We start from the raw sequence: 59,889 nt of genomic DNA on the forward strand, positions 1-59,889 counted from the left end.
ATTTTAAAACGGGAAAGAACAAGTAAGCTGCACTAGAGTAAAAAAAAGTGTTTTACTGTAAAATGACTAAGAAAACTCCAAAAATGTATTTGACTGTATAAAAATGATTTCGTTTAATCATGTTTTTATATATTACTTAATTTGCATACTAACAAGTCCTCAGAATTAAAACTCCTCTGTAAGCATACTATAGAGTGTTATGTAGAGCGAGAGGACGTCCTGTCCCATGCATGGTGTGCTGGCTTTGACCTTGTGCAACATGCATGTGTATGAATACCTCTGTTAATGTAACTTCAACAGAGAACAACATCTACAGCTCAGGATTGTTTTTCCGACTGTGTTGATAGAAATTCTTCTTCTTGAGACAATGATTTACTCTTCGTGTTCTGCCAGTGTCTTGTTTTTTAGCGGCCTCCTCTGAGGAAATAATTACCCCGCGGGTATGTACAGCCACACTTTTACTGCGTGTCTCAAACTGCACATTTCTTATCGAACTTATTTTTTAACAGGTTATTTGTTCCTCCATGAAGACGTCACTGTATCTTATCGCTTATCTTCCTTTGTATTTTTCCAGGTTATTATGATTTTGTTTTCCAACTTTGTTTTGTTACATGTGAGGCACATTTATGGTATTTTTTAATGAAAATGTTACATGCATTAAAGACAATGACACTTTGAGGATATCTTAAACTTAAACTTAACTTAAACTTCCATGACTTTGTGATATGAAAACACTCAGGTCAAAGGTCAAAACTACAACAACGCTGTCATTTAAACATTCAATAATTTAACTGATAACAAAGAAGGGTCAAAGTTTTATTGTCTCTATTTTCAGAAAAATAATGTACAGGACTTTAGTTTTGTCCATCTTATCTTTATCTTTTTAATTTTGAATCAGCCCCGGCTCTTAACAACCTTCGGAGTCAGCTCGCTGTCCAGGTGATCGACCTATTCTGTAATCGCCTCAATCAAAATCTTTTTCGTCTCCTCTGCCAAATTAATCCTAAAACATCCAGACTGATGTGTGTCCGGCAGGCAGACGGCCAGAGACCGACTGACAATGGAGAGATCATGGTTCTGCTTCACACTGCAAACCTTTAAGCTCACTTTCAAATTGCTGCAAATATCTGAGATGTTAGTTTCGGAATGCTGAAATGACATTTCCGGTTTTGCATCTTTCTCAAAAGATTTGGATCAATCAAAAAATACTATTCCCTGACCTGTGTCCTCCCAGTTTAATCTCACAGGAAATGTTGACATGTAAGTGAGTATGAAAAGAAAAAGGTATTTTCTTCAGAACTTGATAACTTTAGAATCTGCCGATAGCTAGAAGATCAGACTAAAAAACCTTATAATCCTGACTAGTCAGTCTTTAGCTTTGTGGTGGTGACAGGAAGTCCCCGTGGTGTAGTTTGTAGTTTGTTTAAAGCATATTGTTAGCGTCTTACCTCTGGTGAAGTCAGGAAATGCAATCTATTGGTTTTGTGCACAACTTCGGTTCGGTTCTGGCATCAAAACCACTTAGTTAGGTTTCGTCTCTGAATCGACCGCATGCTTTATCGGTCTTGTCTCGGTCTCAAACAAAGAGGACTCAGTTTCTTTATTATTACCACAAACGCACGCACACTGTTGGTTATTTATTATTGTCTAGTTTATTTATTATTTTATTTTGACTCAATCCCACCTGCACAATCCTGCTGCCTTAAATACTCACGAGAGCACCACATGGGGATTAATCCGCTGCTGAAAGTAGTCCCCAACAAATGCACTACTTCCTCCTGTTTGAGTTACGTTTGATAAAAACTACAGTGACCAGCTGTTTTAGGAAATTATAAATTTAACTTACACTTACAATTTAAAGGTTTACGGGCTTGGGAACCAATGGGCTTGAAGTGCAATAGACAGAGTAGAGAAATCATAAAGTATTAAAAGATGGACTGACGTTTTGTTGGTTTTGGTCTTTTTCAAGGTATTTGTGTATAGTCTTGTACTTAACTGGAAATATCCTTTAGTGGAGTTTAGAAATTACATTAGCGAAAACATATCCATACATGCAGATTTCTTGTTGCACTGATAATAAAATGTCCGAAATGCGTCATATGGAAAAGGGAAAAGTTATCAGCAGCAGTGTGAAGCAAGACAAAGAGATTATGAGCATGAAGGGAAGTTGTGTAATGAAAGGTGGACGGGCAGTAGCATCAAAGTTAAGGGCTTATCAGCTGTGTGTGTGTGTGTGTGTGTGTGTGTGTGTGTGTGTGTGTGTGTGTGTGTGTGCGTGTGTGTGTGTGTGTGTGCGTGTGTGTGTTCTTGTGTAGTGGACTATAGCTGCAAGAGGTGACACAGTGACATCACGGAGGGTTCGGTCGGACACTCACCCGTCGTTTAACGTCAGCAGTGAAGCACACACTTTACACTCATTTTACTTCTTACATTTATTAGTGCCCTCAAAAATTCCAACAGTAGACCAAAAAAAAAATAGCATGCACGCTAATTGACAATAATTAGTGTCTCGATTTACTGCTCACTATTTAGAGCTCAAACTATTGAACGGTTTGTAATCGTGGAAAGTGAGCGAGTATATAGATTAGAGACTTCTCCAGCAATAAAAATCTGTCCACATTGAAAATAATATTTTTTTTTAATCTATAGATTCGCTACAATCCTGAAAATCTGTTTAGCTTTGTTGGGTTGTAATCAAGTTTTTAAATCTTATGTTCGAGATATTTCAGCGTGGACCAAAATGGCGCACCGACTCAAGGAGACAAAGGACCCCCCATCCCCCCAAGACATGTTGTACAGAACATGCATCGTGTCTTTGAACGCACCACCAAAGTGAGTTTTGTGAAACTTTAAAGTAGCTAAATAGAAACATATTTAAGACCACAGGTATAGTCAGTTAGCTATAGGAAGATGGGGACTAAGGAAAACGGAATGAAGCAAATGATCTTTGGATCCGTTTCAGTGATCAACCGACATTTTTGTATCACCTCATTCATCATCTTATAACCTTATATCCTCAATTTTATAACAGCAGTAGCTTCAATATGCAAACTCCTTGTTTTGCCAACTGAGCCATTAAAACAACCTGAAGCCAGCGGTCAGACCGCCAAATGTGTGGCAAGTTAGAAAGACGATAGTAGAGAGAGAAAGAGAGAGACATATATTTAGTAGAGAGAGAGACAAATAGATAGTAGAGAGAGACATATATTTAGAGAGAGAGAGAGACAGATAGATAGTAGAGAGAGAAAGAGAGAGACATATATTTAGAGAGAGAGAGACAAATAGATAGTAGAGAGAGAAAGAGAGAGACATGTATTTAGTAGAGAGAGAGAGACAAATAGATAGTAGAGAGAGAGACATATATTTAGAGAGAGAGACAGATAGATAGTAGAGAGAGACATATATTTAGAGAGAGAGACAAATAGATAGTAGAGAGAGAAAGAGAGAGACATGTATTTAGTAGAGAGAGAGAGACAAATAGATAGTAGAGAGAGAGACATATATTTAGAGAGAGAGACAAATAAATAGTAGAGAGAGACATATATTTAGAGAGAGAGAGACAAATAGATAGTAGAGAGAGAGACATATATTTAGAGAGAGAGACAAATAAATAGTAGAGAGAGACATATATTTAGAGAGAGAGAGACAAATAGATAGTAGAGAGAGAGACATATATTTAGAGAGAGAGACAAATAAATAGTAGAGAGAGACATATATTTAGAGAGAGAGAGACAAATAGATAGTAGAGAGAGAGACATATATTTAGAGAGAGAGACAAATAGATAGTAGAGAGAGACATATATTTAGAGCGAGAGAGACAAATAGATAGTAGAGAGAGACATATATTTAGAGAGAGAGAGACAAATAGATAGTAGAGAGACAGGTAGACAGGTAGGGCGTTCATGCCAATGGAGCAGATCTGAGTTTGGGTTGAATTGGGAGAGAGACGGAGAGAGAGAGAGATCTATCTATCCATGGATCTCTCTCTCTCACTTCGCTCCTCCCTTTGCTTCGGTGTCGGAGAGCTGCGGTGGCCTACAGGTAACGTGGGAGCAATGGGGGCTCTGTCTCACACCACTTTATGAGATGTTGTATCAATATTATTGTTATATTGATGTTGTTGTGTGTTGATGTTATTGTATGTTTAATTTTTTGATGCTTTGGCAATACTGTTTTTAAACTTTCATGCCAATAAAGCAAATTTGAATTTGAATTTGAATTTAGATAGTAGAAGTAGATAGAGAGAGACAGGTCGATAGTAGAGAGAGAGAGACAGGTAGATAGTAGAAGTAGAGAGAGACAGACAGGTAGATAGTAGAAGTAGAGAGAGACAGACAGGTAGATAGTAGAAGTAGAGAGAGAGAGACAGGTAGATAGTAGAGAGACAGACAGGTAGGTAGTAGAGAGAGAGACAGATAGTAGAGAGAGAGACAGGTAGATAGAGAGAGACAGGTAGATAGTAGAAGTAGAGAGAGACAGACAGGTAGATAGTAGAAGTAGAGAGAGAGAGACAGGTAGATAGTAGAGAGACAGACAGGTAGGTAGTAGAGAGAGAGACAGATAGTAGAGAGAGAGACAGGTAGATAGAGAGAGACAGGTAGATAGTAGAAGTAGAGAGAGACAGACAGGTAGATAGTAGAAGTAGAGAGAGAGACAGGTAGATAGTAGAGAGACAGACAGGTAGGTAGTAGAGAGAGAGACAGATAGTAGAGAGAGAGACAGGTAGATAGAGAGAGACAGGTAGATAGTAGAAGTAGAGAGAGACAGACAGGTAGATAGTAGAGAGACAGACAGGTAGGTAGTAGAGAGAGAGACAGATAGTAGAGAGAGAGACAGGTAGATAGAGAGAGACAGGTAGATAGTAGAAGTAGAGAGAGAGAGAGACAGGTAGATAGTAGAGAGAGAGACAGGTAGGTAGTAGAGAGAGAGACAGATAGTAGAGAGAGAGACAGGTAGATAGAGAGAGACAGGTAGATAGTAGAAGTAGAGAGAGAGAGAGACAGGTAGATAGTAGAGAGAGAGACAGGTAGATAGAGAGAGACAGGTCGATAGTAGAAGTAGAGAGAGACAGACAGGTAGATAGTAGAGAGACAGACAGGTAGGTAGTAGAGAGAGAGACAGGTAGATAGTAGAAGTAGAGAGAGAGAGACAGGTAGATAGTAGAGAGAGAGACAGATAGTAGAGAGAGAGACAGGTAGATAGAGAGAGACAGGTAGATAGTAGAAGTAGATAGAGAGAGACAGGTAGACAGTAGAAGTAGAGAGAGAGAGACAGGTAGATAGTAGAGAGACAGACAGGTAGGTAGTAGAGAGAGAGACAGATAGATAGAGAGAGACAGGTAGATAGTAGAAGTAGAGAGAGAGAGACAGGTAGATAGTAGAGAGACAGACAGGTAGGTAGTAGAGAGAGAGACAGATAGATAGAGAGAGAGACAGGTAGGTAGTAGAAGTAGAGAGAGAGAGAGACAGGTAGATAGTAGAAGTAGAGAGAGAGAGACAGGTAGATAGTAGAGAGACAGACAGGTAGGTAGTAGAGAGAGAGACAGATAGATAGAGAGAGAGACAGGTAGGTAGTAGAAGTAGAGAGAGAGAGACAGGTAGATAGTAGAAGTAGAGAGAGAGAGAGACAGGTAGATAGTAGAAGTAGAGAGAGAGAGACAGGTAGATAGTAGAGAGACAGACAGGTAGGTAGTAGAGAGAGAGACAGGTAGATAGAGAGAGACAGGTAGATAGTAGAAGTAGAGAGAGACAGACAGGTAGATAGTAGAAGTAGAGAGAGAGAGACAGGTAGATAGTAGAGAGACAGACAGGTAGGTAGTAGAGAGAGAGACAGATAGTAGAGAGAGAGACAGGTAGATAGAGAGAGACAGGTAGATAGTAGAGAGACAGACAGGTAGGTAGTAGAGAGAGAGACAGATAGATAGAGAGAGAGACAGGTAGGTAGTAGAAGTAGAGAGAGAGAGACAGGTAGATAGTAGAAGTAGAGAGAGAGAGAGACAGGTAGATAGTAGAAGTAGAGAGAGAGAGACAGGTAGATAGTAGAGAGACAGACAGGTAGGTAGTAGAGAGAGAGACAGGTAGATAGAGAGAGACAGGTAGATAGTAGAAGTAGAGAGAGACAGACAGGTAGATAGTAGAAGTAGAGAGAGAGAGACAGGTAGATAGTAGAGAGACAGACAGGTAGGTAGTAGAGAGAGAGACAGATAGTAGAGAGAGAGACAGGTAGATAGAGAGAGACAGGTAGATAGTAGAAGTAGAGAGAGACAGACAGGTAGATAGTAGAAGTAGAGAGAGAGAGACAGGTAGATAGTAGAGAGACAGACAGGTAGGTAGTAGAGAGAGAGACAGATAGTAGAGAGAGAGACAGGTAGATAGAGAGAGACAGGTAGATAGTAGAAGTAGAGAGAGACAGACAGGTAGATAGTAGAGAGACAGACAGGTAGGTAGTAGAGAGAGAGACAGATAGTAGAGAGAGAGACAGGTAGATAGAGAGAGACAGGTAGATAGTAGAAGTAGAGAGAGAGAGAGACAGGTAGATAGTAGAGAGAGAGACAGGTAGGTAGTAGAGAGAGAGACAGATAGTAGAGAGAGAGACAGGTAGATAGAGAGAGACAGGTAGATAGTAGAAGTAGAGAGAGAGAGAGACAGGTAGATAGTAGAGAGAGAGACAGGTAGATAGAGAGAGACAGGTCGATAGTAGAAGTAGAGAGAGACAGACAGGTAGATAGTAGAGAGACAGACAGGTAGGTAGTAGAGAGAGAGACAGGTAGATAGTAGAAGTAGAGAGAGAGAGACAGGTAGATAGTAGAGAGAGAGACAGATAGTAGAGAGAGAGACAGGTAGATAGAGAGAGACAGGTAGATAGTAGAAGTAGATAGAGAGAGACAGGTAGATAGTAGAAGTAGAGAGAGAGAGACAGGTAGATAGTAGAGAGACAGACAGGTAGGTAGTAGAGAGAGAGACAGATAGATAGAGAGAGACAGGTAGATAGTAGAAGTAGAGAGAGAGAGACAGGTAGATAGTAGAGAGACAGACAGGTAGGTAGTAGAGAGAGAGACAGATAGATAGAGAGAGAGACAGGTAGGTAGTAGAAGTAGAGAGAGAGAGAGACAGGTAGATAGTAGAAGTAGAGAGAGAGAGACAGGTAGATAGTAGAGAGACAGACAGGTAGGTAGTAGAGAGAGAGACAGATAGATAGAGAGAGAGACAGGTAGGTAGTAGAAGTAGAGAGAGAGAGAGACAGGTAGATAGTAGAAGTAGAGAGAGAGAGAGACAGGTAGTAGAAGTAGAGAGAGAGAGAGACAGGTAGATAGTAGAAGTAGAGAGAGAGAGAGACAGGTAGTAGAGAGAGAACCTTATCCACACTGACTGAGACTCCACTCTGAGGTCTGACGTAGAGACTTGTCAGGAAGAGGAAGGAGTGAAGCAGTTTAAAGTCGTTGAGTCGTTGGAATCTGATCAACAGTTGGCTGAGAATCAATCATCCGGTGATCAGGCCGGCTGACGCACACTGACCCGCCCGTCACACCTGCAGCTCACCTCAAGGTTTAATTAAGTCCTAGAGGGGTTAAGTTAAGTCATTACAGACGACCTTTCTCCCTGATCAAGTTTAAGTCTAACTCAGGTCTCAAGTCACTCAAGACAAGTTCAAGTCAAGTCTCAAGTTATTATAAGTCCAAGTCAGTCCAAGAAAGTCTAAAGTCATTCCAGAAAACACCTTATGTCTTTCAGATCAATTATAATTTCAAATTTGCCAAGATCTTTTTTAAAATATAATCTTTAAATCCTTAAAGTATTTGATATTTCACGTTTGTCTCGCTATCTATCTTCTACTTCTTCACCTCCATATAATCTATCTCCCTTCCTCCCTCCCTTGATTCCTTCCCTTCAACCTATTATTAACATGCCATCCTGGCCTGATTGTAGCTTTAAGTGAAATTATTGTATAATCAGCAAAATATATTCAAGTAGTAAAATGTCCCTCTTCAGAGTGTTTTAATCTATAATTTACTTAATTCTGTTTGCAGCATTTTAATGTTGCTGGAGCCGAGTTGAACTGTTTTATATGACGAACACATTGTGTTTATTTCTTGAAATAAGTGAAAACAATAAAGGACGTTTTAGACGTGAGTGTATTGTACTTCAGTAGTGGAGAATAACTATTTAATGATCAAAGTATTTTGTGGATTAGAGTCACTTCCTGCCATCTCTGTCTAGTTCTGTCTCAAGGAGGAGACACTTTGACTTTTGACTTGTATAACAGGATGAGCACAGGTGTAAATAACATGTCTCCGTTTATAATTACAGCTGTGGTCTGTCTTCATCAGGTCAGACAGGTTTGTTCAGTTCATGACAGGAATTTGAAAATATTCATCATCCTTTAAGCAGACGTGTTGTTTGTTCTGTCGAAACAAAATCAAGTCATGATTACAATGCAGACAGGACGGCCTGTCAGTGTTATATAATATTATTCGATTATTATTAGTAGTAGTATTAATATTATTAATAATAATAATGATATAAACACTGAGCAAAGCTTATTGTTTGTTGAATTTCTGTAAATCTGAGCTTGTAAAGTAACTAGTTTTTGAATAATGAGTAAAAAGTACAATATCGCCCTCTGATATATATATATATATATATGAGTAGAAGTTTGGAGTAGCAGAAAAAGGAAATACTTTAAATTGTAGTTACTATAGTAGTTGAGTAAATGTACTTTGATGCAGTTAAATAAATATACATTATATAACCTAACTGGTCATTGTAATGATGATATAAACTTTATTAAAAGCAGGGGAATAGAACTAAACACAAGGAATTATGGGTAGAAAGTGACATCAAACAGGAAGCCACAGTAGGAAAAACAGTTGTGAATTTAAAAAAAGAATGATGGATGGATTTTATTCACCTTAAAAACAAATATATGTGAAGTGCGCCACCTGCTGGATGCTTTCTAAGTACAGGTTGATCATCAGCCGTGGTGGAGGAAGTATTCCTGTACTCTAGTAAAAGTACTAATACCACACTGTTAACACTCTGTTCCAATGAAAGTCCTGTATTCAAGGTGTTACTTAAGTTAAAGTGTTTAAATATATTCAGGACATGTTCTTTAAGAAAAAGTCCCTTAAGACTGGTATACTATTATATATTACCATTATTAGATTACATCACTCATGCATTAATGTAAAAGCAGGGTTTTATTGTAACAGTTGATCGAGGTGGAGCTAATTTATAACATTTTGATTTCCCGTCTCAGTTTATTTGATCTGAATGCTCCCTTGAGTTGATTGGAGGGTCGTTCAGATCAGCTGCTCCTCCTAATTAAGAGCGGAGAGTTTCTGCTCTTGGCCAATCAGGATGTGACGGCGCCTTTTCTTTAAGGCTTAAGAGGAACTGCACATCCAGGGCTCTGCTCAGCAGAGGATGTACTTCCTGAGGCAGCTGAAGAAATTCAACCTGCCAAAGACGATGATGGTGCACTTCTACACAGCCATCATTGAGTCCATCCTCTGCTCCCCCATCACGGTCTGGTACGCTGCAGCCACTGCCAAGGACAAGGGCAGGCTGCAGCGCATCATTCGCTCTGCCGAGAGGGTGATTGGCTGCAATCTGCTGTCCCTCCAGGACTTGTTCGCTTCAAGGACCCTGACGCGAGCAAGATAGATTGTAGCCGACCCTGTTGAACTGTTCGAGCCCCTTCCATCTGGCAGGAGGCTGCGGTCAATCAGGACGCCACATAAACACTTTTTTCCCTTCTTCAGTTGGGCTCATCAACAAAGCCCGGGACCCCGACTGACTCTGTCATCCCCAGGACAGTTTCCTACCGTTCACTCCCCTGCACATCCCTCTAGGTTTCTTATTTAAATACACTCGACACTTTCACATTACACTTAATGTACATCTCACTTGTTTATAGTCCTGTTATCTGTAAAAGTTAACATACCTTTTAAAGGTAGTGATGGATTTTATAGCTTTTATAGTTAAAGCGTGATGAGCAAGAGGTAACATTACAAGAAATAACTCAAGAGTTTCCGATATTAAAGACATCATTTAATGAGTAAAAAAATTGGATATTGTCTGATTTACGTTGCAAATTTATGAAAAAAAACAACAAATATGCAAGATTATAAATTTAATAGAAAAAACGAATTATTATTTATTTTACTTACAATGGCCCTAATACGCCGTTGTAATAAATGTGACTTTTCTTTAACAAACTAATTATTTCTACTTTTTACTATTTCATCTGGAAGAAGAACTGCAGGCGTTCCAGAGGTTTTGAATTCCTAAATTAAAGTAAAGGAAGTCAATGTGCAAAACAAATAAATAACCAGAGGAGACGCCGAGATATTTTATAAAACTTTTTTATTCATTTTTTTAAAATCGTAGGCTAACTGAAATGTGTCCGATTTATACGGTGTTCTGTGACAACAACGATAAACCGTTGTCTTCGGTTCGTAACAAACAAAAAAATAACAACAAAACGTTGCAACACGTAGACCATCCATTATAAATTAAAATAAACGTTTGTTTATTTAATACACAAATAAGCAATTATTATTATCATTGAGGATAAGTAGGCCTCTATATAAGTATGTGAACCATGCTGTGAACAGAGAGAACACTTCAGCTTCGTCTTCTTTCCACTTCAATGGAAGAACTACGAACCTGCTGCTGAAGATGAGTTCAGGGAAAACCCGACGTTTGTTTTCTACATAAAACAGATCACATGCTGTGTGCAGGAATCCGGATCTATTGTACAGGTCCCACATTATTCAGATGCGTGTGCAGGATAAAACTCAACAACAGGTGGAAGACTTCTACAACAGTCACTGCAGGTGATGAGATAGCGAGGCTTGTTTAAATATGCACACATACGTACTGCAACCAACATATATATAACATATTACATGTATTTTCTTTAACATTGTCAGAGGAAAGGCGCCGTGCAGCGCTGATTTCAAAGAGCAGAGTGAGCAGAAAGGAAACACGACGAGGCAGAATGAGCAAAAACACAAAAGCTTTTTCACACTATTTTCTCCAGTCTGTTGACGCTGTAACTTAGTTTCTAACAAGTACCAGTATGTGTTATTACTTCAAATACTTGTCTACAGGTCAACAGCAGTTACAGGAACTGGTGAAAAAAAAAGGCGTTGTTTATAATTCTAAATAATAAAAGTTCAAGTCAGGTGTAACTTTTGTCTTTTTCTCAGCGACAAGAGTCTCGTTTAGGTTGATTTCTTCTTTGGAAATGTCTTTAATTATAACGTGGACAGACGTGGTGTGTTTTTGTGTTTTGGAGGTCAGAGGCTTTGTTTTCTTTATTTTCGTGGCAGCCATCTTGTTATGTCGTTTCTTATGTTGCGTTCCAATAAATGTCGGAAGTAAAACTAGAATCCCAGCTGGCAGGTCGGAGTTCCTCCACACCTTTTTTTTACCTTAACGTGAACGAGTAAAATAAACACGACCGAAGCATTTCTTTAGCTTCAAACAGCATCAGGAAGTCAGAGTTTTCATTTGTTAGCTCGCTGATAAAATGATGCATTTGAGCGCAAGTTGTAAACAAAATGTCTTGACTCTCCGACATCTCTGGAACTCAGCATAAGTAACGCGTGTATATACTATATACATAATGTATATATGTACTATTTATTTATATACTTGCATTTGACAAATTTGTTGCTGCTTTAAAATAGTTTACTTTTGAATTGTTATTCCTGTTCATTTAAAAAAAAAAAATGTAACAAGCTGCTGTTGTATAATTTATTATCTTAATAATGAATAAAAATTATGTAAATAGTTACTTTTTGTGATACAAAAAAAAAGAAGCCGGATCAGTGCATCCTTATTAGTAAGTCATAAACAAAGAAGGTTCTGGAGCTTTGGATTGTATCAAGACAATCTTCCTCAGCAGATGTTTGTTTATTTAGTTATAACAGCTGTAGATGTTCACATTCCTTATGTATCGTTTTTATTATTCTTCACTATAATCTTTTTATTTATTTTTTCCGTTTCTTGGCGTGAATGGACTTCCATACCTCATGGCCGTGTATCGAGAAGTATTTTATTAACACGTTGGAGCTGTTCCGATGTCTTAAGTGTCAAAAGGCAAAAAGTATTTGTGGGGCGTTTTGCAGACGGACGAAGTCTCCGTCGGACCGGACACCAGAAGGCACACATGTAGACGCTGGGCCGGGACGAGGAGCGCCGATGATTCGGACTTGACGTTTCCGTGCACGAAGCCGTGTACTTGAACTTATAAGTGCGCGGAGGACTGAGTGAGAGGCGCACAAGCGGCAGTTTGCAAAAATTGTAGATTCATCGCTTTCATCCTCTGACAAATGGTTTTCTCTTGAAACTGGAAACGGCACTAAAAGCAGAAGTATACAGTTTCTGGTATTTCCACGTCCTCCCAGTGATCTGCAGCTTTTGTGTGTTCGGTAGTTTTACACTCTCAAAGTTGGTTTTACAAAATAAAAAGTCAAAAAATAAAACAATTGTGTGATTGATGGATTGAAGTAAAATTACATTTAGTTTTCAAGTGAATAAACAACAATAACAACAACAATAAAAAAAAAACATACATTTAGCACACTACGTTAAAATAGGACTAATATTATCAAAAAGGCAAATAGTAGGTGTATTGCAACGCTCTCTGCGGCATCACTATCAAAAACATCAATCTTCATCATCCTCAATCTTCATCATCATCATCCAATCATCATCATCTTCATCTGAGACAGTAAGGAGGCGTGGCCCGGGATGATTGACAGCCCAAACGAACCACTCATGTTTTGCCCGTCTCAGCGCAGGCAGGCACACTTGTATACGACATAGCAACAATAACAATAACAACGCAAACGTCTCCACGGAGACCGACCGAACAGACAAGACAGCCAATGACGGCGGCGAGGGCCGGTCTGAGAGGAGCTCTGTCATTGGACAGCAGGCATCTTTAGGGAACAGGAAGAGCTCGTTCAGACAGGAAGAAGAAGAAGAGGTGGAGGGGCGGGGCAACTGTGGAGGTGATCCAGGTGTGTGTGTGTGTGTGTGAGATAGATGAATGTTTTCACTATCTTGTGTGGTCCACAATAAGAACAAAAATGTATGTGGATGTATGAAAGTGCACCTGTGTGTGTGTGTGTGTGTGTGTGTGTGTGTGTGTGTGTGTGTGTGTGCGTGCGTGCGTGCGTGTGGTCTGGTTCTTAGGTTAGTTTGTTTAGTCTGCTTTGAGTTTGTGTGTTTAGTTTTTGTCTAGACGGCTGGAGTCTTTCCCAGGGCAAGTCAGTGTACATTAACACACACACACACACACACACACACACACACACACACACACACACACACACACACACACACACACACACACACACACACACACACACAGTCTTTGCTCTGGGAAAAGACATAGTCCGCTGATTTTACAAAAACACTCACGCTGGAGAAATGTGTGACCAGTTTAAACACTTACAGATTATTTCTGCCTTGGACACATTTTAGGAGACAGAAACCTGATCGGCTTCAGACATGAACAATTTGTTCTGGTGAGAGATATCAGCAGTAGAGATGTCTGCCTTGTCTCCAAAGTAATGGCACTATATGACACTCGGCTTGTGGGATGTAAACATACCAGTGTGTGTGTGTGTGTGTGTGTGTGTGATGTGTGCTTCCACTGAGCCCCTGAAGGACTTTCCCCTCCTCTCTCTCTCTCTCCTCCTGTCTTTTTATTTAATTTTTTATTTGTTTGTATGGTCAGCCAGCGCAGGTTTCCCTGAAGCGAGAGATTGATCCTCCACTGTTTCACGTCTCCTCCCCTCTACTGTAGGCACATTACACTTTTTAAATAATTCGTACTATCATTTCTTTCTTCACTGTGACGCCCCGACCAGAGCCGGTCCAGCCTTCTCGTACCCGCTGCGAACCCTCCAGGGAACCAAACCACTTAAAAACAAAAAGGCAGCCCAGTTCAAAACAAGTATAACACTGGTGGAGGGACAATAAGTTAACTAAACTTGTACTGGGACTGGGCTCATAATCTCATTTTGGGGTCAAAGGTGATTGATTCACTCTTCCTCCTTTAGCTGCTTTGGGTCAAGAGATTGATTTCTTTATGTCGTGATTTTTTTTGTTTTTTCGTCATTGAATCCTATGTGCCGACATGGCGGATCAGCACCGGAAGCAAAGGGAGAAAGAGAGACAGTAAAGAAGACAGAGGGGCGGCCAATCACAAAGAAATGACTTCTGATTGTTTGTCTTTTTTTTGTGTGAGTAACAGAAGTTTAAGGAAGGATTCGCACAACTGTTCATCTGAGGAACTTATGGTAATTTATCATCCCATGTCTTTTTAAACAAAAATCCAATTGTTTTTATGAGGCTTCGATGAATGTTTAGACAGAGTAATGTTGAGTCGATCCGTTATTCTGGAAGCTAAATAACTGACAATATTCAGACGGTCATATCTGTGTTTTAAAGGTATTTCCAGAAGACTCAAAGACTCCTCAATCCAGATAAAAATGATTCTGTCTGTTGCACCATAGAAGAAGATTTCTGACAATCTCTGTCTGGATTAAGAAACAGAGTTGCACCTTGGGGAACAAGTAAGAGAACGCTTTTACACTACAGCAGACAGAATGTTTGTTATCCGTGGAAAGCCAGACGACTCTGCCTTTGAATAACCTCAAACCGGCGCTGTTAAAGGACCGTCTTGTCTTTTCAAAGATCACCAGGGATTTATCTTTCAGACTAACGGACGCTCGGCTCTGACTCCGATGTAACAATAATACACGAGGAAGAAAAGGATTTAAAGATTCACCGCATCCGATTATAAAAATGTCTTTTTGACTCTCTTCTCCTCAGGCTACAAAGTTAGACCGACTCAGCTTCGGGAGGTTTTGGCGGTGGTTTGGTTCGGTCCCTGCGGAGGGCGCTGTTGCATAAAGGCTGGACACTAAAGGGTTCCTTCACATCCACTTTTAAATTCAACTGGCGAACCTCAGAACCAGCCGGTTAAAAGAGGTTCCAAAAACATTTTCACACAAGAAGCAACTAAAAGACAAAAACCTACAGAAGGATCTAATCTTCTACGTTAGCGAGCTAAACTTTGACCTTTAGTCCGACACTCTGAAAGAGACGACAAGAGGACGAGTTGTTGTCAACACTCGTGTCACTTTTCAACACTTCTGTGTGTCTTAATTTGCGACAACTCGCCTCGTGCTGCGTTCAACACACAAAGAGTTCTGCTCCAGAAGGGAAATATCCACCGTGGGAAGAAGAGGTTAAAATAAAAAAAAATTAAAATGTAGTAATTTTTTTGTCATTACCCCGGCTGGGTATTTCCGACAGAATTTTCCTATTTTTGATAACATGGTTCCTGATTTAAATAAACGTTTTGCCAATTTTGACTGTATTTTATTGAGCCAAAGTTCTGCTTGTATAAAGAACATTTAACACTTGAGAAATAAAAAGACGAAAAAACACATTTCTCAAAGCAAGTTGAGCAAATGTTGCTTTTAAAAAGCTGCTAACAGCATTGAAAAAGTTAAACCGACACCCAGCTGGTGATTCCATGTGTTGGGGTTACATTTAGTTTTTTCCCGTTGAAGGATGTTTAAAGTTTTGGAGCACAACTCTTTGCATCTTTTTTTGAAGTGTGGCTTCTAAAGGTTGGACTATTATTAAAAGCTAGAATATTAAAGGGTTCTACCGTAAGTTTTATCGGCTGCGGCTGGCTGACGGAAGATTGTTGTCTCTTTCCTGGTGCAGTAAAGTGCTCAGAGATGCCTGCGACAGCGGTGACCTCACCAGAGGGGTCTGTGTGTGTGAGTGTGTGTGTGTGTTGCAAGCAGAAACATGTTAGTGTAATGTGTGTGTGTGTGTGTGTTACACAGCGGTGCACAGTATCACTCATTTAGGGCCTGCAGAGCACTACAAAGGGGACGTTAGGCGTCACTGGATCTGCATCGTTTCTCTCTCTCTCTTCTCACCCGATGAACAAAAACAAAAAACCCTGACATTTAAATAAATACCACAGAGCAGGATTAAACTCTACATCTACATCCTCCTCTACTCTACCGTTTACATTACACATTGTCGTGATTACATTTGTTCGACGGGACAAAGTCTGATGGACTCGTGTGTGCTCGGTTCGAGGTCGTGAAAGCCAGCTTTGGGATTGGCTAACGATTCGGTCAATGGGATGAGAGAGAGAGCTACGAGCAGAGTTTCTGATTGGGCCCACAGGTGGGATGCTGACTTGCGGTTGGCTCGCAAGACTCGGATCTTTTGCATAAATGAGGGATTTATTCATTTTCAATGGTTTCAGTAACGGTGGATCCGAGTCCGTTGAGCCGAAGTCCGACTCTCCCCATGATAAGTTATGGTGATACTGGCCGCTGTGCACCCCCCTCTGGTGCCTCTCGCTCTCTTTACGCCTCAATGGACAGAGCTCCTTCACAATAAAAGTCTCTCCCACATGTTCCATCTGCGCATACTAAAAAATAGTGCAATTCTTTTCAGCAATTATATAAATAACTCGTAAATTCGTGCTTTTGAGTTCGCATACATGTGTATGTGTGTGTGTGTGTGTACTCAAAATGTAACACATACCAACACGTATGCAGCAAAAATGTTCAGCTTGAAAGTTGGCACCCCGACAGATTAATGATGTTTTCTTTCTCTAAAACTAGACAACATATAAAAAACAGAAGAAGAAGAAGAAAAAAAACATCTTTACTCTTATGAATCTATCAAGTTTAGAAAAATACCCCTTACTTTCTCTGTTTTCTCTCTCCTCAATCATATTGCGGTCTTGAACTTTGTGCAAACCTTCTTTAGGAAACAAAAATAAAAAAAGGATTTAGCTGGAGGACTTTCAGCTCTGTGCTACGGCCGCTAAGCTAGTTCGAGACGGCGCTAACTAAATGTAAACTCTTTCTGGAAAAACTAACACGTCCCCGTGATGCAGCTGCAGCAGGAGTCACTGGTTACTGTGCGGTCGTGAACTAAATGGAGTCAAAGCAGCGAGGGGGGGGGGGGGGGGATTATCACTAGAAAACAAAACCTGGAATAACCAAGAAGATTGCAACGCTTCGCCGTTTGCCCGGATAGAGAGATTTTCCCCCGTAAGCGCGAAAAAGAAAGACGAACAGAAAAACTAAAAGTTCTATAGAAACAAACAGAACGAGTAAATATTTAGAATGAATGAAGTTAGATCAGTCTGATGGAGGAGGGACGAGGTGGCGCTGTCAAGGGAAGAAGGATGCTTCCGTATCCTTCCTTCCCTTTTGCACCCTCTGCCCTTCCTCTCTGACATCATCATCATCGGTTCATCTGAAGTGTTTCCTCACGACCGGAAATAAGAAGCCGCGGAACAGGAAGTGCCAGATTTTTCTCTCCCGTGTCTGTGCTCTGCAGGAGTTATGTGGTTTTCCAGGAGTTCTTTATCTAACGAGAAGCTGGCGTCTGCTGCCTCCCGGGTCCTAGCCCGACGCACTGGAGTGGGGAAAAGGTGAAACTGACCACATGTCAGCTACGACTACAACTAACGCCAACCAGCCCTTAAACCATTTTACCATTCACCAGGTAGTTCCTCGTCGGCTACTGACCGCTTGCCAAGCGGCGAGCGGATAAAATCCTGGTTTCCCCGCGCAGGCTAGGGATACGGAGGCAGTACTGTCAAACCTGCTGGGGCTTCTGGGATTTCTCCTTCGTATTCCTTGCGTTCCTGTTGTCCACGCTTCCCCGCTGCTGCGGTGGCGGTCGGAGCAGGCCGTGTATGAGCGAGGACGGGGGTGGGGACGACACAGTCCGGTGGTTGTGGCCGGGGCTCAGGGACGTCGGGTGGTAGTAGTGCCCGATCACCTCGCTGTAGGTCGGGGGAGCTCCCTCAACTCGAGAGCCCTGCTTCTGATGCCGGGACAAGGCCTCCTGGGCTTCAAGCACACTGACGCCAGAATGGACGCTCGGAGGAGGGGCCTGCAGACTGGAAGCAGAACAACAAGGGAAATAAATAAGACCGATGGGAGGCGAGCAACAAGGATAAAAACAAATGTAGGGGGAGAAAAAATGAGGAACATGCAGAAGAAAAGTACATTAAAGACTACAAAGTGGAAGACTACATAAAGAAAAGTAGGGCTAAAGCAACACCAATAGCCCGTTTCCACCACAGTAACTTTTCCAGGAGACCAGGACCCAGTAAAGGAACTTGGGATCTATTAAAGGAAATCAGGAACCTTGAGTCATTTTAGTCCCGGGACTACTTTTGGGGGGGTTAAAATGGCCCTGGAACTTAAATAAAGACCCTGGTCCCTGTGGTTGAAATGCAGTGAGTTCCCGCTCTGTGAGTGATTTGACTGACAACTTGTCCGTTGTTACCTGGCCTGCAGACAGGAGCTGGATGGGTTGATGGGGTGGGAGTCGAACACTGTTCGGTTGGGCGGCGCTCTGACCGACTCGCGGTTCAGCTCCATCTGTTGCTCCGGGTCCCGGAGCTGCAGGGTGCAGGGTCCCTGGTACGGCGGGGGCTCCTCCCCGTCCGAGAGGCAGATGGTGGGGGGGAGATCGATGAGGCTCTGGGGCAGGTAGGGATACGTCGGCTGGAAGCGACTCGGGGCGTACGTGTGCTGGAAGCGCTGGGACTGGAGCGGAGGCAGGGACTGGGACTGGGCGTGATGAGGCTCCCGCTGCAGGTAGGACGAGGGCACGCCTCTGTCCGGAGGGCGTGGGTTATACACCTGGTGCTGTTGTGAGGAAACACACCAGATTACTATCAAGTCACACTGTGTAACAATAAACTGAGTTCTAATAAACTAAGTTCTTGGTTGATTTCCGGTTAAGTTAACAAAATGTTACTTCACTCACCTCGTTCAGACCACCGTTTGTCCCCGTAGCCTCAGAAGACCACAGACTCCCCTCCTGAGAGAGACAGAGAGCATTCATGAAACATGTTGAGCAGCTTGTGTGCTTTATATTGTGTGATTAACGTTTCGACCACTAGAGGGCTCCGTTGGTGCACAACAAACACTCATCGCTACAGAGTCTGGTCTCAGTGAACCGTGTGGCTCTCACTGCCGAATCCTTTCTGTTTAATCCATCAGAGTGATGAGTCACTTCTTTGTCTCCACATCTTCTGACTTTTCGCTGATGTAATGACCCGATTTCCCCGCGTAGAATAATGAAGTCTCAGAATTACAACGCACTGTTGTGGAAATAATTTGAAATCGGTTTGACAAAAGCAGCGTCTTTGCTTCTATAAAAAATGTCTGGAAGGAAGTTTTCCTTCCAGACATTTTTTTTTTTTTGTTGTCTGGCGAGTTTTTCCTGCCGGTCTGCATGTGTGTCAGTGTGTCTGTCTGTTAATCCAAAATGAACTAGGACAATGACACCCCTGAGCTTATCAGGAGCTATGTGTGTGTATGTGTGTGTGTGTGTGTGTGTGTAGGATTATGCCTCATCCTTTACTCATGTCTTACTTGCAGACTGGAGCCACACACACATCAGTGATTCAGCAGCAGGTGATTCAGGGAGCACAAGTGAAGTCGTATGTTTGTAGAAGCCTCAGGTGTGTGTGTGTGTGTTTCTTGAAATAGTCTTAATGAAGGAATGAGTCAGTGTGTTAGTGTTCGCCTGCGGCAGCGTTTAATCACTGTGATCACATGGTGTCACTCGGCGCTCCTCAAACTCTGTTTTTCTTCTGATGGGTTTTTTTTTCATCAAGCGGAGACTCCCTCAGGCGTTTGTCATGCACCGGTCAATTTAGAGAATTTTGAAGAAAACATCCAAAAAACACATTTGGCTGTTTATTTGACTTCTTTGTCTGTTGGCATCTGCAGATTTCTGCTAAAATCACCAAAGTTACCATTAGATAATCACTCATTTACATATTTAAACAGGCAATTTTGGAAAACTTGTAATACAAAAAATGATTGTCTTAATGTGAGTAATCAACTGGGGAAATTTCATGGTGATATAAATTAGTACAATTTTTTTACCCCTATTCACTTGTCATTTTACAAAACAGATCTTTAAAATGAGTTTTCGCTAAATGAGTTTTTTCTCAGACTGAGCCAGAAATCTGCACTTCAGTAGCTCTTCCATACACCGAACTTTCCAGTTCAGTTCATATCTATATTCTTTATATTTTCTACAGAGGGGTTTGTTCAGATATCACTCATAGCACATAACATTTTATTCCCAACAATATGGCAGAAATTGAGTTGTTTTTCTTAGAGTTGTTCACAGTATTTTCTGCTCTCTGGGGTGATACAAAGAGACATCCAGCTTTATCCAATGTTCAGATTTCTGTTTTGGACATTTATGCAAATTAGTTTACATGCCTCATCGGATTTTTTATTTATTTTGATTTTGATTTTAATCAACTGGGAAGGTTTCATTGTGATATTTATTAACTCCGTAGGAAGTCAGTTTGAACCTGATGTTTTTATTGAATCGTGTAAAGATATTTTAAATGTTTCTATAGTGATATTTGAGTATGTTAAATCATTTTTGCCTGCTTTTGAATCCCACGCTCATTCAAGCTGTTTTTCATTTCCTGCTTTGATGTTTTTTCTTTTACTTAATATGTGCTGCGTTCTATTTGATCCACATGTTTAAACATTATATATTCATTTTTTTAGCTCATACATATTGGCTATCAAAGCTTGTTACATACTGTAGAACAGGAGTTGATACATTTTGACCTCAACGTAGCAGCTATTTCTCCATCATCATGTTAGTGTGGATAAACCACATCTGGATACGATCCACATCCAGCAGTGTCAGGACACACTGGGCGTAAACGCTTCGACTTACGTTGGCCAATGGCAGGTGTCTCCTGCGTGCGGGGGCGTGTCTGGACAGGAGGGAGCGTGCTGATAGGCGGTAGTGGTTCAGCAGACAGGTGATGACCACCACCATCACCATCATCACCACCACGATCACCAGGATCTGGACGAACTCCAGCTGGGCTGCAGCGACACAGAGACACAGGTTATCGGTTAGCGTAGTCCTACTCTGCTGCGGAGTTCTGTCAGGTCTGAGAGAAATGACCCCGATGATGTCATAGTGATGTAGTCTAATGAAAAGACTCCAACCAGTTGCATTATGGGAAGTGTAGGATGCAGTTTGTTTGGATCTTGACTCACGCTGTGGACTAAAAGTCAGGATGTTTTGTACAACGCAAAGAAAAACACTTTATTTAATAGCAGTAACATACTTGTATGTAACTTTTCTATTGTTACAGCATTATATGTGTTTAACAAAATGCTTCATCCAAATCAAAATACGGTTTATTTAGATTTTCGAAGGAATTTGCCTCGGTGTAAACAAATTAAGAGAAAATACAAAAATACGCCAAGTACTGCAAAAGTCAAGAACATAATAACTGAATAGTAAAAAAGCAAAACAAATATAAAAAATATTCTATAAACAATAAATACTAGAACAAACATGTACAATATAACTGTTTTACAATGAGAATTAATATAAAGACAATATTTTTTAAATTAAGAAAAGCAATTGCAGATATATGTACTCTGTACTAATCTCAAAGATATCAAATTATAAATCATACAAAGCCAACCACAGCGGAGAATTTATATTAAATAAAATATTATTTTATAGAATCAAACGATTGACATTTTTGCTTAAACCGATGAATTATCCATCTATTTAATCATCTTCAGTATTTGATACATTTAATGGTGGTTTGGGCTTCTTCATTGGGTTAAAAAATATACATATTTCTATTAATAAAAAATAGCAGCGTCAGTATCAGCAGTTTGCTATTTAAAAAGTATCTGATTGTGAATGCTGTGACTGAAAAGTGTCAATCCAACAACAAGGTTTGTGTGAAAAAAGGTTTTCAGACACAGTCCAGACAGAGATGTAGTCCTTATGTAGAGGACACACACACACACACACACACACACACACACACACACACACACACACACACACACACACACAGCTTTGTTTAGAGGCAGTCTGCTCGAACCCCCCTCCTGCTGCATCCACCACCCCCATCGACACCACACACACACACAAACGGAGCACTTTCTCACACTTTTGTTTTTTTCACAGGGAGCAGGCGGAGGTCAGGCCATGTCAGACAGAAGAACATAAAGTAGCCTGCAGACACCACACACACACACACGCACACACACACACGCACGCACGCACGCACACACACGCACGCACACACACACGCACGCACACACACACTGCAGGCTGCTTTTCAGACGGTTCACACCAGTTCTCACAGTCTTGTTATGTTCTTCTGACCAGCTGACCGTTACACGCAGACAGTCAGGTGACCCCTCGTAACCATTTCATAACCTTTTATGAATCCAACCATTCATACGGGATTCTCAAACTTGTACTTCACCCGCTTAGCTCCTCTGAAATGCTGAAATGACTTTAAAAACAAGATGAGGCTTCACAACACACTGCTTACCAGGTCGAGTGAAACATCCCCCTATAACCAGAACATGATCAACACACCAGCCAGAGAAGAGAACAACTCCAAACACCCGCTGTAGATCCTTGACATCCAATGCAGTCCTGACTCTTAGAGCAGACACTTGTACATGTGGACAGTAAGAGCCGGGGATCGAACCGCCGACCTCGCGGTAAACCTTGTGAACAACCAAAACCTTTCGAGGTTGAATACTCGAGGAAAGGAGTGAAGGAGATGCATGAAACCCTCTCATCACAGCTGATGTGACTGTGCATCATATCAGTGTCCCGATGCAGTACATTTATTGGAAACAACAGCACTTTTCTAATGTTTGTATAGCTAATCTCATCATTAACATCTAATAAGTCCTTTATGGTTATAGATCAGTTATAAACCATTCAAACTCCCAGCTTGTTTTCTGTCAAACTGTTTCAGACAACTCCACTGTCCTAAACAACGTTTAAAAAGGAAAACATGAGGAGTAACTTCTATAAGCAGCAGTATCAGTCCTTAGAATATAGAATCACAGCTGATCGACGATAGATTATTGTGTTCGGATGAGAAACTCACCACAGAGCTGCGTCTGAACACAGTTGTCATGGTTGTGAGTGCCTGATGACGGCTGCATAGTCCCTTTTCTCTACAAGACCTTCTCCCGTATAGATGTTTGTATTCCCGTGATGATAATAACCTGAAGATGTTTGCTTGTTTGTTTTCTCCCCAAACAACCAACAAAAATAAAAGAAACTAAAAAAAGACAAATGTTCCGACTGCAGTTAAACTCCGAGCTACACGTCCCGCGGACGCTCCGACACGACGTGTGTCCTCGCCGGGTGACACTCACACTCTGAGGGCCGACACTGCTTTGTCTGCAACTTCTTCTCTCTAAACATTCCCACACTGTCCACACACACACACACATTGAGGAAACAGCTGACCGAACCCCCACCACCACCTCTCAATAGCTGTGAACAAAAGGGGTCAATGTGAGGGAGGAGGGGAGGCGGAGACAGAGAGAGAGAGGGGGGAGAGAAGAAGAGGGGGAGTTGTGGGAGTGTCTGGGAGACACAGATGGGTCAGAGGGACAGACAGAATAATGATGAGAGAGAGAGAGAAAGGGAGACGGGGGAGTGAGGAGGGGGGAGTCTGATGCCTGAACTTCCTCTAAACAGAGCGAATCAGATATTAAGGAATTTAAAACAATAAACTTTGTAAAACTCATCGGTTGTAAACTTATCTGCTCAATATTGGGCGGCACGATTATGGCCAAATGATAACCACGATTATTGTTGATCAATATTAAGATCAGGATTACTTAACACGATTATTCACTGATCAAAGAGACAAAATAGTTGATATAATATGTATTTCTATATGTATATGTATTTCTATATAATATTTTATTGCACTTTCACACTTATATACACAGAGCGCTGCTTTCACTTCCGTATCGTCCGATCTTTGCACCAAAATAAGACCGGTCCTCATTCAGTGCGTAGAGGCAAAATATAAATAAAATGGAACCAAAACTTTTGGCTCTAAATGAAATGAAAGGAGCATCGCTTTCACTTTCTTATGAGAGTTGTGTATACATTCTACTTTGCATCAAGACTTGTTCAATAACACTTGAAATGAGGCTCTTCTTCATCTGAATTTTGTGAATTTTCGGAAAACACGAAAATGCAAAATACTCGCTTGAGAATATTATATATTATATATATTGTGAAAGGTAAGAACGGAAGGAGTGGATCTAGTATGTTCTGCGTTTGTCAAGGTTGAAATGAGTAATAAAGTTTGCTGTCTCGTGTTGCTGTTCTTTATAAAATACAAGCGCGACTCATCTCGTTCTGCACAACGTGTTTATTCGCAGTGCGAAAGATCATAAAAATCGACCTCGGCCTGATAAAATATTCATCTTCTGTGTGAAAGTATTCATTAAAAACAAACGCCTTAGGCCTTTAGGCGATGTATATGTTCTAATATGGTGTAGCAATACATACAATGTCTGAATATGAAGAAGGGTGTGAAGCAAAGGAACTCAATATTAGGCTTAGATCAATCAGGAGGGATCGGACAGAAATAGAGGATTCATCTTCAGAAGCCTGGAACTGAGTCCGTCTGTAAAGCTGTAATGCGTGAGGGTTAATGTGTGAACTGCTGCTACGCTAGCATGACACACACACACACACAATACACTATACTGAGTTCATAACCTGCATCAGACAGTCACATGGTACCACTTCCACCTTTCATTTTTTTAATATTGCATCAAGTCTTGAAAGAAAGAACGGGAGGAAGACGATCCACAATCGTCATTATTGTATTTACATGAAAACAGAGGGAAAGGATGAAGTGAAGGAAGCAAGGAGAGGTGCCGAGCGACAGGAGAGGTGGCGGAAAATAACACAAACACACACGCACACACACACACACGAGGAAACATAAACAAGCTAAAATAATGGAACGTAAACAGATTGCATTCCTCTGCTTGTTATAGAGAAGTGTTATTGTAGAAGGCAAAATGGAACAGACACTTAAACACACCGTGATGCCAGCCTCGCCATCTGTGTGAAGACACCCGGACCTCCACTGTGTGTGTGTGTGTGTGTGTGTGTGTGTGTGTGTGTGGGCGCATTGCCTGCTGACAGCTTGTCCGTCTCTCTGTTCCGTCAGCTGGTGCTGAACTTCGTCCTTTCAGCCAAAACACTCCCACAACTCCTATCTCCTTTCCTTCCCTCCTCTCTTGTCTGTCTTACATTTCACACTCAAACACAACAACACCTCGTTCTTCTTGTTGCTTCATACGTATGTTTATATTTCTTACTTTGTGTGAAGCAAATGTAAAATGGAAGTTTAATTTTGCCCACATTGCCAAAAACACAAGACTCTCTTGCTGTATTGACAGTGAATTTGAGTGACAGAAATATTTCTTAATATTTTGGTTGTGTTTGTTTCCCCATTTATTTCTGTCAATAAGTTCAGGCGGCAACCTGCGGTTAAATGCTTAAAACCTGCATTCTCGCTAATGTCCATCAGGGGGCGACTCCTCTGATTGTATAGAAGTCTATGAGAAACTGTGTGTGTAGGTGTGTGTGTGTGTGTGTGTGTGTGTGTGTGTGTGTGTGTGTGTGTGTGTGTGTGTGTGTGTGTGTGTGTGTGTGTGTGTGCCAGCCTGCAGTAAAACTTGTCCGCTCCCAACTGGGGAGGTCAGCGGGTCAGTCAGCAGACCTCCTCCCTCCTTTCCTATTTTTTCATGCTCTCCCTTTTCTCTCTCGTGCTTCTTCCTTCCTTCATTTCCTGCCGTCTCCCCTTCCTCCCTCTTACCTCACTCCTTCCATTCTGCACACTAACAGACCTTTTTATTTTTTAATGTCGTGTTTCCATCCAGATGTTCTGCACGTTGGAAGAGAAATTCCAAAAAAAAAGGTGGAACAAGATTACATAATAATATCGGTACAGCACTTTATTTCCACTTCAGCGAAGCAGAAAGCAAAAAACACTTATTGTTGAATATTCAGGCACATTTTCAACTCTGAATAAACATAAAAAGGAATATTCACTTTCTTTTCTTTCTCTCTTCCTCAGCTATTCCACCTACTTTCTCTCCCTATCCTCTCTACTCTTCCTTTCAATTTGTTTTTTTTTGGCATGACAAAAAAAATCATTTTTAAAGCAACGGTGAAAAACATCCTTTAGGCCAAAACATGTCTCAGTGAAGAGACACAATAACACTGTTTCTTTACCGCCGAGCCAAACTGCACTCTGGGTTTACTGCGTTTCATTTGTCACTTCTTCTTTTTTGTGCCAAAATAAAGCTTCTTCCACTAACAAAATTTTGCATCTGCTCCATTTTTTAATAATGCTTCTTTTATGACTGCATCCAGAAATACTGAGGTTATAAGGTCTTTCATTTGAACAGATTCCTTCAACTTCTCTTTTCTGCAAACATTGTATTCATTTAAAAACAGCAGCATGTTCCACAGTTTCTCTTCATGAAGGTCTAAAAGATTTTCAAAGGGTTTTCTACCCTTTTCTTGATTCATATTTTTGGCTTAAAACTGTAAAAAGTAAAAGCATTTGTATCCGTCTGTTTTTTAAAACACCACACCCTGTATATCTTTTAATTGTAACATGTAAACTTGGGTCAGTGTTTACTTCCTGTCAGCTGATGTCATTCATTGGTTTGTGGGTGGCTGTTTTGAAGCCTCGAGTTCGTCATTTTGATCATCACCATCTTGGATTTTGGCCGTTGCCATCTTAGTGTTTTGCAACAGTGAACAGAAGTGACCATATTTGGACTGCGGAGGAGAGCGGATGTAGAGACGCTGTATACGGCTCTGGTAGAGACCTGTCAATCACAAGGTAGCCCCGCCCAAAAGCCTACCCCCATAATTCACTAAATGAACATCATGCTGTATTGAAGAAGACTTGAAACTAGAGATTGAGACCATAAACTCATGTTTACAATGTTTACTGAGGTAATAAATCAAGAGAGAAGTAGAGTCATTTTCTCATAGACTTCTATACAACCAGAGGAGTCGCCCCCTGGTGGTCAGTAGAGATAATGCAAGTCCAAAGACACTTCCTTATCGGCTTCACTCGACAGAACCGGAGGTTGCCGCCTGTAGACAATAGAGTTACTAACGGGTGTTCAGGACTTCAGGAAAATACCTAAATGTTGCATTATGGGAAATGTAGGAGTTTTGGAGCTTGATAGGAACTAAAGGTTAGGATATCTCGGCCTCCGCTGCATCAATTTTGACCAGGATTTTTTAAATATATTTTTTATATATATATAGAATCCCCCGACATTATGGAAGTATAATACTAAATTACATGGGTACCCCTTTAATACACATGCTCCTGCTGTGGGTGGATTACTGACCTCATCTGACAGGATTTGCAGTTCTTTTTACTTGCCTAGTGCAACTTAAAAGCAAAAGAAAACCACTAGAACATTTTCACTTCTCGGAGAGAGACTGCAGATCTGCGGTGGTGTCTAGACAGGAACGAGGCTGTGAGCAGACACTCCATGGTTAATCTGAAGCAATTAGCTCATTTGTCATCCGCTGCAGGCTCTTCGTCTATCTGCCTCCTCCTCCTCCTCCTCCTTCTCCTGCATTCAGCTAAAGGTCACAGGCGGTCATTGCCGAGTCAGATGGCTCGGAGAGAGCAGACAGACAGAGAGAGGGGGGGGCAGGGGTGGAAAAGAGGGGAGGTAGGAGAGGGAGGCAGGGAGGAAGAAAATATGGTCGGAAGGAGGGCAGGAGGCAAGGAGGGAGTGGAGGAAAAGGATGGAAAGAAGTAAGAGAGGATGCATGAAGGAGGCAGTAGAGGAAGCAGGAAGGAGGGAGGCTGGAAGTCAATCAGAATTAGGGGTGCTGGGAGAGAGTCAAGCGTGTATAATTATGCTAAATGCTGCAAGACGTTCATGGGTTTTATGCTTTCATTTTGAATCCAAAATTGAGAGCGGAAAGATGTCCTGCAGTTCATCGTACAGTAGTTTATAACAATGACGATCACATACCAGTCAGCAGAGACTCCAGTCTGTGTTGCAGTTCATATTCGCTTCACAGATAACCTCAGAATGTTTCTACAGAGCTACACACATTTTTGTCTCGTCTCCACTTCGCCTCACTTAGAACCCAGCTGGAGAAACCTCTAGTTACCGGATCTATGTTCATGTAATCCAGAGCTATATCACCAAATCACATTTTGTACAGTGTCGCTGCACAGCGGCGGTTAATTACAGTTAAATCACATATACACTCTGTATATGTTCATGGACTGAACTCTCTACAGGAGTCTGTCTGTCTTTGGGTTATTTTAATTCATTTCAACGAGTCTGAGAACACTTTGCAGGAAGTGTTATAAAAAGACTGTTGCAACGTCTCCTCGCGGTTCATATGATATTTTACGAAAATGTATTCTTTCTCCTACGAATGTCCGGCAACACGTGTCAATTTCCGCTCGTCAGATGCTTACAGTCTTTTTTAAGCGATCTTCCGTCTTCACATGAACTGACCTGATAAGGTTTAGGCTGCAAAACTATTACGTAAGCTTTCGGAAAAGATTGTGGTTTGCGTTACAATAACTACAGAAGTGGCGTTGCTTAAGTATAGAAGTTATGAGGAATAAATCAACATTGACTTCTGGTTTCACAGACAACAGCAGAGTCCTGTGTGAATGTCTGGCGTTTGTCGCTCTTTATACTTCCTGGTTCAACATTACACATAGATTTGATACAAATTGATTACTGGATGTATGCTAATTAAAGTGCATATATTTTTGTATGTATAGCTATGCATAGTGTATGAGAACAGCCTGCAAGTTGATAATTTATAGATAGAAACAAGTAAATTCTGGTGTATATCTCGTAAAAAAAGGGTGTCAAATATCAATTTAAACTTATTAAATTCTCCTTTTATTATGCCTGATTTTAGAGGGTGCTGCAGCCCTCTCAGCTCTCCTTCATCCATCAATGGAAGGAAAGGATGAATAAAACTAAAGGAATGACAGAAAATCTATGAGACAAGGAGAAAGAAAAGAAATAGTTCTCGAGGGACAGATGGAAAGAAGTAGACAGAAAGAGGGAAGAAGTGATGCAGGAAGGCTGGAAGAGAAAATAGTTTAGATGTGAGCAACTAAAGGAGAGAGGAAAAGAGGAGGCGAGGAAAGAGAAAGAGTTGAAAAATTGAAAAATTAATGACGGAAAGAGAAGAAAGGGCGAAAAGGAAGGGGAAAAGGGCAGGAAGGGAGAGATAAGCACCCCCCCCCCCCCCCCTTCTGCTTTCTCAGTCCTGGGATGACTCGACAGTCTGGGTAGTCAGAAATAGCACAGACAGCTGTGTGTGTGTGTGTGTGTGAGCGAGAGAGAGAGAGAGAGTTATAGGTCATAGGTGCACACAGTTTGCTTGCTTGCCAATTTCCATGAGAAAGGCTATAGGGGGTGGAAGAGGGGGACACACACACACACACACACACACACACACACACACACACACACACACACACACACACACACACACACACACACACACACACACACACACACACACACACACACACACACACACACACACACACACACACACACACACACACACACACACACACACACACACACACACACACACACACACACAATTGACTTTGGAAGCCACGGTCATGGTGCAGCCAACAAGTGTGGGAACTTTGGTCCACAAAACTCCCACTATTGGTTTCAACAGTGGGAAAACGGAGAGGGAGGTGTGTGTGTGGTTGTGTGTAGTTGAGGGGGTCAATTATCATCCCTTCCTCATGTTTCTATCCGTCTTTTTCTTTCTCGTCTCTCTATCTTCTGTCTAAATGTGACAAATTAATGTGCCCCATATCACAGATTTAAAATTCATATAGAATTACTGTGTTGTCATGAAGTCGTCCCACTCATTGATTTGAAGCGTTTCCTACATATGGATCTCATGGTGTGTATTGTCCCATCAACCAGCCCTACACAGCAGACTGGGACACAGTAGAGTAGTAGATAGAAGTACTAGAGGTGCAGAAACAGAGTACTGGATGAGTGGACTCGTGTTGAAGGGAAGAGAGAGGAGCATTAGTCTAAATTTAGCATTCTAATCCAGGGAACTCCCATGTTAAACGCTCTGTGAGTGAAGTTCACTTCCCCCTGGTTAAGCAGCGACGCAGCGTGTGCTGTATACCTCTGGCTTTTATTGTGAACGGTTGAAAACCGGAAGTGAGCTCTGCTCACATTAAATTAAATCAAACTTTTGGATTTGTCTCGATCGCGCTGCGCTCTCTCTCTACTCTCGTCTGTCTGACATGTTTCCTTCAGCGCAATGCATGATGGTAGAAAGAGTTTGGTTAGTGACCATCGGTGCAGTGAGGGGGTCACATACTCTTTTGGGACTAATATGAATAATATTAAATGCTTTTGAAAACAAGTTTCAAGTTCAGACTTCAGTGTAATCTTTGGCATTTTTTATGCAGTTGGTATTTTGATCATGTCTGAATTTTAGGACGCTCACTACAAATTAGCTTACTGACAACACACCTGTACAGCAGAGCCACTGACTATTCTTTCATTGACAAATTTGACTGCTTCCCGAGCAAAGGTACCTCTGTCGTTCGTCTGTTCATCTGAATATATGACAATCTTTGCTGTAGGCATTAAGTTCATTGTGCTCGTACTAATTCTATTTATAGTAAGGATAGATTTATTTTCCACACAAGTGCCATACAAGATCGATGTGTCTGTGTTTAAAGTATCATTGTTGAAATGATATGGGATTGTATTTGATAGATGTAGAACGCAATCTAGACATTAAGAGGTTTGCAGCAAGAACATTTTAGTAACTGGGCCTCTTTGAACTTGAATTGATGTCATGACATAGAGGGTCACCACTACTGGGTAGAGCTGAGAGTGAACATCGTGTAGCTGTGAAGGTGACCGTTTTGAGTTGACATCACGCCTCTAAACACACCTCCGTGGCTCACTGATCACGAGGAACACGCTCGGCTGGTAAAGAGCAACACGGATGATCAGCTGATGAGGAGTCGGTCAAAGCTTCCCAGTGTGCTGCAGCTTGAAGAACAGTTGTGTGCATCACTAGCGAGATGTTAAGTCTTTCTTATGTTTGTTTCTGAGTGAGTTTGAAGAGCACTGTTTTATCAGCACTTTCTGCCTCGCTATGCTGACTCATCAGAATGATGCAACGTTATGAAAAATGATTTCAAAGAAAAACTAAATACATTATTTGTAGTTTTATGTTCCAGGGCTTTCTCCTGGAAGCGTTTCTGTTATTGAGGTGGACTGTGGGTTTGTTTGAAGCTGAAATAAAGACACAACGTCTCCACACTGTTTACGTCGGCTGCTCTTCACCAGCATGTAGGCGGTAACAGCCAAACCAGTCATTTTCCTTTTCAGCACCAGGGACGTAGAAATAATGTCGACTAGAATTAGATAAATGACTCAAGTAGCTGCTGCTAATATTTAAGTCACTCTTCTAATATGTTGTAACTTTCTCATTTTTTCCCGGCTTACATTATTTGATTTAGTTTATTGTCTTGTGGTGGCGATTGAACATCTTAAAATGTACTTCTCCAAAGATGAAACAGAAAGTAATAATTTGAAAAACAACATAAAATGCATAAAGCAGACCACTGCGTGAATGACACGTAGATACCAAGATGTGTGTTTAAACGCTCGTGTTATTTCTGTGTTTTAATGTCGCCACACACAGCAAATAAAACAAATAGAAATGAAGTAGAAGTCTGGTGTTGTGCTGACATCAGAAACACTGGTAACATGGAGACCAAACACAGACATCTAGTGCTGTAACGGACACACACGGCCATTAATGTTAACAATGGAAAAAGTGAGAGAGTGTAAAGTCCAACAGAAATCACTTAGAGTCACACTCACACACACACACACTGATCCTCTGTGTACTAGCTGACCTGCAGAGCAGTCTGTCTGAAACATATGAAAATCAAACCTCATTATCAGGTGCTTGTCTGGCTCTCTCGCTCTGTGTGTGTGTGTGTGTGTGTGTGTGTGTGTGTGTGTGTGTGTGTGTGTTGCTCATTAGAATTCTAGCCAGAAGGAGCTAGACTACCCCTGTCGTCTCGCACCCCCGCACACACACAGACACACACTCGGTCCTCCGCACACAGACGCACACTGTTCATTTGAATGTGAAAGAAAGTGGGAAGTCAGACAGAGTCGCGCAGGGCAGGTCACATGCAGAGGGCTGTGTGTGTGTGTGTGTGTGTGTGTGTGTGTGTGTGTGTGTGTGTGTGTGTGTGTGTGTGTGTGTGTGTGTGTGATGGCTGTGATCCAACGTGATACTAGACATAACAACAATCATTAACAGTCTCTCAGCGGTGGGTGTATGAGCACACACAGCGCACCAGAGAAGTAATTAGTTAAATCCCTGCAGTCAGTAGTGCCAAATATACTGTCCCTCGAGCCAAAGCGTTTAAATCTAAAATCTATACAAAATATACATCAAGATTTCTACATTTATCTTAAGAAGGATTAACATTTCCTTAGGGCTGCCACTAAGGGTTATTTTTATTCCAGATTAATCTGCTGATTATTTTCCTCAATTATGGATTTCATCATTGGGTCTTTGAATCAAGAGGAACAGTTTTCTAAAGGTGACGTCATCGACTGTCTCGTTGCGTCCGACCGACCATCCAAAAGATTTTAGTTCGTTAGGTTAAAGACTCTGGACTCGTGGACCGGACTTCGATTGAGCGTCTGGCTGGATGCTGTGCTTGTTGTTGCTGTTATCAGTTTAAATATGTGGGATCCAGACTTTATGTAAAGAAGATTGCGATGAGAGTAAATTCAGGTGTGTCTGTAATTTGATAACATCGGTTTCACTTTGACTTTTATCCTTACGTCAACATTGTTGGTAATTTCTCAAGAACTTATAAACAGAATTAAACAGCCAATAATGTAAAAACGTCCTCCCAAAGCTCCGTTAATAGTTTTTTCAGATGACTCATGACTTTCACAACCAGCCAGAATGTTCATTAATAACAAGCTGGCGGTCATTGTCTAAAGGTTCGTAGACTTTCTTGCACTTTTATCTTCTTCTGGGAGCATTAAAGGTGCTTCAGTGGTTACAACCGCTGAGACGACAAGAATCAAGGTCAAATCTGTGTGAGATCAAGCCTGCAGAGGAAGCGTGTGTGTGCGTGTGCGTGCGTGCGTGCGTGCGTGCGTGCGTGCGTGCGTGCGTGCGTGCGTGCGTGCGTGCGTGCGTGCGTGCCAGACATGGTGTCCCTGTCCAAACAGAGTTTTTCGACAAAACCAAAACCAGCTCTGCCGGTCCTCACACACACAAACACACACACACCTGGCTAGACACAACAATGTCTGAATGCTTTTAATGTCTGACCCTGTGTGTGTGTGTGTGTGTGTGTGTGTGTGTCTGGGAAAATCAATTTCACATTAATAAACAATGGTGATGAATTGAAAGCACGTCTCACTGTGGCTACAGTTTACATGAATGTGTGTTGGATAAATGGGTCAATATTATAAATAATGCTAATGTATTACACGGACATGTAGTGTTCAGTGTGTGTGTGTGTGTGTGTGTGTGTGTGTGTGTGTGTGTCGTGACACAACAGGCTGTGGTCTCAGCGCTCTTATCAACCACCTTGTATCGAGCTGCAGTCAGTCAGCAGTTTCCAGTAAACCAGCTCTGATAAACACCGTAAACCACCTGCCCAGCACCACACGTTGGAGACCAGCTGGTGAAGGAAGTGGAACATCACGCAGCTAAAGAGACGGATGTTTTACTTTAGACTTGGTGGAGATCAAACGAGAGCAAAAACGAGAGTGACTACGGGAATTTGATTATGTTAATTAAAGCTTATTTGAGGCATTTTGGAGTCTCAGGTGGCTAGCTGCGAGCTAGCTGCTCTGCTGTGGCACCATGAATGTATAAAGAGAACTCTATAATGATGGAGACGGGGCCTCCGTTCATTCCTGTGAAAGTTGCTCATTGGTGCATGAAGCACAAAAAAGTAGATTCGGAAAAAATTAGCTGGAACTTCTAAGACCTAATGATATAAATAAAGGTCATTCTGGAATACGTACCGAGAGGTTAATTTACCTAAAAGGAAAACATCTGCTGAGTTATAGAAGTCTCTTTCCCATGTAAGTCTGTGGGAAAATCTTTTTGCGCCCCATGGCATCACGTGATGTGCCCGGAGGTTGTTTATGCAGTCTATGGGTGTCACAAGTGGACATTGCTTCATTTTAAAAGGAGACAAGCCAAAAAAAGGTTGAGGACCACTTCAGTAGACGACAGTCATATCTAAGTTTAAGACACTTCCCTAGCTCCATGCTTTCTTCAGCACACAACGTTATCTACATTGCAATCATTTAGGATTTCATTTGTCCATTCGACTCTCCATCCACCACCGCGCTGCGCTCAGCAACGGCACAAAGACGTGAATGCTTTAATCCTTCATTCAGTTATACCGTTGAGCAAGACACAGAAGCTTCACCTCACAGTGGAAACACCTGGCTGTGAATAGATCTTTTCTTTCCGTAAAAGACTCGGCTCAAATCAGCTCAGATCCTCCGCGTGAATCAACTCGCCCTCTCTTGTGTGTGTGTGCGTGTGTGTGTGTGTGTGTGTGTGTGTGTGTGTGTGTGTGAGAAAGATAACCACTGCTTTAGACAAAACAAAAATGTCTGCAGACACCCAAACAAGATCAGTGTAACAAAGCCGTTCAAATGAAGCGTAGCGAGGAGAGACTTCAAAAAAAGGAAAAGGAGGTGCGGCGAAGCAAAACATATTTAACTGTCTGGGTATTTCGGGTCGGAATTTTTGGCGGTTTGAATATCAAAAACAGAATTCCTGCTGGTCTAAAAAGGCCTCTCAAGTCAACGTTCATCACGTGTGACGTCTGGCAAAAACAGAAAAGAAAAGCAACGTGCACCTGGAAAGTCTGTTTCTCGTTCCGTCTCTGCCGTGGATGACATTCCCATGAACTCAACTTCACGGCTGACGGTGACTTAAAGCGTCAACATTTCTTTCCAGCATCGGTGTCACAAATGTTTACCATGAGCGGATCGGTAGTTGAGTAATGAAGGCTTAATGCATGGATGGCAAACAAGCTGGGAAACTGGCTCTGTGCCCTTCGGAGCACAAAACGATATGGGCCTCTCATGTATGTATATGTGTGTGTGTGTGTGTGTGTGTGTGTGTGTGCGTGTGTGTGTGCCAGCTGGCAAGGCCTACCCTCTCTCCACTGGACGAGGTGTGGGAGGCTGTTGGACACATTGCGAGCAGCGATTGCGCTTCGGATGTTGCCAAGAATCTGTCAGCTCAGGTGTGACGGGAGCCATTTTATTTGTATTTAACTTGTTGGCTCAGAGGTCTCTAGACTCTATCCATACGTTCGTAAGAGGCACAAAAAAAACAAACTTTTAAGAAGCTCCTTAAACTTTACAAATCGTCCTCTTCTTCAGACTCTCAAGGATAAAGGAAAGAAAAGGCATTTCTCATTTTAAGGCCTTGAGGTTGAATTGGATCAAGACATTGTGCTCAGAGCAACATTTGGGTGAGGTCAAACCTTGATCAGACACCTGAATAAATCATGTTCTTTATTTCTTTAATATCTTTTTGGCCCGTCATCATCGTCTACTTGCACTGCACGTTCAAGGTCATCACGATGACTTTAATTAAGTCTTAATTGATATGTTTAAATTAATACATTCGTCTGACTCCACGGATGCTCAGAGCTCAATCTTTTTGATATTTTCCTTCTCCCTTTAGTTCCGTTTTGGCCTCTAAGATCTAACCAAGGACCCCTTTCATCACCACGACCGCTGCGCACAAACTTTCACTACCTTCCTTAGAACTGCTGGTCTGCAGATGAAAAGTACATTTGCCCTTCTACTGCCACATACCACATGACAATAAACATAACAATGCATGGCATTTTTATTCTAGGACTAATTCACCATTTAGTCCATAAAATGTCAAAAAAATATGGTGAAAAACTGCCGTTCACAAGTTCCCAGAGACCAGGGTGAAGACGTTCCACTGTGAGCAGCGTTACATCATAGTTTTGCAGTAGCTTGGTTTTCCCTGTCAACATGAAAATGTGAGGCCGGTGTTTTTAAGAAGACTATCAGCTCCGTTTTGGGGCATGAAAAACACCGGCTTAGTGTCGACGAAAGGAGTGAAAAAGATGTGTTTTCAGATTTAACCAATCTTGGTGCGGATGCAATCTTGGCCACGGCTCAAGAAGAACAATCAGAACCACGGTGACGGCAACACACGACGTGATTGTGATAACATGATATGTGCTTTCAGCCCGAAAACCATTAAATAAAGTTGACTGATGTGTTTGTGTGTTGTTCTAGCCCGCTGCTCTGTCTAGACACACTACAGTGTGTGTGCGCGTGTGTGTGTGCGTACGTGTGTTTGTGATAGTCGGAGAGGACGGGGTTGTTGACGTTGAGGCGGAGCTTGGTGTTTATAATAAGAATTGCTTGTTCGTTGTGTCTGTGCATTTGAATAGTTGAATGTATAATGATCATTTTTAGTAATATAAACAGAGAGGCGGGACCGTCTGTGTGTGTGTGTGTGTGTGTGTGCGTGTGTGTGCGTGTTTGTGGATGCAAATGTTGTGGTCACAGCTGTTTCCTGCGGGCCAGAGGGCAAAGTGAGGCAGACGCAGTCCTCACTGCAAGTCTGTGTGTGTGTGAGGGTGCATGTGTGTGTGTGTGTGTGTGTGCGTGCGTAGGGGTCAAGCCCACGGTCATGAACGAGTATGTCATGTGTTGGGGGGGGTTTGCCGTCTATAGCGTCTCTTGTCTAGACTCAGGAGCGGACCAGCTGACTGAGTGACGTACACGTTACACACACACATATCTTCAAATATGTGTGTGTCACTGTGTCAGGAACGTGCCAGCATCACTCTCGTGACTCCAGCTCATCTGCACATCATAAGAAAATCATATTCTCTGCCACAATATGCAGCTACGCACAGCATTAATATGGAATGGATGTATATAAGATCAATAATTTAAACTCTACAATGCAGACATCATTTCATCAGGAACATTCTTTAACTTTAGACAATATTTTATCAAAGCAAATCTCTTTATTACCAGTGATTCATCCAGCAAAAAAAAGAAAGGTTCATATTTCCTAAACTAAGGTGTCAAAGATGCCTTGCCAAAAACGACATTTTACAAGATTACATTTGAACACATCATGATAAAGTTATACCTTTGCCAGATGCTCATTTTTACTGAATAGGGCTTGAACGCATCATAATAAAACTATTGTCTCTTATCGATGCAATCAATAAACACAGTGAGTTTGAAACATGCTGGTCACCTGAGGTGTGCTGAGTTGTTTTAACAAACACAATAATGAAGATGAGGCTTATTGAAAGCAATGAGCAGTAAAATATAGCGAAATAATTACCAAACAATACAGATAACCAGACGCACACTTCAGAATTCAGCCCCCACCGTTGTGACGATGCCCCCCCCCCCCCCCCTTCTCCTGACTTGACCCCTGACCTCTGCCCTCCCAGACACCCAGACGGCCTCACTTCACCCCCTCTCGCCGCAGATGCACACCAACGTTGGTTTCATATGCAAACTATCAGCCCGCATAAACACAACAAGCATTTGCATACATGCATCTGAATATCTAAATTAGTAATAGCGTCATAAATGTGAGCGTGGGCTGACTCACTCCTGCAGGCCTGTTTCTACAGGATGTCGTCATCAGGCCGGCGCATACAAACATTAAAATATATATGGATGTATTTTTTAAAGGGAGCATATTATCAAAAATACTCAAAGGTGTAACCAACAGCAGAACAACAAAGAAAGTGTGTTTAATTCTGCAACACAAACAGACAACTTCATTCCGTTAGAGATGAACTCACTACAGCACATTCTGGTTTGGACTAATTCATTTCCGACTACGGACATTTTGTCATTAGAAAGCCAACTGGCAGCTAACCCTGGCTCGGGCCGGTTCACGGTCACTTTCTTTAACACTCGGAGCTCTGCGATTGGCAGCTGACTAAAGAAAGCTTTGGGCCCAACAGTGACAAACGCAACTAGAAGGAAAAGAGTATTTTAGTCTCACAGACGCAGGTAGAATCAAGGTTTGCTGAAGCTGAAAACAGGTGATATGTTTGCTTGAAAAATAGCTTAAAATACAAATAAAAAAATCTTTTATTCATAACAGACAACTTGACATTTAATGATCTATTCCGCATTAGCCGGTGACACTAAGAAACTTTCAGGGTAAACCAGAGTAATCAACAAAAATGTTCATTTCAACATTTAGAAACTAGACAGTCCTACGCCAACGTCCCCTGGGCCAGACTAATTAATGAAAGACAAGATTGTCTTAGGCGATGTAAATAGACCACTATTGAAGTATTTAAAAGAACCAGACACACGTTGTTTTTTTCCTGCCTCGGACTAATTAATGAAGAAACAAGAGACAGTATTTTCCACATTGTCGCGTGACACTCTGTGCACATAGCAGGCAGACACTCACTGCCTTCATCTATAGTGCAGCCTCTCGGTCCTATAAGACGGTCTCTGTATGGATTTATTCACGCTGCGAGACAGATATACATGGCCGGCTCACTTCAGACTAATTAATGGGACGATATGGATTCAACAGACTACGAGGGCCTCAGCTGAACACTGTCTTGTATGCAGATTATATGCAGAGAGCACAGACGCGCACAAACACACACACACACACACACACACACACACACACACACACAACCCCCAAAGTGACGATGACCTTGACCCGTAGACGCAAACTGCTGCATGCATCTACATATATGCATACACCAGCAAGATGACTGTGTTTTTTGTGGTTCCTGTGTGTGTTGTTGTTGGCGTCTAGACCTAGAAACAATGAACAGCTGAGAGGTTGAATGTGAGGCATGAAGGAAGCAAAGAAGAAAGGAAGAGAGAAAGGAAGGAAGGAGATCAGCAAGGAGCTTAAAAAGGTGGTAGAAAGACATTAGAGACAGTACAGAGCTGCAAAGATGAAGGGCTTGTTCTGCATTCCCATTTAAAATGTCTCTTTTAATATTTTTTGTGCTTATTAACATAGAAAGACGGAACTTTGTTTCTGAGAAATCTGGTATTTTCCGTTGTCAGTTTGGCATTGTTGGCGGTTCTAAATACTACAAAACCCATGAGCCTGCGACACAAAACACGCCTCCATAGTTGCTGAATTAATTCAAAGTTGACCCCGATTTTAAAGCTGCTGTGAGAAACTGTAATTGTGTGTTGATTTTGTCGTCCCTGTGGACAAAAGCGGTAGTGTTTCTGAGCACCAGAGTCCCTTTAGAAAACCTCTCCTTTTAGTGCAGCAGGGTCTGTTAGCCTTGTAGGTCGTATAGATGCATCAGCATTCAACTACTGACGTGCTCTTGAGCAACTGCTCCACTGAGACCGTGGCTGGCTGTACTGGGCAGCTCCCAGTGTCATGCTGTGTATGAAACCGGCAAACTAAAAAATGTAGAACAGAATTCATTTTTTATATATATATATATATATATATATATATCATTTTTACAAATCCTCAACCGACTATCACAACATCACACACAGAGACAGGAAATGACTAGACAAACGCAGACTAACACACGCGTGCACGTACGTGCACAGAGTAGTGAGACAGCCAGACAGAGAGAGGTTTACATAATAAGTCTAGGACCGCCAGAACCGGCTCAATCATTTAATTTCCATGATTCACTGAGTGAGAGAGAGAGAAATAAAGAAAACCAATCAATGAGGACTAAAAGACAGAGACAGGAAACACAAACCGCCGGCCCTGTTTGAAGAACAGGAGAGGACTGAACTCTTGTTTCACGTCTTGTTTTTGGATTTGTTGAAACGTCTCTCCCTTCAGCACGGTGATGGAATGTAAATGCACTTATCTGTATTTAATAACAATCTTGAGCTACTTTACTTGAGTGTTTCCAATTCATGCTACTTTATACTTCTGCTTCACTGCATTCCGGAGGCAGATTGCAGATTAATACCAAAATATAATCAACTGATAAATGTTGTATTGTCATAGATTAAACTACCCAGCAGTAAATATTAAAATGATCCCCGCCTTTACCATCGACAACATTAAAGTAACGAATACGTTTGCGTCACTGCAATTCAGTAACACAACACATTATTCTGAGATGGGTCATTTCGTATAATGACTGCTTTTACTTTCTGTACTTTTAGTACATTTCGATGCTGCTGATTTTATATAAGTTATATTTCCCTTTTATTGTCAGCTGATCCGATCCGTGATTCAAAAGCATGACTATATTGGATCACTGATATTCATCTCTCAATAGATCCCAAACATTATACCAAAATAAACTGACAATACTGACAAAGAAAGAGCAGGATAAGAAACTAAACAGTCACAGTGTGTGCCTGAATTGATGTGTCTTCTTTCCATTGTTGTGTCACCTTGACAGCGCATTCAAATGGTGTAAAGGACAAACGTTGCATGCAGGTTGCCTCAGGATGTAGCGCTGCACCGCAGACATGCCGTCAAAAGTGGAACCGTATAATAAAAACAAAGATGCTGTTCTTGTTTCTCCCACCGATTAGCAGACATCATCTCTGTGTCACACGGGAGCTGCAGCTTGAACAGGACGTGTACGCTGATGCTTGTGACACATGACGATGACAGAATGACACATGATGGCAATCGCAAAGCCGGATCTCAGATGACAGAGGGACTTTTTTCTTTTTTTTCAAGCTAAAAATAAAGTAAATATGGTTGACTGTTGGTGCTTTAAAACACATTGGCCCTATTTAACATAAACTAGAGGTGACTGATGCGGTAAAGACATCAGCAACATTAGGACATGATCTCTGCCTAAGCTCGACAAAAGTTGTGTCACTTTATCACAATCACACCAAATTTCTCATGCAACCATGGCTCAAACTTAAGTATAGCTGTTTCCATTGGATGTGGTTTGGGTTGATAAAATACCTGAGAATACCTCGAGTAAGCCGGGAAATAAACGAAGACAATTTCAGAGCGAGAAGCAGACAGAAAGGTCTCAAATATGCGTTTGAAGGATGTATCCAGGCTGCCAACGTGCTCTGCTAATGTTAGCGCCACAGGTTTTAAGGTAGAATCGTAACGTTTTGAAAACATATGTCTCCTTCCAACCTCGTCAGGTAACGAGTATCACTATTACACACCGTTCCACCACGACGAGCTCCGAATCCACGACACCAACCTGAAAATACATTCAGGTTCTGTGTCCTGCTCATGGGCACAAGAGTTGGTTCGGGAATCAAACTTGTGACTTGACAGGAATGTGTGCCAACCGGAAAAAGATAAAAAAGCCCAGTCACAGCGTGTCCTCCCCGTCCCCACCACCGCACACTTCAGGAACACTCTGACTCTTTTCCTCAAATTCAATTATCAAAATAAATACCGCTACCCTCCAGCTGAACTCTCTCTCACTCACTCACTCACTCACACTCTCTCTCTCACACACACACACACACACACACACACACACACACACACACACACACACACACACACACACACACACACACACACACACACACACACACACACACACACACACACACACACACACACACACACACACACACACACACACACACACACACACACACACACACACACACACACACACACACACACACACACAAGCTTTGTTTAGAGGCAGTCTAGAACATTTATGTTGGCTACAGAGACAGACTGCGGAGGTGTCGGTGACTGACAGACATGTAGCAACAAATGTACAGCGAAACCAAGCTGCTGGTAGGAAATGATTCTTATGAACTGATGACTTCACCACACACACACACACACACACACGCACGGCTGGCCCGTGAGTAATGCTGATGTCATGTGCTTTGACTACGTCTGCCGCTCAGAACAGATGTGTTTTTTGCTTATGTGTGTGTTGCTCTTTAATGTCAGAGGGTGTAACAGGTATAAGCCTGCAGCGTCACAGATCCGGGTGAGGGGCGGGACAGACAGACGCACTACCGACGCTGTGACTCTGCAGCAGTTTGAGTCGTTCTACCGTTACCTGGCCTCCTTGTACGCTACGTGCAGAAATGTAACGCGATGTAGCGACGGTGTTCCTCTGTGACGTAGCGTGCTGCCCGGGACTAGTCCTAGAAGTATTTTAAAATGCTTTTAATCCAGCTGTTGCAGGTGCAAGGGAAGGCTTTTTTAATTTGAGCTGCCTCTACTAACATTAAAATATAACAGCCTCCTTATCCCCCATTTTATTTCATTTGTTTCTTCATGTTTATTGTTAATTTGATATCATATCAGGTGTCTGTTGTACAATGAGAACCTTTTCCACCCAGATATGGATCTATTTTTAGCATATTCTGAAGTAAAGAGCCAGGGAAACCCTGGCGTGTCTGCATGGTCCTTTGATCAACACATCTCAAGTGTATAACGTGGATTATCTTGTGTTATACTTTTCTTCCACTGTGTCTTTCATCTTCCCTGTCACACTCCACTGCATAATGTCCCGTACGGCTGGGCCGATGCCTTAAACGTAATCTTGCTTTTATACATAAACACGCCAAAGCATCATTAGTCTCAGCCTCACAACCCGGTTTCTGTATCAACTCCGACACAATCTTCAATCCGTGTTTCCTGCTTATTTTGCCGACATCTTGTTCCTTTTTTTCTGAAGTTTCGACAGATTTCTTTTTTCCCTCCCTTCTCTGTATCCGCAGTCCTCGCCCTCTCTCTCCTCCTTTGGTTTATCTGTTTCCCTCCGTCTCTCTTCCAGACTAAACATCATGTCTGCTCTCAGACAGAGGAATTGTGTGTGTCTGCCTGCATTCTTATCTTGTATTTCTGTTACATTTCTCTGCATTTCACTGAACGATTGCTACTACTACTGCTGCAACCATCAACATTCCACCTGTCTACATTCATGTGGACATACTTAAGTGTAAATTTGGTCAGTCGCGCACTTAGACTGGCAAGTCTTAGTCTTCAAATGCCATTTCAAGAGTAGCTGCATGGTAAAAAAAAAATGACTGACGACACCGGCATGAACCCTTGGCACACATGATTAGTGGAACACATTACTCATGGTTGTGTTCTCAGTGATCTTTGCTTCCAAATCTAAAACTGGAAAATCATAATAAGCCTGTCAAAATATCTCCGCAACCGTCCAACAAAATCAGTTTCTAAATAAACCTAAAAAGGCCTTTGAGTCATGCTTCTTGTTTATGTCTGTAACAAATTGTTTTTCACCAGGGATGTTGGAGAGACGGCTAGTCACGACATCATCATGACGCTCTTTTTTTTAAGCATCCGACCACAGCTGCGGTGAACTCGGTGCATGTTTCCTGTCTTCTATCGTGTCGAGTGAACTGAACTCACACATTGTAGTCTGGCTTTGTGAGGCTGAATGCTTGCTTCTATTCCATTATAGGTACTTTCAAAAATTACATTAATAATATCTTTATCGTTTGTTGGATTCATTGATGAATTGCTTGGTACATAATTCGACATTTTATGTACCATTTTGTGACATAACACTCTAAAACCTAAACATTTTCAGTTTAGACGAATAGTTAAAAACAGGCCTAGTAGTTAAAAGGTTAATGAATCTATGACTATTATGATTAGTATTCCTGCAGGCTTCATGGTGTCGATCGGACAAAACAAGACATTTAAGTTCAACACATTGAACTGGGTGAACTGGGATACATTTTGTTGACCATTTTCTGACACATGCATGTCTTGTCCACAGTTAAAATCTTGCCAGATTTCAGCTCTGACGCTGTCTGAGTCAGCCCTGCTGGTGACCTCGGCTGGACGCACACGCACACACGCACACTCGCGCACACACGCACACACACACACACACACACACACACCTTTCAGCATGAGGACTGTCCCCAGTGGGAGTAGAACCACTAACCCACGTAGGTTAGTGCCTTGATTCACCCCCCAAAAAACACACTCATATATAAACATACTGGACACACACACACACACACATAAACAGGGATTTCCCGGATACGACCACACACATGAACACGAGCGCGCACACACACACGCGCGCGCACGCAGGCAGACGGCTAGACAGACGTCTGGCTTTGCTTTGCTCGGATGACGAAGCGGCGACAAAAACTTCCAACTCCCACCCGAACAAACCCACCTTCTCCTGCACCGTACAGAGCTCAATATCCTCTACGTCAACTTCCTGGTGGTTTGAATACATTTAACGGTTGTATTCTTTTTTTTTTTTACCGTTGAAAACCCACCGAAAGGACTGTGTTTTGTTTCTTAAATGAAGCAAGCTAAACGTTGAGATCTGAAGCAGACTCCGCCAGCGGTTCTGGGAAAAGAATCACACTCAGTCTGTCAAAACTTATAGCTTTCACAGCGAGCAAAAGTGCTTTCATAAAAAAAGCCTGAAAATGATGTTTATTAAACAAAACAGGAGGTTTATTCACTCCGGCTCTGCGGAAGAGATGGGACGCTTTTGCGGTTTTGGTTCAAGTTCTAAATGAAAGCCTTATTAATCAGCAATGGTTTGAACAGGAACAGAGAAACTCAAACTTACAGACAATAACTAGCATGCAATAGATTCAAAATGACAGTGAGGTAAAAAAATAAATAAAAAAGCCAGACATTATCAGTGCAACACAACCCAGCATCACATGACCACTATCACTCCAGACACACTATGAAATGTAGCCAATTTCCCTCCTTTCTGTAGACAACGTTACTTGTGAGAAGGTGTGACTTAAATCCGAGCCGATGAAAGCAGCCGCTGATTTATTAATCACACGTACCGGGTCTGTAGCTTTCGCAGTCTCGGTTGTTTCTTTTTTAAATGTAGCGACAGACAGAAGTCAGTGATTCAGAACATTTAAAAAGTAAATGAAATGTCAAGTTACTTACTGATTTCCATGCTCTGGAGGGAGGTGAAGCGCTTGCAGTTACAAGTACAGGAGACATTGGCGGAGGTGGAGTTTAAAACACCCATCAAGTTCAACATTTAAAGGCTCCTAAAACCAGACATTAATACTCCAGACGAGGAAGACTCTAGGGGGGGGGGGGGGGGGGGGTGTAAAGGTTGAAGATTAGAGAAAGCGATCGGAAGAAGGAGAGGAGTCCAAAAAACACACGCTCGCACCAAACTCCCCCCAAAAAATCCTCCCTTTTTTCGCTTTTCTCTCCAGCCTCCTCTCCTTCCTCTCCGATCCGTCCTCCTGTCTCGGTTCTCTCCTCCTCCTCCGAAATCTCTCTATCTCTCTATCTATCGGCGTACCGTTGAAGTGTGTCGGTACAGCCGTTAAATGGAGCTTCAACGTTAACGCTAACTAGTTTAAATGTCCGGTTTCGTCCGTTAGAAATCAGGGTTCAATGGTTCCGTGTTTTCAGCCGAGTAACCGGCGACTAAACTGCGAACGGACGTCTGTCTGGTTCTCTCTCTCTTTCTCCCTCACCCCCTTCTCGCTCTCTCTTTCTCGCTGTCTCAGGGGATTTCTCAGTGACTCTCTCTCTCTCTCTCTCTGTCTCTCTCTCTCTCTCTCTCTCTCTCTCTCGATGACTCTGTCTGTCTGTCTGTCTCTCATATCCAATTTTCACTAGCTTTTTATTTGGTACATCGCCACAGTCCTGCTAAACCACAGAGAGGAGAGAGGAGGAAACAGCAGATAAAAGAAAACCCACGATGAGAAGTCAAGTCACTTTTATTCAGCCCCCAGAGTAGGACTACTAACAATCTGGAAAAATGTACTAGACCCTGACCATGAAACTTCTCTTATGGCAAGACAACAAATATTTGACAGTTTTGCATGTACACATTCAAGAAAGTACATTCCTACTGCTGAGAGCTTTATGTACAGCAGATATTAATTTACAGATTTGGGCACAAGCATTGCTAATGTGTGCTCTTGAATAAATCATTTGTGCACAACAATGACTAATATGCTTTTGAATTAACAAAGTCAATGCTTGCAGGCTTTTAGAAATGTCTAATTTGTGCTCACACATTATTAAATTGTTGCCTACATAAACGTCTAATTCATGCTCTCTACTTACTGGTGCTCTAGAATCAATACGCCTTAAACACAAATGATAACTATACGAATTATCCCAACATGCACACATTTCTAATTCACTCCCTGCACACTAATTACTTCAGTTGTGCTCTCAAAACAGTCAAGATTTTAAACATGTATTTATGACTCATCACTTTGTCAAAAATAAAAATCTCACTGCAGCTCACGGTCCACTTGCTAGCCTTTTTCCAGAGCTTTCAACCGATGCCAAAGGGATCAACATGGGTTACAACCAAGCCCCCTGTGACAGCGTAGTGGACACACTGGGTATTGCAACTTCCCGGGATTATCGCACCGTGACCCAAAAAATCATGAATTACATACACAATCATTGGAAAAGGAGCGGCTGTAAAAGGGTTAATACAATTAGTGTGAAAATCTGACTGTCACAAACCCCCCAAATGGCATTTATTATTATTATTATAATTGAATCCATTCACGTGTGCCGGGATCCAAAAGGAAGTCAACAAATATGCTCTGTTCTCGACACCTATAGTCCCGCCCTACTGTGCTGTGATTGGCTAGTACTACTGTGCTGTGATTGGACAGTTCTCGTTGCCTCGACTGTTTGGCTCATTTTCTGTAACCAGTGTAGCATGAAATCATGATGGTAGTAAGCTAGCTAGCTAACTAGCAAGACACTTAACCCCAACATTGCTCCTGTAGCTGTGCCTACGAAGAATAGAATCTGAATTGCAAGTCGCTTTGGATAATTGCGTCTGCTAAAATGACTGTAATGTAAAAATTACTGTAATGTTGTAGGAAAGATAATCTGCCAAGCACACTCGTACTAGCCAATCACAGCACAGTAGGGCGGGACTAGGCGGATCACTCTTAACGAAAAAAACAAACACTTTTCAACATCAAAACTTGGTTGACCAGGCAAAATATAAATGATCAGTATCTATAACAAAATCATTTTAACTCTGTGTCCACTTACTAGCTTTTTGTCAGCAGCATCTTGTGGTCTTCATCGGCAAACACCTTTTAATTTAATTTCCTATCGCTACAAGAACGTGATATTAATTTGCATGAATAACTAATTGGTTTACACAGATTATTAAGAGTTTGCAAGAAATCCTTAATTTAAAGAACAGAATTTGTTAAAATAATATGATATTGTCCCAAAAGGATTACACTCGACGAACATTAAAAAGTCAACTTGCTCACGCTACACATAACGTCTACTTTCATTTTTGTCTGATGCTGTTGCCAGTAAAGCACTGCAGCTGTTTCAGAGTCAGCTGTGTATGAAAGTTGGCTAAACTATATTGATTTGGACAACTTTTAAAAAGCTATGCGTTGGCCTTCAGTGGCAAGTAATTCAACACTCTCTGCAGCAGCCTCACAATGAAAACTTTCCCCTGGAAGCTTGTTGCTTTATTCACCCTTATTTTGTGGCCGTCGCTGATAGAAGGCCAAATATGGGTGGAATGAACTTCAGTATAGCTTCAAGTCTTGGGACAAAACACAAAACACAGCATATTCTATATTGTTAATATGTTGCCAAAATATAAGCCCCCCCCCAAAGTGATTAATGGTGACAACGATTTTTGAAGTTCCAGTATGTCTAGTATTGAAGGAGAACACTGCAGACGGCAACGGCTAAACTGGCTGCAATGTAATCGTTCGGGGCAACTCCTCACCGTCAATGTCCCCTAAAAGTGCTTCTTTTTGACACTGACAGGCTCAGATTGTTAGAGTATCAGAGAATATTGTAGAAAGAACCCTACAGAGAAATGCAACTTATTCTTTACCTTTCGCGTTCTGTTTGTTATTGTGTGATTAGTTGCCGATGAGTGAGTGAGTGAGTTGTCAGTTTGTTGCGTTGGACTTACGAAAGCGTAGCTTCGTGTTATCTGAAAACGTTCAATGTCGTGGCTGAATATTTAGCTGATTTCAACTATTGATGCAACTCTCAGAGTGAAAGAGAGAGACCGGATCAAGAGAAAGCCAAATAAAAACGTTGTCAGCGACAGAAACAAGCACTTTCAGTGAACATACATTGACGGTAAGGAGTTGCCCTAAGCGATTACATTGCAGCCTGTTAAGTGGCTGCCGTCTGCAGCTTTCTCCTTCAATACAGGACCAATTTCCAAAAATTATTGTCCAGGTTAAAAAATATCGAAGTTACCCTTTAAGAACTTAGTCGAAAGATTTTACAACAGTGTATTCAGATATGGAACTTTAGAAATATTTATAAACCCAGAAGTGCTATAAAAGCTAACTCCACATATTGAATTTTAGTGTGTGTGTGTGTGTGTGTGTGTATCTGTGTGTGTGTGTAAGCTCTCGACTAAGTGTGTGTGCAGGGGATCGAAAGAGCCAGACGCCATTACGTCACCGCCATGATTGACAGGCCCCAGGGACCAATGGGGCGAGACTGTAACAGCATGTCTCATCTGAGTCAACTTTCTAATTAGGTCTGCTTGAGTTTATAGTTGCATGTTAAAGTGGTTTTATTGCCCAGCTGGACCCACCAAAGCCCTAATCTTGTAGAGAGAGAAAATAATATGCAACCCAAACCCAGTGTGTACAGAAAATAAAACACACAAAAATATATACTTTTGCAGCAAAAGTGTGACAGTCTGTTTTCCATCTATTTATGCCATGTTATTCACTCCTGCAGTTTTTCGAACTGAAACTTTTGTTGGTAGATGTAATTATGACATGAAAGAAATTACAAAATCATTTTCAGTATTTTGTACCTAAAACAAACAGGGCACTGTTTCTAGTGTTTCATCGGGGCACTGTTTCAACATTGTTGATTTTGAATGTCTGAAAAATATCCAGAAAATGTGTGGAATGTGTCCTGAAAGTATCCAGAAGATTTGTGGAAAAATGTGTGAGAAATATCTGAAAAATACGTGAAAAAGTCCAAAAGAATATCTGAAAAATGTGTGAAAAATGCTTGAAAATGATATATAAACATAATATTATTGTCTTTATTTACCACCAAGAGATCTCAGAACTTGAGCCTTTAACCGTTTATTTCAGTGTTACATGAATTCAAATTGAATTGTCCAATAGAATCAGACAGGCAGACGTGTTCAGCCTGTGAACACCGACCTGCATTGACTACTGATTCAAACAAAATGGAATAGTCACACCTTTCAGCCAAACTTAAGATATAGTACAAATCACATCCACCTATCAGCCTGATTACTATTCATTTGAATATGATTGCAGGGTAGCAGTCTATCCACCTGATAAATAAAAATGCAAAGTGTAAAACAGTGTGTTGTGTGAGTGCCCTCTGCTGCTCCCTGCTGGTCTCCAGCAGCACTGACACGAGTGTTGCCACCAGGCCTGAGCAAAGAGGCAGGACAAAATAATGGTTCCACTTCTTCTGCTGGTGCGAGAGACTAACTAGAACATCTTGTCTCAAACTATAGATCATTTCACCCAAATAATGATGTTTGCCATCCCAGTTTAGCTTGTCATCATGCTAACATTAGCTAATTAGAAAAAAATGAAAGTCTGTACAAAACCTAGTGCCAGTAGATGTTGGACTTTTTCACAGAATAAGCGACAAGTTTGAGTTCAGGAGTCAAAATATTAATTCGGAATAATTGCTAAATAGACACTTGTTATCACACTTAATCCCATGGCAATCCCTCAAACCAAAATCGGAAAGTCATAATAACTAATGACTGACTGTTATTTCTTCACATTGAACCCAAAGTTAATTGAACCTAAATTAAATTAGTGGAGCTGCAGGGGAGCAGTTGAAGAGAAGATGTAGCAACAATAACTGTCATTGTGTTTGAGACAGGTGCTATATGTATGCTAAGGAATTAGCATTGGCTAATTCAAACAAAGGCACAGATACATTTATTTCATTACAAACATTGACACATATTTCCACGTTAATATTTGTTGGCATACTTAAAGCTGAGCTTAGGAAACAGATATTTATACATCTTAAATTGTAACATGCAAAAACAAACTCAAGACAATTCTTATGTCCAATTAGAAAAGTTGATTATTAATTCATACTGGAATAGTTACTTCAGTCATATGCTTTTGGGGATTTATACTGCCAGAAATATACACATTTATTAGGGTGCTCAAAGTATTTTTATTAAATGTTTTTAAATTAAATTAGTTAGATACAATGTAAGTAGAACAAAGTCGCAAAGGCTAACTAACAACGGGACAACTGTAGCTTTCCTATCCCTCTTTGAAGGATAGAGTCATTTTCACTGTTATTTTGGTGCACTTTGGTGCGTCGTGTGACCCTCGATGTAAAACAAGCTGGCTCCAGGAGTTCAGCACATTTTATGTAGTAAAAGCCAAACAGACTGAGCTCCTCTGTTTGTCTGCGTTGCCTTGGCAGAGGCAGCAGGCTGAGACTGATAGTCGATATGGCAGTGAGTCAGTTCACCGTCGAAAAAGGCTGAGTCACCAAAACGGACACCCAGGTGTGGTCACTCATTGTCTCCGTCTCTTTCTTTCTCTCGTTATCGCACCCTGTCTTTGAAGAATGAAGCTGGAGAATCACCGGGTCCTGGCCTTGCTGTCTCTCTTTGGGAATGAGTGTATCCATTTATCATTGCCTGTTTTTGCTGCTCAGACTGAAAATGGCGTTGGTCCTAAAAGAAGGGGCTTTGCTGGGTGGGTTGGGGTCGGAGGGAGGTGGGGGATGTTTTCTGGAAGCGGTGGGAAGATGAAATACAATCCAGGAAGGCCAGTTTGAGTAATAGATCCCGGAGTTTGGAGGCTTATCAGACGCCACGCAGCTGTTTCTAGCACCATGACACAGGATTTTACAACACATTTATCGTTTTTATCCTCCGCCTTGATGATCGTGAGATAAGCAGCAGAACTATGGAGTTCACGCTACAAAGTCGTCTACCAGGAAGGTGCACTCATATTTCATTGCAAACCCCCTTCAAAATATTATTCATAAAGTAACAAATTGTCTTCTAAATACATTTTCGAAGAAATCTTTTCCGTCAAGCTTTCAGAGCTGAGTTACCATGGAGACCACATTGTCACTGATTGCACTCACTGAACAAACAATATCTAATCAGTGTCCCGAGAGAAGCAGACAGAACTGTATATGACGACGGTATATAAGAATAAGAAGTCACCGTTACGTCACCTATTGGTTTGTGGACTGACGTTTTGGAGCCTTGACTTGGCCACCTTGGTTTTTACAAACCACGGGTGATAAGAAAGGTGCAGCTACGTACAACAGAGTTTTATAGGCGACCAAAACGATTTCAATTAACTTTCCTGAACTGAAAACACACTGTGAAAGGGTTAAAGTTGCAAGACAAACAGACGAAAAACTCCAAGACCAGACAACACCGTGGTAGCAAACTGTCAATCATATTGCCCCGCCCCTAAAGCATACCCTGCTTAAATAAAAATTACTGTCTATTTGACTTTAAATGGATCATAAGTTACTAAATGAACATCATGCTGTATTGGTGAAGACTTGAAACTAGAGATTGAGACCAAAAACTCATGTTTACAATGTTTACTGAGGTAATAAATCAAGAGAGAAGTGAGAAGAAAGTCATTTTCTCAAAGACTTCTATACAATCTGACTTTTTGTGCAACCAGAGGAGTCGCCCCTGCTGGCCATTAGGAAAGATGCAAGTTTACGGTACTTCATTATTGGCATCTCTTTTCAGAACAGGCGGTTGCTGGCTGGAAAGAAACTAAAGCCCACAGATCACAGTTTAAAAGTGAACCACCACATCACCTGGCGATCGCGACAGAAGACAATAAAATAAAGGAACAACGCAATTCCTGTAAAGATCTGTAGGTCTTTATTCACTGTTACAATCATTAAAAAGCAAAAGCAGCATGTGTTCAGTATACCTGAAGCAGCTAGCGTAGCATAGAAGTGCTAACAAGTATCACGATTACACAACATTTAACCATCACTAGCTCCAAATCCACTAAACCGGCCGGAAAATCTGAAACAATTGCATGAGAGTCTATGAGCAGAACCAGATAGTTGTCAGACCCTGGTCTGAGTTGACTTATGCTACGCTATGATTGGCCAGTCGGTCTTCCAGGGGCGGGACTTAACTCTTGGTTAATTTGTTTCTAGGTTATGTTAACTAGCAACTGCATGTAAGTCTTAAGGAAGTGGCCAGGGCAGATTTGTGGCAAGATAAGGACACTGTAACCTTCCTCAAATTAATACAAGAAACTTAAACAGAGTATTACATATTACCAGGTGGCAACTTGACCAGGTTGTCCTGACCAGCGTCTCCTCTGGTTGCAAAAATAAGTCTGATTGTATAGAAGTCTATGAGAAAATGACTCTACTTCTCTCTTGATTTATTACCTCAGTAAACATTGTAAACATGAGTTTATGGTCTCAATCTCTAGTTTCAAGTCTTCTTCAATACAGCATGATGTTCATGTAGTAAATTATGGTCCATTTAGAGTCAAACAGACCTTAAAGCAGGGGATGCTTTAGGGCGGGGCTTACTGTGATTGACAAAAAAACAACATGGCGAACTCGAGCCTTCAAATCATCAGTCCACAGACCAATGAGTGACGTCACGATGACTACGTCCACTTCCTAAATACAGTCTATGCATACCACATACATATTTTCCTCGCATTTTCCACATCGTTTTTGTTAGTTGAAATTTGAACTGGAGCACTCTTACCTCAATTCCCTGTGTCCTCTTCTTTGCCGATGGTTCGACGGCACTCGACTGCAGAATTAACGCAGCCAACTATTTATGTCGATGCCCCCGCCATTTCTAACTTATTTTGCATAACAGTAGTGAGGAAAATTTGCATTATTCACATTTTCTTTTGCCAATGAAGAAAAAATACGTTTATACTTACGCTAAATGTGATTGGAAACTTGGCTAGTGTTCCAGGGAGCCAGAACGCACAATCCCAAGACCCTGAAATCAAAACACCTGCCTTTCCTGACCTGACATGTCAAAATGTCTTCTTTGACTTCATTATAATCTTTTTAAAGTTGTGTGTGAGGTGATATCTTCTGTCTTGTAAAGTGAGGGAGGAAGCTGCGTTTTTTTTCTTCCTCTAACATTTTCTATGTGCTTTGTCGTTTTTTTATCCATGTGTTCACATGGTTATCTATACCTCCTCCTCCGTGTTTTTCACACTTTCATTCTGTGCTTGTTGTTTACTGTTCTCTCTTTTTCTGCATGTCTCTCCATCTTTTTTCCTTTAATTCCCACCCAAATCCCTCACGCTGTATTTTCTTTTTTTTCCTCCCATTTATCCTCCTGCTTCTCTCCTTCGTTTTCAATTCAGTTTAATCCGACATGCATCATTAGTGAGCAGGACGAACGCAAAACTGCCAAAACAAATACACTCTCCCTGCGTCTGTCTCTCGGCCCAGGTGTGTGGTAGTCTGTGTCTGAAGCCGGGATTCGGGGTAATAGCCGTCAGAGTCTTAGGCGGTGGCCAATCCCGTTGCAGGTGGGATTAAACAGGGATTAAGCGTGTTTCTCCGTGAAAGCAGACAGACGAGCAGCGCTAATCTGACTTTAGCCCTGTACCGAAAAACGGCAGGTTTGACCAATCCCACTCCTCCGTGACTGTGTGTGTGTGTGTGTGTGTGTGTGTGTGTGTGTGTGTGTGTGTGTGTGTGTGTGTGTGTGTGTTTGTGGTTTTCTACTACCTTTATGGGAACAAATGTCAACAAAAACCAAAAGAACAGAACAGTGAGGGAAGAACAATTACAAGTGCTGAACATCTTCATCAGCAGCTGACTCTCAAATAAGGGCTTCGACGAAGACATCAGTTTTTTTAAAACATTCACATTGGGAAACTAACCTACAACACCCCAAATAAGACGCAATTTTGACAAAGAAAAACAGCCATTAATTAAATATAATTTCAGCTCTCTTAATAATTTAAATTGTGTGCTGTCCTGTTGTAAAAAGCCCTTAAAGTCCCAGTAATACAAAAGTTACTGTGCCCCGGAAACACAGAATATTTTAACGGTGTACAGTTACGAAAAGGATTTAAATCAGACCTTCGCCATTTGATTGGGCAGCTAGAAAGTGGGCGGGCTTAGAGAATTGCACGACAGGGGGCGACAGATGACTCAACAGATTGACACTTGAGACTCCTCAAACAGCAATGATTTGGGGTTAAAAATGTCTTTTAATAACTTACTACGTCCAGCAGTTTTCATATTTCAAACTGCAACACACAGTTACAGGTGCAACGGGTTACACGAACACAGCCTCCCAGACCACTGATGTCAACACTGAGGGATGGGTGGGCGAAGGTATGTGTTACAGGAGTAAAGGCCACCCCTGAGAACAGTAGTCCACAGTACAAAAGACTATCACCCAAGGTGGGGTTCGAACTCTCAACCTTTTGTTAGCTGTACCAGGCCTGGCTAGCTCAGATGGCAGAGCATGAGACTCTTACTCTCAGGGTCGTGGGTTCGAGCCCCACGTTGGGCTTCAGAGTTTTAGACTAGGACTTAACCTGGGATGAATTTGTAGACGTTTACCCTAGTTATACTTGGGTGTGTTACAGGACATTCTGATGTAGCGTTTTAAAATGAAAGCCCTTCAACATCTCATTCATGAGCTAACTTCAAATCAAATTCATGAGACAACGACATTTTCGTTACGCGGAATAGAACAGAACCTTGCGATCAAGGCAACCCACGATGTCTATTTAGATGTAACTCGTGAACCCCAGGCACAATTTGGGTTTCACCTGTCAGGATGGCCGAGTGGTCTAAGGCGCCAGACTCAAGGGTTCACTCCTTCCTCAGCAAAGAGACTTCTGGTCTCCAAATGGAGGCGTGGGTTCAAATCCCACTTCTGACAGATTATTTTACCTGCAAGTTTCATCCTTGTAGTTTGGCAAAACAGATATCTCTGCTGTGGTTTCTGTTGAAAACAAAGTTTTCCTTGGATATCTACAGGTACCATTTTGACTGAATGAAATCATGAGAACATAGAAAACCAAATTGCTGTAAGGTGTGCAACATGGATTTAGTTGTTAGTTCAAAAGATGTATTTCACTTTGCTAGAAGTTACACAGAATGTCAATGTAAATCCAGCTGGAGTTGGTGTTAGAATCAAGCCGACAATCAGCATCCTCCCAGACCACTGATGTCAACAGTGGGGGATGGGTTGGCGGAGGTGTGTGTTACAGGACTGAAGGCCCCCCTGAGAACAGTAGTCCACAGTACAAAAGACTATCACCCAAGGTGGGGTTCGAAGTCTCAACCTTTAGTTAGCTGTACCAGGCCTGGCTAGCTCAGACGGCAGAGCATGAGACTCTTACTCTCAGGGTCGTGGGTTCGAGCCCCATGTTGCGCTTCAGAGTTTTAGACTAGGACTTAACCTGGGATGCATTTGTAGACGTTTACCCTAGCTATACTTGGGTGTGTTACAGGACATTCTGATGTAGCGTTTTAAAATGAAAGCCCTTCAACATCTCATTCATGAACTAACTTCAAATCAAAGGCCACCCCTGAGAACAGTAGTCCACAGTACAAAAGACTATCACCCAAGGTGGGGTTCGAACTCTCAACCTTTTGTTAGATGTACCAGGCCCGGGTAGCTCAGACGGCAGACTCTTAATCTCAGGGTCGTGGGTTCGAGCCCCACGTTGGGCTTCAGAGTTTCAGACTAGGACTTAACCTGGGATGAATTTGTAGACGTTTACCCTAGCTATACTTGGGTGTGTTATAGACTTGGGTGTGTTACAGACTTACGCTAGAGTAGATGAATTGAATCTCTCAAAAGTTGGGTATATCGCACACTGGTTTAGAGCAAGGTCTTCTTCTCTTCCCTTGAGTCAACGAGGGATGCCGGCCCTCTCTTTACTCATTAGTCTGAGTAATGTCGGCAAGCGACCAGGTTTTAACCTTTTAACTACTAGGCCTGTTTGTACCTCAGAGTACAAAGACGGACGGTAACATTTTTTACCCAAAACCGTCTGTTTTAAACATCCCTGGTTCAACTTTGACCCACTCTACTTGCCGTACGAAGAAGAGTTAATGACAGTTTTTATAATTAAATAAAGTAGCTTAGCTTATCCGGCTAAGCCTGACGATCTAGTTACTTGTGTTTATTGCCTCGTCAGACTTCGTTGTAGAAAATACAATATAATATATAAATAACCAACAGAAACGATGACAAAAAGCTACAAAAATAAAAGTTGATACAAGTAGAGGAAACACTCTGACAAAAGCTTGACATTTGACTCAAATCTTTGCGCTTTAGGATATTATGAGCAGGTTTATGTCTGGCTGCACACAGATGCACACACAAACACACACACACACACACACATACACACATATTGTCACCCTCTCCTCTCACTGCAGCAGCTGTGTGAGGTAATGTCTGTCTGTCTGTGTTTGTGCAACACCCTGCAAGAACAACAAATCCACCTCTCTCTCTCATCCTTTTTCTATCTCATTATCTCACCCTGTCTGTCTTTCTGTCTGCCCCTCCACCTTTACCTCCCTCTCTTTCTCTCCCTCTTCTGTCTACACTCCCGTTTGCCTCACTTTCCCGCCCCCTTTCTCCCCCGCTGCTGTTTGAGGCTAGACGCAGTAGACTATTACAAATGTCCTCTGTCGAGAAGAGATTGTGTTGTAAACAAAGAGAGAGAGAGAGAGAGAGGGGGTGAGGGAAACGGTCGTGAGGAAGGGGGAGGAAGCACACGGAATAGAAGAAAGAGGAAACAAAAGGATGATCAAACATAACATTTTCATATAATTACATTCATTCACCTTTTTTGACCTGAATAGTGAGGTTTACACTGAAGCCTGGAAGCTTCTTAGGACTAAGTGAACGTGCGTTGGTGTCATTCAGAGACACTCGTGGCTGTTTGAAGGCCTTTACACACGTTAGCGTTTGTTTTTATTTTTCTTGTGCAATTCATTTGCACTTCAATATATTTTTTGGAACTGTTGTTTTGGTCGTGAGTACTTTCACACAGATGTTACGCGGCACAAAAAGGCGTAAAAGTAATTTTTTTTTCCAGAGGGAGGTCCATTTTTCTGTGCTTTCTTACCACGTCAACCAATCATGTTGTGAAATTGTATATTATATTGTTCAACAACACGGAGACTCCGTGGGCCGAAACAAGACGGCGAACTTTATTACTCCTTTCAGACAAAATCCTTCCGTTCATACCTTTCAGAATACAGGCCCTAGACATATACACTGCGTAACTGTTTAGAGGGAAGTCAGGATCGTGGGCATCGTTTTGATGCGAAATATTGGCAGTTAAGAACCGGACAAAACTTCAGACACAGCATGCTGTGTTTTTATAACTTTTAATACCAGCACTTACAAAATCACTTGTTGTTCTCCATGTCTTTCATTAAAATGTAACATACCGTTTCAGCTCTGTATTAATTTCAGACAGTGTAGCAAATTGAAAGGATGAGTTTGTGTGTGTGTGTGTGTGTGTGTGTGTGTGTGTGTGTCTTTATGTGGCTGCATGTTGGAATACACTGAAGGCTTAGAAATATCTGCAAGATGGCATTTTTGTGGTGAAACTTTCCTTTAACGCCAAAAAAACTAAGTGTGTAGAGAGAGTGAGCGTGCAAGACAAATTAAAAGGATGAAAGGAAGTACTCTTCCTGAACACACACACACTCACACACACACACACACACACACACACACACACACCTACACACATTATGTATGCTTTATTTCTATCCAGAAAATAAAACAGCAGGGAAACTGGTCTGGTAGGTTATTTTCACATCAATGCAAGACAGAAATCCTTGTTCCTGTGTGTGTGTGTGTGTGTGTGGGATTTAATGACGTCATTGTATCATCAGACTAATCTGATTACTGTGTAACAAGTTTGACGTCTCTCAATTTCTTATCTGTCTCACTGTTTGTCTGCCCGTCTTGCTGCTGGTCTCTTTAGAGAAATGTTTGTTTCATGTTGACAGACAGACAGCTCGCTTTCTGACTGACTGTCTGTCTGTCTGTCTGTCTGTCTGTCCGTCCGTCCGTCCGTCCGTCCGTCCATCTGTCCGTCTGTTTGCTGGTCCCTTTAGAGAAATGACTGTCTCATGTTGACTGACAGACAACCCGGTTTCTGTCTGTCCGTCTGTCTGTCTGTCTGTCCGTCTGTCTTAGGGTCGGGTTATATTCAAAATGAACTTGTTTGTACGATGTGTTGTCCGACCATATTGGAAGTGTTTATTGCTGTTTGCAGACGGTCACACTTGGAGTAAAACAGTTATAACAGCGAGGGGGGAGATGATGACATTTACAGAGAGTCCCTGCTGGAAGACATTCATAGGGTTGCTCTTGTTTGGACACACACAAAAATGACAGAAACACTATAGTTGTTTGGAAAGTCCTTTGCCTCTTTTATGTGTTGTTTTAGGATAGTAAATATGATTAAAAAACACAGCCCCTTGTATCAAATGAATTACTGACTATATTAACAGACTCCATATTTTTGCACATTTTGCAGATTGGAACACTTTCCGCCAGCTGCACAAGGTTCAAAATGTGGAGGTGGAGCCATGAAGTGGATGTCTGACTTTCTCGAGCATCATAAAAGTACGTCAGCTATCTTGTATTTGTGCGTGTATTGTTTCACTTAATATATACAGTAAGTTAAAGGGATACTACGATCTGCAAAATCTGCAATACTTGCGGAAAATACCTGACACTTAATAAGTGACAGGTTTTTAATTGTAAGCCTTATAATTAACAAAGTAAAAAAATTAAAAATAAACAGGAAATGTTTTTGTTGATGTGACAAAATATAATTAAAACCTCTAATCACAAATGTTATTTTATACATCTGTAGTGTTGTGAAATAAATGAATGCATTACTATCGTTGCTCCCTTTACTGTCTTTAATTAAGGAATGATTAAAGAGTCAAGACTTTACGACTCTCGGGTAAACTGTAGAAACGCTCCTGCAGACACGATCAAAACACAACGGAGCGTGCGCTCGCATGTCATCGCCAAGATGCTGCACTGCGTCAAAAATTGATCCAGGTTACATTTTCAGGTTTTGTTTTCTTTGCGGGGGCGTCCTGTGTCGTCCTGGGCAGCGGGGGCCCCTCCTGTGTTGGGGCCCCCGCTGCAGCAACAGAGTGGCCTCGTTGAAATGAATAAGAGGGCTGCGTCTTTTTTCATGTAGAGCTAAAGTCGATGTGACTGCTGCCTTACAACCCAAAACAAATGAAAGACAAGCCCGGCCGTCTGTCTCACTGTAGGGTTTGTCTGCAGGACTTGTTTCTGTCTGTCTCTCTGGATAAATGACTGTCTGTCTCACTTCCCTGCTGCCCATCTCATTTACTGTCTAAACTGTCTGCTTGTCCCCCTAAAAACATGACTGGCTGCCTGTCTGTCTCTCTATAAGTCTGTCCATCTGTCTCACTTACTCTCATACTTTAATGTTTCGCTGTCTGTTTGTCTCACCATTTGACTCTCTGCTTACTCACTGTCTCTCTGATTGTCTGCCTGTCTGCCTCACCGCCTGTCTTACTCACATCTCTCTTGTCCTGGTTTGCAAACAGAGAAAAATCTGACTGCACACACACACACACACACACACACACACAGGCGTAGGAAGGTTTCTTTGAAGTCAATTTTTGTTTTGGCATATAGAGAATATTCTGTCACAAACAGCAAAAAGAAGTCCCAGTTTAAAGGCTGAAACTGCAGCACTGGATAAGCCTATTACAGTCTGTGTGTGTGTGTGGGGGGGGGGGGGGGGGGTCTGGGAGGTTTTCAGGCTCGTTGATTACTCATCACCAATCTAACACACACACACACACACACACACACAGTTAGTAA

The 59,889-nt window shown here is 41.7% G+C and overlaps 1 protein-coding gene and 2 non-coding genes across 3 annotated transcripts; 2 read left to right on the forward strand and 1 right to left on the reverse strand.

Moving 5' to 3' along the window:
- Positions 1-10,347: 10,347 nt before the first annotated feature.
- LOC142954842 (protein TMEPAI-like) lies at positions 10,348-45,495 on the reverse strand. Its single transcript, XM_076096119.1, has 5 exons — positions 44,943-45,495; positions 20,808-20,962; positions 18,858-18,911; positions 18,372-18,736; positions 10,348-17,979 (listed from the first exon to the last, which is right to left on the reverse strand). The coding sequence occupies exons 1-5, from the start codon at positions 45,037-45,039 to the stop codon at positions 17,673-17,675; spliced, it is 978 nt and encodes a 325-aa protein (XP_075952234.1). The 5' UTR covers positions 45,040-45,495; the 3' UTR covers positions 10,348-17,672.
- An 8,969-nt stretch (positions 45,496-54,464) lies between these two features.
- Positions 54,465-54,537, forward strand: trnak-cuu (transfer RNA lysine (anticodon CUU)). Its single transcript has one exon. It is a non-coding gene; the product is annotated as a tRNA-Lys (tRNA).
- Positions 54,538-54,801: 264 nt separating this feature from the next.
- Positions 54,802-54,912, forward strand: trnal-caa (transfer RNA leucine (anticodon CAA)). Its single transcript has 2 exons — positions 54,802-54,839; positions 54,867-54,912. It is a non-coding gene; the product is annotated as a tRNA-Leu (tRNA).
- The last annotated feature ends 4,977 nt before the right edge of the window (positions 54,913-59,889 follow it).

The sequence above is a fragment of the Anarhichas minor genome, unplaced genomic scaffold (assembly GCF_050575085.1).
Source record: "Anarhichas minor isolate MPS153535 unplaced genomic scaffold, ASM5057508v1 ptg000021l, whole genome shotgun sequence".
In the NCBI taxonomy this organism is placed as follows: domain Eukaryota; kingdom Metazoa; phylum Chordata; class Actinopteri; order Perciformes; family Anarhichadidae; genus Anarhichas; species Anarhichas minor.

What these genes read in the sequence shown, in the direction of transcription:
- LOC142954842 (XM_076096119.1), bottom strand. Translation starts at nt 45,039, where the DNA reads ATGTTGAACTTGATGGGTGTTTTAAACTCCACCTCCGCCAATGTCTCC. An exon ending in CAAACGGTGGTCTGAACGAG is followed by an intron (nt 18,737 to 18,857) that starts GTGAGTGAAGTA and finishes TCCTCACAACAG; the next exon opens with CACCAGGTGTATAACCCACG. An exon ending in AGCTCCTGTCTGCAGGCCAG is followed by an intron (nt 17,980 to 18,371) that starts GTAACAACGGAC and finishes TTCTGCTTCCAG; the next exon opens with TCTGCAGGCCCCTCCTCCGA.